Source organism: Marmota monax, unplaced genomic scaffold (genome assembly GCF_021218885.2).
Source record: "Marmota monax isolate L192 unplaced genomic scaffold, Marmota_monax_Labrador192_F-V1.1 WCK01_AAM20220418_F8-fsc00077, whole genome shotgun sequence".
NCBI classification, from domain to species: Eukaryota; Metazoa; Chordata; class Mammalia; order Rodentia; family Sciuridae; genus Marmota; species Marmota monax.
This window is the reverse complement of record NW_026694610.1, coordinates 4,122,334-4,183,281: the sequence shown is the minus strand read 5'-3', so window position 1 is coordinate 4,183,281 and position 60,948 is coordinate 4,122,334. Positions and strand designations below refer to the sequence as shown.

Sequence of the window (60,948 nt, the reverse complement as noted above, 5' to 3'; positions counted from 1 at the left end):
CTTAACTAAACACTAAATATACTGGAGCTATAACTATTTTTGTAGTTTCAGGTATGACAGCAAAACTAGCATAGATTTCTTTTTCCTTCTTCACAATTCCACGATTAGGAGATTCATTGTCACTGTAGCTCTTAGAAATCTCAGAATATGACTTTTTTTTTTCTTATGAAGTTGAAAACTTTTACCTTTTCACTTAAAGGAAGAACTTTATGGCTTCTCTTTGGCATATCTGAATTGCCAGCATCTTTGATTTTGTACTTTGTGGTCATTATTAAGTAAAAAAACAAAAAAAAAACAACCCGGGGTGGGGGTACTGGATTGCAGGCACTGCTATAGAGTGAAAACTGATCTGTGAACTGAGGCAGTGACTAGATGGCTGAGGGGCTGGCAGGGGTGGATATACTGGACAAATCGATGATTCTTGTCATTGGCGGGGGGAGCAGGACAGCATGAGGCTTTATCATACTACTCAGAACTCAGAATGACAGCCAATTTAAAACTTATGAATTGTTTATTTTTGGAATTGTCCATTTCATATTTTTGGACCTCTGTTTATCACAGATAACTGAAACTGCAGAAAGCAGAACCATAGGTAAGGAGAGACTACTGTACCCTTGTGGTCATGGGTACAATTGTGAAAGCATCAATAACCATTTTGGCCTTCTCCCATCACCATTGGGAATCACTTTCCTTCATATCTGGGAAGCACTGGCAAGCCCAAAATGTTTCCCACCTACCTATAACCAAACCAGTGTTTCTACTAGGACGAAAATCAGAATTTGGGCACAATATAGAAAGACGAGGTGTGATAAAGATCCAGTTCCCTCAGAGATATTCACATTTTATCTAAACATCAATATGTGGCCGAGTTAAAGTTCTAACAATGAAATAAATGACAAGTGCAGTTTTTTGGAGACAGGTGACCCTGCTCTGTGCCCTCATTGTTGATTTCTATGGCTTTTCACAAGGTCTGCATGATATGACAAATTTAATCCTTTGAGAAGAGATTTGGGTGTGGGGAAGGTGAGGTAAAAACCAAGTGGCACCTCGTACAAACCCTAGTATGTCAAAACTGCTCAGTGAACACTAACTGAGGAAGTCACATCATGTTTTATTGAATCAAAGTTTAAGATATTTTCGTATATATCTCTTTGCTTTGTGTTAACTACCTTACTTACAATTGGATGACTATAACACTTCATTAAAAATATTAAAAAATCAATACATACAACAAAGGTTTGTTTATTTTCACATATGCCTATTATATTTTTCTATATTTCAAGCCAGGTCAAAATCTTCCTGTAAGGCATTTCATAGGTAGTATATACTGTTCAAATATGAAATCTCTTTGGTCAACATGCAACCTTCAGATACCTATTGGCAATGCACCTTTATGAAATATTTATGACAGTTGCTCATAGGAAGACTCAACTTCATGGTCCTAAAGCCCTGTGGGGAAAAACATATTTATAAAACAACAAAAACATTATGCACATTATAGATAATAATATAGCTTTAAAAGAGCAATACATGTGGATTTGGGAAGAATTTAAACACATTTATGCATCAAAAGGATAGGGTCAAAGGCTAAACTGAGTATGGATAACACCGAGTTCACTAATAGGGCAGGCTCACTCAATACTCTGCCTCTGGCTATAGGGTAATCAATACAGGAAACCCATAGTTTAAAAGCCTTTGTGTAAATTCAAATTGTAATAGAAAATATATTAAGGTGGTACCACATCAAGCTTAATTCATGATATACTATTTTTCAAAATGGAATTTCACCAGGCACTTTAGATATGATCCAACATTAGGCTAAACACATATTTCAATGATATTTCATCTAAAATAAAAAAATTTGGAGTGCTATCTATGGATATCATCTTCATAACTTACAGCATATTCTTATAAATGTTGTTTTGGTGACAAATCTAATCCTTTGAGAATAGACTTTGGAGTAGAGAGAGTTAGGCAAAACCCAAGTAGTACCTCCTGTAATCTCTAGTACATCAGACTGTTCTGTGAACATTGATTCAATGTTATAATCAAGAAAGTCATATCATTTTTGTTGAATAAATGGTTAGGATATTTTATTGCATAACTCAAATGAAATGAAATAACTTTATATTTTGTGTGTATTAGTTTGACAGTATATAACAAAATTTATAGTTCTTTCAACTTAACATATTATGTGTAAAGTATAAATATATTGGGTAATTTCCAAATTAAGAAGAAGGCATAAACTAACATCTGCCCTATATTGACCTAAGCTCGTCTTTGCTGACTTTTCAGCAAAGATCTATTGCAATCCAAAAATTGCAATAGCAAGAGTCAATCTGATAGGCCAAATCTGATAAACCCAATTTCATATCAAGAGAAAATTCCATTTCTAGGTTTAAATTATTAGAAATCAGAGTTTAATTACAAATGTAACTTTATAAAACAGAAGGAACCAATTATTTTTGGGCAACATATATTTACAATCTGTTTGTATATTTATTATCTAAAATCTATCTGGAAATAATAAAAAAAAACTATGCTTTATTCATTAATATTGACCCACTGGACCCACAAATGTTTCTAGTACCTAGGTCCTCAAGTGTTCCTATTCTTGCCCCAACCACATCATGATCATTGTCAATGAATAATGAACTGGAAATTTCAGGGATTCTTGAAAACTACTACTAAAAACAGAGCACCAAAACTCTTTGTAAATGATTCCTCTGATGGAGACAACCTGCAACATGAACAATTCCCTCTTAATTGCCTAGGGAAGAGTGATAAAAGTGCTGAATATATTCACCAGGGTCATCTGAGAAGACTACTTTGTGGTGTATTCTTCTGGGTCCTGAGTCATCCAGTATTGTGGTGTAGCTGTGTAACCAATACATTTTTTTAAAAAAAAAAAAACAGCATGTAGAACCCTAAACTTTAATGTTTGTTATACCCATAACAATTCCAGCTCAGTTATAAATCTTTCTCAAGGTAAAGCTGTTCTATTCATCTGTTTACTTAGTTTCAAACAGCAGGAAGCCTGCAAAGGTGGAGAAACGCTGGTGGTCCCCGTGAAGGGCACCGTTGCCCATTCTCAGCCAAACCTCATCCCCTTTGGCCAGCTTCAGCACAGCATGGTTGCTGGATGTATCTGATTTCCCCTTTGTTTCATAGCTGAAAAGAAAAAGAGGCACAAACTACTCAGTCTTTGCAGTGCATAGACAACTCTTTACCAAAATCTAGCCTCCCTTTCTCAAATACATTTGAGTATAGTTGTGTGATAAATTTTCTATGGTATGTCAGCAGAAATGGCATGTGACACTTCTACTAAGGGCCAATAAAAGTCTCACAAACACTCCTTCTTATTCCTTCTGCCTTCTGCCTATCTGAAACATTGGTGGCAATGACTAGAAGGAAGCCATATGTAGAAGTCTGGCTTCTTAAAGACTACTAGGTGTAGTGAGCTCTTTCGCTCTTGCCCCAGGCTGAAACACTCACCCTGGATATCTATCCTGGATGAACAAAGGAAAGAAAGTTCTGTTTGAGCCATTACATTGAGTTGTTGTTAGAGCAGTCTAACATTCTTGAACTAATCAGAAATTGGTAGTAAAGGAAGTGCTGCTATAACCCAACTAAGAATACATGGTCAGGCAGGGAGCTGGGAGGAGACAAATATGATGAACTGGAAAGCTAGAGATAGATACCATGCTGTGGCAAGACATTTGGGAAAATACAAGACAGCATGGAAGGTATATCTAATGCCTGCTCACTAAGTAAGGGGCGTGATCAGAGAAAGCCAAAACACTCTTTGCTGCCTTTAGAAGGTGTTTCTACAAAAGATGAGTTCAGACAAGAACTGACATGTTTGAAACAGAGTATGTACAGTGGAGGCCTAACAAGATTGACAAGGTCAAGTGCTTTTACACCTGGAACAGCAGAATCAAGTTGGTGTTTTCCCATTAAGAATTTTAATTGAGTCAAATAGACAGTGCTGGGATAATCTGATGGATGGAGAATATTGCCTTTCTACCCAAATCTATTAGTTTAAAAGACCTCTTGGTTACTGCCATTAAATTGAGAGCAAGGCAGAAGCAAGAGTAATCAAAGGAGTAATAGGCTGAAAAACTACCTGTCAAGCAAAGTGTGTTGGATGAGATTTCTAACACATGTAACGGACTGGTAGCAAACAAAGCAAACGTCTTCTAGGTTTCTGAAGAAATGTAATATCAAAGATCTGGCCAGGGCTAAAACATGCTTGGGATATTTGATTTAGCTCTGATTTGTACCACCAGGACATAGATGGTGAAAGATCCCTTAGAAGACCTACTCATCTTTTAGATGTAGCCAAAGAAAAATGGACAAAGAAAACCTCCCAGAGGAAAGAATTAGGGGCCAAAGAGAGAAGCAGCTAATGGATTGACTTGATAAGAAGGACTGCTCATTGCCAGATTCTGGACTTGAAGCTTGATGCATGAACTGTGGCTGATGTTCTCTCCCTAGGGGGGATAGAGATGGGGAGATGTGTACTCTACATGTAGAAAGAAGGGCTCAGCAGACATTTGGAAGCCATAGGGCAGAGGAAGCTAGATGTTAAGCAAAATTCACTCTCCCCTTCCCCATAAGACCTGCATTATATTTCCTTGCTGCCTTTGCATTGGTTGGGTTAGGAACAATGTGATTAAGTTCCCTGAACAGAAATGCCCTGTGCATAAGAATTTCCACAAGCTTGTTGTTCGTTCTTCCTTCTGACTCTGACAATAACAATGACCATGAGAATTTAAAAGTCAGTTTTATAGATGGAAGAACTGCTTTTGTCAGCCTGAATCCATCAAAAAACAGAAGGGTAAAAAAAACCTTGCCCAACCATAGTTGCCTCTTCTACCTTTTCTACCACCCTCCTCCCTTTCCAACCTGGAACCCTTGTCTTGAACTGATCAAGAAAAACAGAATTCTAGCATGTTTGAGGCACTATAATCTGACTTAGACCACAGTATAATTCTTGCAGCAAGTTCACCTACTCTAACTCATCTTTTCCTCTTTTGGCACTCCAAATACATCTTTTCATTCAGGCCAGACTCCAGAAGGAAACAGAAATCATCACAAGTCACCAGAAATAACATGTGATAAATAATAGCCACGAAGTTTTTCATAGATAACTCTTAGCCTGTTTAGCTATAGGAAACAAGTTGGCTCTCTGCCTCTCTCCTACATCCTAAGCTAACATCAGAGCAAAGTATATTGTTTTGGAAATATTTTCTCCCAAGCATAACTAGGACCAGGTTGCTGGGCTAAATATCAGAAGAGCAGCACAGTCCAAATAAAGGGACCTACTCCCAACTCTCTCCACCTGCCAGTGTGGGTGATGGTGGAGAAGGTCATCAATAGGACTGTCTCTGAAAAAGGGGACAGGAGAGTGTGTAATCCCAGTGACTCAGGAGGCTGAGGCAAGAGGATTGCAAGTTCAAAGCCAGCCTCAGCAATGGTGAGGCACTGAGCAATTCAATGAGAACCTGTCTCTAAATAAAATCCAAAATAGGGCTGAGGATGTGGCTCAGTGGTTGAGTGCTCCTGAGTTCAATCCATAGTAACCACCACCACCCCCCCCAAAAAAAAAATAGAGAAGGAGAAGGTGAAAAAGAAGAAAGGGAGGAAGTGGAAGAGGAGGCAGAGGAGGAGAAGGAAGAGGAGAAAGAAGAAGGAAAAGAAGAGGAAGAAAAACTCCTTTCTATAGGAAAAAGAAAGAGAAAGAAAAAAACTAAAAAGTTAAGGAAAAATTCAAATGATTGGTTATGGGAAGTGTTGTTAGTAATGACATCAAGATTTCTCACCAACCTACTGATGCTCAATTCATCAGATTTATTTCTTCTCAAATAGTAACAGTAATCTGACCATATATTGGAGCACAGGAGCTCTTTTTGAGACAGGGGCCACATTAGGCTCTGCTGGTTCCTACATGCTTATCTGCTATTGGACTTCCTTTGTGCAAACTATGGCAGCCTGGATGAGACCTGTAATGGAAAAGGCCACCCACCTATACATGCTGAAGACGGTATTGCCATTGTGCATAAGGTACACATACACTTCCTCAACGTCCTCATGCTTCATCATGCTGAAGGTGAAGAAATACACACCTGAAAGACGCAGGTAGTCATCCATGGTTATGTTAACATGTTAATATGGGGGACCCAATGATGGTTTGGAGATATATCAAAGGATATGTAGTATGTAGCTTCTTTTGACCTTTACTCGCATGAATGTCCCTTTATCTGCTCACCTTCAAAGTGTGTTAGATGTTTTTGAGACTTTATCTAAAGTTGTATATACTTAATAAGATTACAAAGCATAATCTTACACTGCGTATCTCTAATAAGATTACAAATCTATAAGGAAAGGAGTCTACCTTACTCTAATTGTACCTCACTGTTTTGTTACCTGACAAAAGGCCTAGTGTGAAGTCCCTGCCATATCTACATAAGAAATTATTAGCATCTACACAGGACTCATTGGTAAGGTACAGAGAGTCCTCAGTATGAACACATGCTGCTCCTTGACCTAAGAAAATAAGGTAGGCATGAAATTGCAAAGGACAACCGTACTTGCCAAATGTTAGCCAAAGATAGTTGAAGCATCATATAAATGTTTAATAGTTCTACAGAAATTATTCTGGTAATTGCTCATGTTATTCACAGTAAATCATTGAATTTGTGTATAATGAATAGAAAAATACCTATTATAAATAAATTAAATATCTATTTAGCCAACACAACCTTGCTACCAAAAGTCTTATCTTAATTTGAAAAAGACCAACATAATTTAGTTGTAACCAAATTTGGGTGGAGGGGGATTGTCTTCTTTTCCCCCCCTTCTGTAATCGCAAAATCAGCCTTCTCTATTTGATCACTCCCAAAGTTGAAAAAAGATAAAAAGATCATTTTGTAATACCTTTGATGAGGTTTAAACAGTAAAATGTACAAAGCAAATTCTAAGTTATTAAATCTTTGGGCTTTATTATAAATTCACTGAACTTAATTGAAGCACTGTTGGCATTATCTAGGCACTGATATAATCTGTTACAGACAGTATTTAAAGATGTGTTTTCTTACAAGATCCTAGAAATCCTAATGGAAAGCAATTTAGTATTACCTAATATACTCTAAATCCCAAGATAGAAAATATGTTCATTGAATAATAAAGAAAAATCCAATGGGCTAAAAGGAAAATCTTCCCACTCCAAAACTGTCTTGGATTTGGGAGTGCACTTTGGAAAGGTGAATGAATATAAGTCATCAAGTTTTTATTGATTCCCATATTAAATATTTTTGACTAGTGGCTTTATAAGAGGAAAACCCCAGAAACATCTGAAAAAGCAAAAGCAAAATAGCACTGAACTGTTCTATTTCTTTTACAAAAATGTAAATAAGATAGAAGATGTAAGTGTGCCATGTTGATCCATCTGATTCTGAGTCAAGTAGAACCCAATAGAGAAATATGGTCATGCTATGTTTAGTGCCAGGAATGCATATCCAATGTTCTGTGAACAGAGGAAATGGAATAAAGATCAGCCATGCCCATTAGTATGCCTAGAGATTGGCTCACAGAAGAAAAGTAAAGATAAGAAAAAATTAAAGGACTTCAAGTCGTTTATATGTGTTCATTTTTTAACATTTTACATTTAGGTATGCATGCATGCATGCACACACAGCGATAATTGTTAATGCCTCTAGAAAATAAAGTTGGAATCAAAATGACAGGAAAATATATTAGTCTTTCTTAAAAAATGATGAGTACTATAAAAAAATAGATTGCAGAAACATTTGAGAAAGAGCAGACTGAAAAACCAGATGGTGACTAATGAAAATCCCTAGAATTGGAAATACAGAAGTGAATATATTTTATATCTCCATGTGACTTTTTCTGCAAGGATAGGTTCTAGCACCAGAGGTAATATATTTGCACCATGTTTTTCCGGTGGGCAGAAGGGACTGTCTCCCCAGCACCTTCTGTAATTGCAAAATCAGCCTTCTCTATTTGATCACTCCCAAAGTTGAGAAAGATAAAAAGATCATTTTGTAATACCTTTGGTGAGGTTTAAACAATAAAACGTGGGAGCCAAAAAGTGAACGTTATTGCCAAAACCATGTGAAGCAAAGAGAATTCTACGATACTAAATCCTTGGGCTTTATTATAAAGCCACTGAACTTAATTGAACCATTGTTGGCATTATCTGGGCACTGATACAGACATATAATCTGGTACAGACAGTATTTAACAAATTCATTACAGGAAAATTATAGCATAAACTTTCAGAGCAGAAAATCACATACAGCTGAAATAAAAGAAAAAATTGCTCTATCATTTCATACATTAGTTCATTTCTGACTTAAACTGCATAGGATAATAGACAAGGCACACATTTAAAGCTTTTGTGATAAACCTAACATGACCATTGCATCCATCAAGATTTTCTTGCTTTTTCTTCTGGATACTGTAGAAAGAAGAAGAAACGAACAACAAGAAAACGAAAACCTTGCCATTTTCTGCAAAACTAGGATACTGGGAAAAAAAAATCAATAAACTTCAAAATAGCTGTAAGTGCTGCCAAATGCAATTGAGGGCAGACAGTGACATGCTGGCAGTGTGGGGGCTGGGCAGGAGCTCTAGGTGACAGAAGAACTCAAATCTACCAGGAAAAATACACTCCTTGGTAGAGAAGAGCTATTTTGAAGTGCAGATACTGAAAAGAAGCTCCTGTGGGCAGAGCTAAGATGAAGCACAAGATTGTGTCTTGAGGGAAGTTTGCTAGAAAAAGAATATCTCAAAATCTGCCAGCAAAAATAAGGCTCCTAAAGGAAAGAAACTGGCAAATACAAGGCTGTTTTCAGAAACCCTCCTGGGGAAGTCTGGGGAGGCAGGGGAAATGTGGCCACATAAGAAAAACACACAGAGCAGTCATACTTAAAAGAATTAGGTAGTCCCCTGGCAGCAGGAGAGGGAGCCATTGAGATCCTCAGCCCAGAGGGCTGCTGGGGTACCCCCCTTTCCTCCAAAAACAGCGGCATATTACTTACTGATCTAGGAAAATCCAACTCAGTCAGTTATTATCAACTAGTTTTAAAAAGTAGTAAAGAACATCAAGAATTACCCCAATAGGTGAATAATACCAAGAAGAAATATTGTCGTTATATAATAAATGAAAAATGTAGCTAAATAATTCACCATGAGTTTAAAATACATGAATGAATGCCACTGTGAAAGAAGGCTATAAAACAGGATGCAAAAACTCATGGTACAAATGGGAAGCTAAGGGGAGCAATTAAAAACTGGGGCATCAGGAGAGTCTCCTGAAATCTGAATCGAGTCTGTAACTTAGTCATAGTGTTATACCTGGGCCTGTTTCTTCATTTTAGTCATTGAGCGTTGGTTATGTAAAATGTTAATGCTTGGGGAAGCTAATTAAAGAACATATGAAAACTTTGTAACATTTTTCTAACTTCTATAAATCTAAAGTATTTCAAAAATTTTTTTAAAAGATTTTTTAAAACAATTTTTTTTAATCCATCGATTGTCCAGACATTTTGAAGGCAACTTTGTTGATGACACCATGGAGAAACAAGTCCTTCCTATTTGACAATAGGAAAATATTAATACAACCCTACAGAGAGTGATTTGGTAAAACTGGCCAAACTTAAAGATGTAATTCCTCTCTGACCAGCAATTATATTCTTGGTAGTTTAGCCTACAAACATATCTATATGTGTTCACTTATAAAGTGGTATAGTCAAAGTTAATTCACTGAAGCTTTGCTTTTAATAACAAAGACTAGAAATAATCCAAATGTTCAGCAATACACAAATGGTTAGACACATGTTTACACATTCAGCTTTAGGAAAGAATGAAGTAATGATATGAATAGTTTTCTAAAATGTATTGCTAGTTGTTAAAAAGCAGAGAATAGCCAGAATAGAGAGTATGTTAGCTTTTATGTAAAAAGGAGAGAAAATGTATTTGTGTGTGTTGACATAAATTGTTTCTACTCTTAAAATATGTTCTTACCTACCCAAATTTTTATGTAAAAAAATTGGATCAGGCACTACTTGGGGTAGTGGAAAAGGGAGGACACAGTTATAAAATGCTTAAACTATAAGAATTATGTTCTAAGGATTTTTATAATCAAGGTAACTATACCCTTGTAGCAATTATTTGTTCCAGTTCAAATCAGGGTAAATAACCTTAACAACCATGGTCACAATTTGTAAAAAAGAAAAAAAAAAGTCTCTTGAGATTGAACTCATTTACTTTGAAATTAAAAAGACACCCATACAAACTGCTTGTTTTAACTTGAATAGAATTTTTTACTGTCTTAGTGGCTTTCTCTCTTTATTCCCAACCTCTTCATCCTTCCTTCCTTCCTTCAATCCTCCCTCCTTCCTCTTTTCCCCTCCATCCTTCTTCCCATCTTCTTTCTCCTCTTCCATTCTTCATTCCCTCTTTCCCTCCCTTCCTTTCATCCCTCTTTCCTCTCTCCATACATTCTCTTTCCTTCTCTTTCTTAATTTCTAGACTAATCCAATTATTCATTTACTTTTATATCTCACCTGATACAGGGGCCCCAAATCTACCGGTCATGACATCAAAGAAGTTTCCAATGTTGGTCTCAACACTGCTGAAGATAATTCCACTGTTCTGATTGCTGAAGTGAGTGGCCAGAGAAGCCATGAATGCAATCTAAAAAAGAAGTTGGTGGTCAAATCTTAGGCAATTTTTCTTAAAGAAATTAAGCTTTTATTTAGTTTACATTTATTACAAAATAGTTTGCAAGGGCAAGATTGGCTATATCTTAAGCATCAATCTATGGAGAAATAAATACATAAACGATGGTGATTTCTAACATTTTATACTATTCGGTCTAGAATAACAATACACATCAACATTTCTGAATCTATGATTCAAAGAACATTAATCTTTAAAATACTTTTTGAAATATTAAACAGTGGGAAAATTTCGATGAAATTCTCAGATTGTACCTATTAAATACAAATCAGCATATTAAAAGATCTGAGAAATCCTGCATTCAGACAACTTTTAAATTTGCTAGGCCTACACTAATTTTCTCCAAAAGATATTTATCATTTTCTTATGAAATAAATTCTTTGAATACACTCTTTGATATTCCTTGATGTTGACATAAATGTACATATATAATGAGGCAATGTAGTTAATATATTATTTAATTTAAAAGTAAGCAACACAATATGGTCACAACTTGATACCAGACTTTGTTAAGCCTGTCTGTAGGTAGGGTAGCTGTGTGAGCAAATTGAGGAAAATATCTGCAAGGATGTTTACAAAATTATTATTGGCAGGGCTCACTGTGCAGAAGTTTCATGGAAATTTTTTTGTTTCTTAAATACAACTATAATTTTTTGCATGAGCGTGTATTCATTTAATGTTCAGAAAAAGATACATTTTAAAGATATATAATTGCATTTATTTATACAAAGAGATGTTCAAGAAATATTTCCATTCATGAAATAAACTAATACCCTGTGTTCTTATCATATTTAAAAGTAATGTGCCTAAGTAAGATATAAAAAGTTATGAAATGATATGTCAGCAGTCATCATCTCTGGGCATGTTGTATTTTATGCATAGCTGTTTCTCATTTTTTTTAAATAATGAAAAGTTATTGCATAAACATTCTTTAAATGGCAGGAAGAAAGTTTTCAGTTACTCAAAATATAGAATAATAATTTAATAAGCTAGAAAACTGAATAATAAAAAATCAAAAATTTCTGGGCATGGTTTTACATTTTAAAATTCAGGTTAAAGGAAAAAATTAAGATTTAGGAGACCCACAGAAGTCATTTAATTCCAGCAACCATTTCTGGGACTGGTTACAAATGATTTATGTGTAATATTTTATGGAACTTTGAATGCTTCAGCTCAATGTGTAAAAGATCAGTGAAAATAATTAACTTGTTAACCTGCCACCAATAGGCACCGTAAGTTTAGGAACAGAACTACCTACTTGAAGCCAAAGACATGAGGTTGAATTTTAGCTTTATTAGTTGTAACTAAGTAACCTGGCACATCACTGAGTCAAAGGAGCCTTAAATTTCTGTCTTACTTAGGTGAAGAATGAGGCATTATTACTCCTCTTCTTCCACCTACTGCTATTACTGTCGTTGCCACTGCCCATGTTAAGAGACAAGATTAAAGTTCAAAATACAAAATATTAGTAGCTAAAAGAACCTTAGGACAATGCCACCCATCAAGAAATTCTTTTGGCTTGAAATGACTGTTGGAGAATGCAATTTGAAAGTTAATGCTAATTCTTTGTCCAAATGGGTCAGGGCCCATGAGATTAATAATTATTTTTTTAACTTGATAAGATTCTCTGTCCTCAAACAATAAAAATTCCTCTCTTACACAATTTGCTTAAGACCAGTCTTCCTTCTTCTGTAAAACACATGAAAATAGTTCTTCCAAAAGACTGTACTTTGGTGTTAGCATGAAATAGTTGATGGAGAGAATTTAATGATTTCCTAGATTTTCTCCATTAACCCATCTTGTCCATTGTCCCAGATGTGGAACACCTATTAAAACTTAAATACAGTATATAATATAGCTATATAATTAAATATAATTATTTGGTAATGATTCAATTATAATATGGTAATTATATTAATGTTAACTAATATAATAACATATATACAAGCTCTATATTATTACTTCCAACCTATTTTAATGTACTTGTGTGTTGATTTCATCTAAATATTCACAAAATTAAAAACTTGGGACTTAATGGATTAAAGCCCCTTAGCTATGATCTAACATTCATACACTGTGTGTTATAGTTTCTAGCTTTGAGATATTTATAGCCTCTTAGTAACCAACTCAACCTGGCTAGGTGGCAGTTCTCTCCTTTTATTTCTTTATCTAGTAAATTTATAGTGGCATATGAATCCCATGTTGCTGTAATTATTGGACAACATTCATTAAAAAGTTACCCCCCCCCCAAAAAGAAAAACACAGAAAGTAGTTACAGTGACATGTAGGACCTCTTATTTTACGCTTGAAAAACTAAGACCCAGATAAAGGATGTAGCTTATCCAAGGTCAAACACCTCCACGTATGCCCAAATAAAGGCAAAGTGTTCCTCAATTGATATTTCATACAAGAATTGCTTTTCATTCTAGTTCTTTAAAAGTCTGTCATGTTACAGAATTTTTTCCCAAATACTTAAGCCACAGATTACACTTTGGGAGGACATATTAACCAGAAAAAAACTTTAACCAAAAAAACAAACAAACAGACAAAAACAAACACAAACAAACAGAAACTAGTTGACAGAAGTCCCTAGAAGAATTAATTTTAAAATATTAGCAAAAAAACCCTAATTTAGTAATTTTTCTTGATGATATAACTTCACACTTAAAAATTTTAGATGTTGCTGACAAGAATTTTAATGATTATTTAAAAGGGAAACAAAGAATATATCAATTGGTACTTGAGCTTGGGAAAATTACAAGCTCATAAATGGATTAAAGAAACTTTATGCGGAAATGAAATGAACATGATAGGGTCTGGAAAACTATGAATGAATTACTCAAAAATAAAATGTCCCCAGTGAAAACAAGATACTGATGGGAAAAGTTAAAAAAAAAAAAAACAAAAAACTGAGCTATAAAATCTGAGTTGATAAAAAAACAATATGTTAATATTCATGTATGTGATTTAAATATGTAAATACAGCAAAATCAATAAATATAATATTATAAGTATGCATTTAGCCATTCCATTTTCATGTTTAAAAGTTCATACATTCAAATAGGTTAAAACTCTTTTTATTTAACCTATCTTCTCATCTGGAAAACAGGAGATGAGTTTATATTCAGGGTTGCTTTGTATTGGATTCTACAAGGAAATTGGATTTCACTCTTCATCGATTTCTCTCCTCCCTGGGAATGATCCCCAAATCCTTTGGACAAGATAGGCCTTGAGCAAACATCCTGTATGTAGATGAACAAATTCAGACTAGATTCACTCAAGATTGGTGAAGGCTTGAAGAAGCACTCCAACCCTACGACCCTGGGTCTGGGTGGTCAGACAGGCCTGGTCCCCTGGAAATGTGCAGAAGGTGGTTTACCTGCAGTTCTGGTGGAACCCCAGGATAGCCCTTCTCTCCTTTGGGGCCATGCTGTCCTCGCTCCCCTCGAGGTCCCAGGTCACCTTTGTCTCCTTTCTCACCTTTGGCACCTTCATGGCCAGTGGCTCCATTATTTCCATTGTTTCCATGGTTTCCTTAAACAACCAGACATCATCACATGCAGAAACCCTCTCCCTCATACTGACCATTTATTTTTAGACAAACAGATCCTTCCTTCAAAAACATCCAAACTCTATTTAAAAGGGGACCTTTTGAAATAAGCCCCAATACAGCCAGGGGTATCATCAAATGGGTCCTCTTTTACTGGGCTTTGAAACTGCCTTACATATTGTCAGGCACCAAAATCTGTTTTTCTTAAGCCTTGAATGAAAAATTATGTAGAAGATGGTTCATCACATTATCACTTAAAATAGCAAGCATTAGAAACCACCAAGATATCCATCAATACTATAAGGACTACATTTTAAAATGGAATATTTTAGTACCTGATATTAAACAGTCATTAAAAAAAGAAATTCAAAGGAAAAAATTAGTGGTATAATGATATTTAAGGCATTTTTAATAAAAAGATCATAAATGGATAAAAAGGTATAATACTATTTTTGTTTCAAACAATATGTATGTGCAAATTATGTCCATAGAAGAAAAAGACTAGAATAAATTATGCAAAAATATTTATACTTTTTTTTCTGAATGAATAAAGCACAAGTGACTTGGTAACATTCTGTATATTTTTCTGTCTCTCTGAAGTTTTGTACCTAGAACTTATATCACTTTTATAACTGAGGGGAAAGTAAACTCATTTATAAACAAAAAATAATAATAACAATTTTGAAAGCAAGAATTGGATAGCAATTTCAATGCCTCACTTTGCCACTAAGAGATGGCTTCTACAGCTCCTCTTTAATTTTTTATGTTTGCTGAATTGCAGGCCCATTTGCTATTTATTTGTGTGATTACTTTAAGCAGGTATCACTGTGTCAGGCTTGCAATCCTTCCAGATGGATGAACTTTGACTGTTTATGGACTAAAGTGTTCAATGACAAAGCCATTTCCTGGTGGGAAACATTTACCCAAGGCCAGAAGAACATAGATCTGAGAAGATTACAAAAGGGTCCACACATACCCTACTCCACATCACTGCCCCTGCTGCCTGCTGTGCCTGATAGGCAACGACATAGGTTGCAAAACAGTAATCATGGTTTTAAGTATAATATAAGGTTTTTCCATTATAAAGATGGGTTCACATGAGAAGCTATCCAAATTATTTAAACATTACCATATTTGAAAATTATTAACCTCAATGGGGATAAGGTGGAGAAAACCAAGTGGATCTTGGACTTTGGCCTAATTCTGAGAGGAGGTTCTATCCCCAGGGACTGACTGGAGAGGAAGAAGACAGTAAAACCCACAGCAGGTCTGGGAGTCCTTGATAGAGGGGATCTGGGAAACCCCCTCCTCACCCCGCAACAGTGTACTAGCAGTCTCCCAGAATGCCTTTGAGCCTGAGAAACCAGAGTACTGTAGTACAGAAGGCTGAGCCCCAGGTCTAGAGGGACCTGATACAGTTCTAGATTCTTCCCCATATACCAATGTGGTTCTGGAGCCCCAAAATCCTTCCAGAAGTCAAGTGTGGAATAAAATATACTAATAGCTAATACTCGGCAGGAAGAGGGAGCACTCATTGGGATTAGAAAGATGTGCAGCTCAGTGAATGATGCCATGATGGAGGTGACTATAACTTGGGCCTATGAGCCTTTTTCTCTACATGCCTCTAGTTCATAAATCTCCTGAAAGTTAGGTGGAGTATACCGCATAAAGCATGCTGTGGCAGATATGCTAGCTTCTATGGTTTAGAGAAGTTTCCTGAAAGGCACAGGTCTTAAAGGCTTGTTCCCAGGTGAAGCACTATTGGGAGGTGGAGAAAACTTAAGAGGTGAGGTCTAGTGGGAGGTTGTATGTCACTCGGGGCATGCCCTTGAAGAGGTCTGTGGGACCCTGGTCTCTTCCTTGTCAGCTTTATCATTCCCTGGCCACCATGAGGTGAGCAGCTTTGCTCCATCACGTTCTCCCCACCATGATATATTGCCTTACCATATGTCCAAAAGCAACGGGGCCACTCAATTATGGACTAAAATTTCTAAAATCATGAGGCAAAATAAATCTTTTCTCTCTATACGTTAATTATCTTAACTGTTTGTTACAGTAACAGAAGGCTAACACACTGCATTAAAAGTAGGTCTCAATTAAGAGCTAGTAGCTCTATACTTAATGCTGGCAAAGAGCCTCCCAGCCTAATAAGTCTGGTACCCCAGGGTGTCTAGAGCCTTTTGGATTTTTGTAGTGGTGTAGAGAAATAAATAGTACAGAGTTTGTACTGTTTTACCTAAGCCAACCTCATAAACCCAGCTTCCCAACCCAACTCTTTCTTCTGGGTTTTCCATGCATTATCCTCTGGATCATACACCAGTGACCAGATAGTATTTAGGTTAGTGTTTAGCTTTTTTTTTTTTTTTTTTTTTGTACAGTCTACAATTAGACTAGCAGCACATCTTGCTCATCCTTACCTGGAATGCCTGGAGGGCCTGGGGGCCCAGGGGGTCCTTGGTAGCCACGGAAGCCATAGTCTCCATGACAACACTTGCTGCAGTCTGGGGGCAGTCCTCCAGTTTGTGGAGGCTTAAAAAAGACAAAAAGAGAAGCTTCAGGGAAACGTATTTGTGAGCAATTAGGAATTTTAAAATATCCTCTGACATCTATCCTTAGAGTTATCCTTTCACTTCAATCAACCCACAGCTGCATTAGAAAAGATAGTATGGGGTGGGGTGTACATGTAATGGCATAGGCTCAAGGGGTAGCTTAAGCAAAGGAAAGCAACAGGAAGCCAACAGAAGATGTACTTTGGGATGGTGCATGGGTAGGATGAACAGTGTCTTTCTGCTGCTCCCTACAACAGCAAGGCAGAAATGCCTTCAGCAGCAGACTTGGAAACCCAGAAGCCTTTTCTCCCTTTCCAAATGCCCAACAGCCTCAGATGTAGGTAGACTGAGTAGATGACCCTCAAATTACAAAACTACCAAACATAGTTATCATATACTGTGTCCCTGATACTGGCAAGAGAGTTGGGTTAGAGTTCTTAGAAACTGAATTGTAAATGTTTTTTCAAATAGCCAGAACACACTTAGAATGCCTTCAGAAATGAATAAACTAAGCAATCTTTAGGCCAATACATTTATTTATTCATTTATTTAAATTGACAAATAGAAATAGCATATAGTAGCATTTACCACACCTTGTTTTAAAATATGCATACTTCCTTGTGGATGGAGTAAGTCAAGCTAGTACATATGCATTATCTCAGATACTTTTCCTGTGATAAGAGCACTTCAAATCTACTCTCTTGGTAAATTTCAAGAATATAATGCACTCTTATTAACTAAATATTCAATACATTTTTATTATTTACCTACATCTTGAAACAAATTTAACTTCTTTATAAAAATTTAGCATAATGTTACACTTCAATATTTAAAGTGATGATTTCACCATGTTAATCCATATTTAATGAGCACTAAATGGCTACTAAATATACTCAAGTATGACACTGAGGGAAATGCTTATTTATACAAAGAGAAATTTCTAAAATGTATGCTTACTGTGAGGAGCTAGAAATCTAGTGGGGTTGACTGGAAGAAGAGTTGGAGTTGCTTCTAAAATTTGGACTCTAATCTCAATTGGCAGCTTGCCTTTTAATTATGTCATACAAAATTCTTGTGGTAACTTTCCTAGACACCAATTATAATTCAACGGTTTTTGGAAAATAGCATATTGATGTTAAGGGATTCATTTTAAAAAGGAGGGAGAGTGGGAAGGAAAAAGAGACAGGAGAAAGTGGAGGAGAAAGAGTGGGGAAGAAAGAATTTAAAATAAAGTATGCTTCATTGATAGAAATCTAAGCAGAAAACTGGGTGGAGGCTTCACATTGCTGCATGCTTAGACATTCTTTTTTTTTTTTTTCTTTAACAAAAAAATGAATTTGGTCTTTGTCCTCCCTTTTCTCTAAAGTTTTCCACAAAGCTTTTCAGGAAAAAATACAGAATAGCATTTGTGGTCCAAGAAGTCTCCTACCAAAGCACAGACCCCAAGAATTTAGAGATCAGGAGCTTTGATTTGGAGTAACTCCTAGCCTCGTCCTCAGCATACCAGGGCCAACCCTGGGAAGGCATAGAGTCTATGATGACCTTTTGTCAAAATGGTGGAGGGAAGAAAATGAACGAAAATTGGCCTGAGATGAAGGATTTTTGGAGATTTAGAAAGTAAAAACATCACAGCTCCTCCCCACCTTCTAAACCAAGATGCAATCTGAGAAATAAGCAAGCGGTCCACATTTTCTGTATGGTTTTGCTAATGTAAAATACAGCTTATAAACCCCAGGAAATCCAGGACTCTGCCAATGATGGATTTCAGGGATGGAGAAGAGAGGAGGGGAAAAGGGAAAATCCTGAAGTGGAACCATTTGTGTAAGAGTAGAATGGAAATACTGAGATGCTTAAGAATGTCAGAACAACCACTGGACTGGAACAAGATTTCTCTTCCCAGTTCTGCATGACCCTAGAGAAATCACTGCTCCCAGACATCACTTTTCTTGTCTATTTGGGGTTGCAAGAGTTGGTCATGAATTTTGTTTCCAACTGTAAGATACAGACAAAATACTAAAGTTTTTCCCAAATAGCTCAAATAATAACTTAGAAAGTTGTTTTTTTTTTTTTTTAATGTCTAGTATCTGGGCACTGGAGATGGGTTGCTCGCTACCAGAGCTAAGTAGGATTCCTAGTGTGTGGGCAAGCTCCCTGGGGCACTGTAAGAGCATAGAGCCACCAGCAATTCACTGAGAGCCTTCTGTTAGCCAGACACCTCCTGAGAAGCTTCCTCTGTCATTTCTTCACATGGCCACCTTCTGGCCTTCTGTCTTCCACAGTTCAGTCAAATGAAACAAAGCTGGTAAGGCGGGCTCTTGAAACAAGTTAAATAGGATGTGTTGAATCTGACGTTTTCCCCTCAGAAAAGGAGAATTATGCATAGGAAGTTGCTATGCCTTCTCTTTCCTCTTAAGTTTATCACCCCCTTTCCAAAATCAGGCAAAATTTGAACACTGAAGACATCCAAATAAGCAGCAAGAGAGGAAACGGGGTATCTCTAAGAACAGTTCCACCTATTTCATGGATGGGGCCTAGAGGCAGCTCTTCAGAAGGATTTCTGAGAAAGAAAGTCCAAGTTCTTCTTCAACCCAACGAAAAGGGAAAAATAAGAAAGGGAAGGGAAATGGGAAGGAGAAATGGTTGTTCAGGAAGAGGATGAGAGATCGATGACTGATCCTGACAAAGAGGCTGTGGAGAAGAAAGGCCAGGAAACCAAGATAGAGTCTGCCCAGATCTCTGCCCCCTGGAAGCCTCTGTGAACTCTGCAGCCAGTTATCTTTCTAAAACACAAATCTAATGACCTCACTGCCCTGCTATGAAAAGACAAACAATATTTTGGTAACAAAATCTAAGCTCCATCACTCTTAGACCATCTGATTTCTTCCCCCTACCACTCCAGAGCTCCAGCCACACCCAGCTCCTCAGATGCATCCTCAAGTCTCTACACCCCCTGGCACACACAAAACTTTAATCCCTGCCGTGGCTGGCTATCCTCTTTGTGTCATCTTTTCAGAACCACTGCAGGGACCAACACTATTCCGACATTTTTTTCTCCCAATTGCCCTTTGACCTTTCTTTTCACATTGGTTTGATCAAGCTTAATGAATTCATTAATTAACAAAAAAAGGTATCCCCACTAGAGCCCTTTGGGATAGCTGGAGATAGTGTATTTATATGTCTGATGCTTGGGGGAGGAATGGATGCAGAAAGAGAAAAATTAAGAGAAAAGGATAGAAAGTTAGCCAATCCCCAAAAAACAAATGCCGAATGTCTTCTCTGACATAAGGGGGGTGGCTCAAAGTGGGGTAGGGAGGGAGAGCATGGGAGGAAGATTTTTTCTAGATAGGGAAGAGAGGTGGGAGAGAAAGGGAGGGGGAAGGGGAATAGCAAGGATGGTGGAATGTGATGGTCATCATTATACAAAGTACATGTATGAAGATGTGAATTTGGTATCAATATACTTTATATACAAACAGAGATATGAAAAATTGTGGTATATATGTGTATTAAGAATTGTGATGTAAAAAAAGAGAGAGTACATGTATAATGGCATAATTTGGCATGAACATACTTTATATACAGAGTTACGAAAAATTGTGCTGTATACAGGTAATAATGAGTATACTGCATTCCATTCTTGTCATGAATGTAAAAAATAAATAATAATAATAATAATAATAATAATAATAATAATAATAATAATGAAAAAAAATAAAATGTAGGGAAAGTAGTAAAGAACACAGTATAATACTAGATTCAGTGTGGGCATCCATATCTATTGAAAGAAGAGTTGTACTGAAAACTTCCAGATTATCAGTGGCTCTCAATACCCTTAGAGATGTTGGGGGTTGGCTTGAAAGTACTTTAGAAACCCAGGACTAGAAGGTGGCTTGTTATTGCCCTGCTGAGTGTTGGATGCCAGGAAATAACAACTGATGAGAACTCATCATTGCCTTCTGCTGTCCCTGGGGCTCACAATGTCACCTCCAGGAAGGACACCATCCCTGTGGATGGAAAGTCCATATCAGGTCTTAGACAAAAGTTCAAATGTCTTCACCATTAAGGAAAACACAAATTAGCATTAATTGCCCCTCAGACAAAAGCTATCAGAAGAAAGGGCAATCTCTAAAAGTGGCATTTTTAGACACAATAATTTCTTCTGTGGTTCATTAAAGAAGCAATTTCTCCTTGATACCATCCCACAGAACAATTTGGGAAACTGTATTATGTGTCCACTTAGATGTGCCAGGTGAGTCCCAGATCTGTTGCTGATTCTGAGTATGATCTTTATCCAATCATATAACCAAATAATCATCCCAAACTTCTCAGTCTGTGATAGGATGGGTTTAGATTTCAACTACACACAAAAAATTCAGGGCCTATTCAATGCATAAAAACGAATAGTTCTTATAGTAAAACCTATTGGTTCAAAGATCATAGATTCTAAGTAACTCTTCCTGCCACCACCAACTCTATCTGATTTCCACGTACTGCAAACTTCGGAGGTAAATCACAATCTGTTTCTTCCCGTTCTTAGTGTTTAAATTAAATTGAGCTTCACCAATGAGCAATTCACTATGCTGAAACCTTAACTCACTCTCACATTACCTAAAAGACTTAACAGATATTTTATTAGATGCTGAAATTATGCCTTGAGAAATAAATCAAGTCCCCTGTGGAGCAACAAATTATGCTACATACTTTGTAACTTTGTAGCCAATCTTTTTTGGTTTTAACTCCCTGATTTAAAAAAAAAAAAAAGCCAAAGTGGCTTAGCAACTTAGAATGCTATAATCGAATGAGACTGGCCTGAAATGTCACAGTAAATTTAGAAATTAATCTTAAAAATAAAAACAAACTTTGTTTTTGGCAAACTCAAAAAGCAGCTTCTCCCTGCTGGGAAGGATTGAGTCTAACTCTCTTGGGATTAGCAGTAATTACCTACAGCAATGTGTCTATCTGCACAGATCAGTACCTTCTGCATAAACAGCAAGAAAGAAATCAATTCCCAGCAGAGCAGGAAGCAGGCTGCCCAGGGTCCCCTTTCTAATGGAGCAATGCTACAGTCACTCTCCCAGCACATCTGATTACTAGAGACTAACAGTCCCCCTTGTATCCCAGAGCAACCCAGAGAGAGACCCAGAGGCAGCTTAGCAAACTGCTCTCAAGCACAGATCCTAAGAATCTTAGCCAAAACAACAGTAGCAGTCATTAAACTTTCATATAAATCCTTAAAAGAGAATTTGGAGTACCTGGCCCCAGAACCGGGTGATCTGGGCTAGGTCATCTACCTCGGGGTGTGGTAGCTCATCTGGTCTCAGGGGTTTTAGGTCTGTAGAAGTGTTATTATCCACAGTCCCAGTTTTAGGATGGCTCCGCTCTCTCACTCTCTCCCTCCTGGAGCCGCTACGGCCAGTCTGCTGGTGGCTCTGCACTATCCTCGCCACCACTTTATTAGCTCTTCCGCTCACCTCCATGTATTCATCTTGACACAGGCAAAAAGGGAGGAAAAGCAAAGCCAACAGGTGCCAACGGACGAGCTGTCTCCGGAGCATGATTCTCAAGAGAGCCACAGAGCCTCCTTGGGAAGACGGTGGGGGCTCCAGGCGCCTGGTCTCCTCGGGCAAATGCCAGGGCTGCAGATGAGAGCTGCAGCCGGCGGGGTGGTTTTATACTTCGGTGTGTAATAAATAAGGCTGCAGGCATGCCAGAGTGACAGCAGCCCTCCTCCCCAGGCAGAACAGCCCCCATTCATCACTTCCCACACCGCAGGCAGGAAGGATTTGTGCACACAGTTCCCAGTTGGTGGAGTTCATAAATGTCACACCTTGGCACGTTTTTGTTAAAGTGTGAAGGAAACATACACAACCAGCTGGAAACAGAGAGCGTGTGTCCAGTGGTTTGCTTTCATGATTGGACATGGAAAGGCTGTGCATTCGTGGTCTAAAATGACTTTTGGAAAAACCTACCCTTGTGCCTGCCAGGAAATTCTGGTTTAACTGCATCAATTCTGTCCGAAACGCCAGCAGGAATCCATTCAGGTCAATTGAGAGAACCCTTGCTCCCTAAATGTACAGATAGCACCTTGATCCACTGAAAGCAAGTCATTTCCCCTTCCAGATACCAGTAGCAAAGGGCAGGCAGTTGGCTGAACTGGGGAGTAAAACACTGAACTGAATTCAGGTGCAGAATCTCTGGGTTTAACAGAGGTATTGCCCCATCCTGGGCTGTACTTCCTTTTCCCTTGATTTTCCAAAAGCCAAAGTTAAGTCCTTTTTTGCCAGCCCCGTGTTAAGAAAAAATTGTCTCTGGCTTCTCTTCCTTCTGACATGTTCTTGATTAAAATATCAAAGAAACAGAAAGCATCAAATCAAATGATCTTTTCCAAACATATCAAAATTGAGAGAATTATCATTTCCTTTATTTTAGTTGCAATTTTCTTTTATTAATTCTGCCCTAAGAGCAAATGGATCTTCCTAATCTCTTTGAAATAATACATGAAGAGAATTTACACAGCTCTTGTTATTAAGAATTGCTTCTATTTAAATATCATTTCATTTTGCTATTATTTATTAATTCACTGAACAAAAAGCTACTGACCTTCACCCAAGAACAGTGCAGAGACCCCAGGACTTGAAAGAACATGAGTGGCAAGTGTCTGGAACTAGGTGGACAAGGGTGGCACTGGAAGAAAACCAAGGCTTGGAGAAGCCAGGGCTGCTGACAAAGAGACCTGTAGGGAGGGCTGCTCAGAGCTGCCCTCCTCACTCAGCAAGGGGGACTGAGAAGCTAGAGCTGCCCTGAACTAGCCAAAACACAAATGCGAGTCCCGACACTCCGCCATTTCCCAAACAGCTGCCTCCAGATTCCACACTTCCACATAGGAAGGGTCTGGGGCTGCCAAGGGACTCACCGTTGTTCTGCAAAACAGAACTCCCCAGGCCACAAGTACAGGGGCCTTGAGAGTCATGCTTACCCAAAGCAGCCAGTCCCAACCTAGTTCTGAGTCTGGGGGAGATGCAGGCCTGAATTTCCTCCTTGGAGGATTCTTTGAGTTCTGTGATGAGCACTGTTCAAGGCAATGGAAGCTCTGGGAAGCTCCCGGCCAACACTGACTCTTCCCGGAGATTTCATTCACACCCGTGGCATGGTACTGAAGGCAGGGGAGCACAGACAAATGGACACTAAGCGGAGGGAGGTTGGCTGTGGGCCAGAAGGAAAGCCCCAGACAGTGCCTCTGTGAGATGCTCCTCCTCAGGGAGTCCTGAAAGAAAATGTCATCAAGCACAAAATTGTTCTGAAAACTAGGTCACCTAATTCACAAGTTTTCCAAGAGCCTCCTCTGACTTGTACCATCCAGCATCTTCCATAGTGTGGACTGTCTGGCTATGCACAGCTACAAATCACTCTCTTCTGACTCCCAACCACAATGAGACTTTCCATTAGTGTGTCTCTCCTGCCATCCATTCTAGTAATTCTCAATCCTGGTTCTAAATTAAAATAAACCAGAAGCTTCTAAAAATACCAGTGCTTGGGTCCAATCCCAGACCAATGCAGTCAGAATCTCTAAGGGGCTGGGGCACCAGGAGTTTTTGCAAACTTACCCCAGATGATTCTGACATGCAGCCAGGGCTAGGAATCCCTGACCCATCCTCTCCTTGACTCAAAAGGAATAAATAATAATGTCATAACATATGGTCACTTGTCATGTGTCAGCTGAGTAATTGTCTGGTTTAGCTCACTGACTTCTCTCAGCAAACTATCATCCCCATATTATAGATAAGGAAACAAAAGCTCAGAGAGGTAAAGTGACTTGTCTGGTGTCACACAGTTGGAAAGGGTCATCAGGATTGGGTTTTATCTGTCCTCCAAGTTTGTGCTCCCTGTGTTTCCATAGACAAACAGGAAGGTCAATTATCGGCTGATGGCAGAGAGGAGCCCAGCTTGAGAGCTGCCAGGGCCACGCCCACAGGTTCTGGAATCATAGTGTTATGGATTGAATTGTGTCCCCCACAAAAAGATGTCAAAGTCCTAACTCTAGTGCCTGTATGACCTTGTTTAGAAATAGGGTCTTCATAGGTGGTCAAGTTAAGATGAAATTGTTAGGGTGGACCTTAATCCAGTACGACTATATTCTTATACAAAGGGGACACTGGACACAGAGACATCCATGCACATCATGTGGGATCAGGGCAAGGCATTTACAAACCAAGCAATGCCACAGATTGCCAGCAAACCACCAGGAGCCACGCGAGAGGCATAGAGTAGATCATTCCCTCAGAAGAAGTCAACTCTGCCGAGTTGGATCTCATACTTCTATCTCCAGAACTGTGAGGAATGAATCCCTTTCTCTAGAATGTCTCGCTTGTGGCACTTTGCTACAGCAGTCTTAGGGGGAAAGAAGAAAAACAGAGAGTATGCATAAAAACTTGAAAAAAATATTCAGATTGGAACAACAATTCTAATGTTCTGCAGCACAGAATAGGATAACTATGGTTGATAATATTTAATTGCATATTTCAAAAAAGCTAGTAGAGAGGATTTTTAATTTCCCCGACACAAAGAAATCATTAATGTTTTAGATGATGGATATGCCAATTATGCTCCTACCATTACTCTACACTGTGTGCAGGTTTTGAAATTTTACTCTGCATCCCATAAATAGGGACAATTATTGCCTATCAATTAAAATTTTATATTTTTGTTTAAACTCCAGACTCATCTTGCACATAAGATGAGAGTAGTCTGAGCTTATTGCTCAAGTTCATGGATGGTGGGTGGCAAACCTGGGTCACAGGAAAGTTCTCTGTCTCAGAACACAGATTCCTTTTACATCCCCTCAGTACTTTTCTAGCAAATGCATTTTAAACCTCGACTTACTATTAAATCTTACTTGGGGTCATCATTTCATACATGGTCCAGGATGCCCTTTGAGTATCTGATTTTCAAAAATATGCACAAGAATTGAATGTGATTCTTGCCTATGGTTTGAATGATGACAACACCCAGAATCTTTCAACTCCTGGGGAAGGATGGAGTCCCAGTTCAGCACAGCTCACTCTGGCTGTGAAAGCTCACAGTGTAAGCCTGGGGACATCAGGCTCCCCAGATGTACGAGGACTGTCACTGTTTCTTGCTTGCCTCTGTCCAGTCGTCCAGCGGGGAATGTTGGCACATTACTGTGAGAAGCAGAGTGTAAATGCATATGAATATATGTGTAAAAACTCAGTTGCATGATGTAGCTTTGCAAGCCAGAGGAATATATTTGTTTAGCTTTACAAAGGAGGCCATTATGAGACATGTGGGTACCCTGTGACCTCCCTCCACAGTGCTCCAGCATGGCCAGAGCCAAGGGAGATCAGTTATGGTCTGGCAACAGACAGTTAGGAACTGTACTAGATAGAACGTCTCTTTATATTAGCGCCAACTTAAAGAGTTGCTAAAGAAGGCATCTCTTTGCCTGATTTTCAGGAGCAGTTGGAGTGTGATCCAACTCTCTCCACCCCTTCCAACTGAAAAATACTTAGCTCAGTGAATTCTGAGTCTAATATCAAGGTTTGATCCTTTGATTTATACCAATTAGACATTTATTAAAATACAAATAAAATTAAAATAGTTCCTTCAGATGAAGTAGTTAAGCTACATTTTTTCATTTATGTCTAAATGCTGAAGCCTTTTTCAGATCTTTTCTAGAGAAGTTTTACTTGGAGAAGACTTAAAAGCAAAACCCCTCATGTTCAGAAAGTGGGCATTGCCTCTAGACGTTAGTTATTGCCATTTGAAGAAAAACCGGCCTGTGCTTACCACCAATATGGGGCAAAAGAAGAACATGAGAGGAGGTTGGTGGGCTAGCCAGGGTGTCATCTCCTTGGTTTAGGGATGGTCCTCATTAGGTGAGTGCAGGAAACTTCTTGTCAGCGTCCCAGGAGCTATTGAACTTCCCGACCTTTTAACCACTCAATTGCTTTCTATGTGAAATGATGTTTTTCCTATTGTTTGACTTTGAGGTGGTTCAACACCATCTTCATTGTGCTATTACTTTGGTCCCTCTGCATATCTGTCTTATATTTTCAAGTAGATGAAAGGTTCTTGAGAGAAGTAATGATACCATGGTTATCATTGTATGGAGCCTTGTTCGGCAAGTGACACACAGCAAACACTCCATAAAAATCTGACATTTGTGGAACAAGTAAATGGGAAATAGAGACCAAATTAATAGATTAAGAATGGACCTGTTAGTTAAACACTGCCTGAGCTCAAAATAGAGCCAATAAAAGGAGATCAGGGATTTAGAGAGCTGGAACTCCTTCCCCTATTTGGGTGCCCCCAAGCACTTCCTGAGGAGGTAGCATACCTCCTCCACCCATGACTCCTCATATTCCTGTGTTTCCATTTTATTTTTCTCTTCCTAGACACTATGCAGCTTCCCTTGCAGGTAAATTGAGACCAGGTGACTGGATTCTGGCCAGTGGGTATGAGTAAAGCAGACCAATTCTGAACTTGGCCTCCAAAAACATCCAGTGAGATTATCCAGCTTTTCTTCTCCTCCAACACTGACTTTGGAGGCCACCTGTTCCTGTGATGGCAGATCCTCTGGTTCCCGAGTGAGGTAGAGGGGGATCCTCTGCTGACTGTTGTAAGACAGTTATTCTAAGTAGCCACAAACTTCATTGTGTTAAGCCACTGTGCTTTCAGAACTCACTTGTTACTAAAGGTAATCTACATTTTGTCTACTTGGTTAATACACATCCTTAACTAGATGCTTCTTCTCCCTAATGTTCTCAGAGTACTAAAATCTCTTCTTTGTAGGACTTTTTTTTAATCTATTATATGCTTTTATTAATGTTTTCCTTTCACTAGATTGTTTATATCCTAATGAAATCATTTTTCTCATTACTGCATTTTTAATGCCCAACATGGTGTTAGAGATATAATAGACACTAATACATATTTGCTAATGAATGCACAAATGGACAGATGTCTATTGACCTCAGCTTCAGCTCTGCCTGAGTTTCAGTTCCAATTCCTCAAATTTCTAGCTGTTACCCTTAACCTTTCTATGTCTCAGTTTCTTCATTAATAAAATGAGCCTCATGATATCTGTTCATGATTGTTTTTAAAAAAAATTTTTTTTTAGTTGTAAGTAGACACAATATCTTTATTTTATTTATTTATATGTGGTGTTGAGGATCAAACCCAGGGCTTCACACATGCCAGGCGAGTGCTGAGACACAACCCCAGCCTTGTCTATGATTGTTTTGAAGATTAAAAGTGGCTAAACTGGGCACAGTGCGTAATCTCTGCAGCTCAGGAGGCTGAGACAGGAGGACTGTGAGTTCAAAGCCAACCTCAGCAAAATCAAGGCTCTAAGCGATTCAGTGAGACCCTGTCTCTAAATAAAATAAATAAATAGGGCTGCAGATGTGGCTCAGTGGCCAAGTGCCCCTGAGTTCAATCCCCAGTATTATAATTCTAGGATCTAGAATTACCACTTTTCTACATCACATCAAATACTGGCTGTCATTAGAACTCAGGAATTAAAGAAAAAAAAATGTGGAACTGAAGGAAATTATTAGAAAGAAAACATCAATCACATAAATTATATTTCCTGCTAGTGATTAAGCAATTTAAAAATAGCATTTTGAGCTGTTAAACCAAAAAAGAAAGAAAGAAATTGATATTATTGAGTTTTCAAATCAATAATTTAAAAAAAATCTATTTCTGTTCTTTAAATTATCTGGAAGAAATTTTACCTGTATTAAATTTAGTGTTAGATACCAGTAGGTGGTCAATAAATAGTTTGGAATCTCAAGCAATTTAAAAGGTATTTCCTTAACATCTTTTATTTCTCAAAGATATATTTTAAAAAATCATAGAAGTCTGTTCAGAAATAGAGACAATATCCCAAAGGAATAAAACTCTTTAAATTTATGAATAACCCATCTGAAACTTTGAGTCTGCCTTCAAAATTAATTATTTGATCTGAGCAATAATGGGACAGCTCTGTCTTCCCTGCTTTCATGCTTTGCCACAGCCTGTTCCAGGATTTTGGAAGTATTAAGAAGTAAAATGTTTCCACATGAGTAATGCTGATTCCAGACACTCCACCCGAACCACAAAAGGAGCAGATCTGGGCTTGGTGTCTCAAACGCATTTCTTTTTCTGAGCTTTAAATTAGGCAGTAAAGGAAAGGCACTCTTGGATTCTAAACCTGGTGTCCACCCAGGCTTGTCCCATTGGTTCCTGGCTGCTGGTGTGACATGGTGCTCTCATCTTTCAGGGCCATTTGCCTCATCTGTCTGCATGCTTTCCCACAAAACCAGTCAAATACGTGTGCTCCAAGACTACATCCTTGACTGGCCCCATTTTGGATGGACTTTGATGCAAAAGCAGGCAGGTTTTATGCACCTAATTGGAATGTGTGTTAGTGGAGAGGTCACCAGTTTTATTAGCAAAAGGGAAACCCAGAATTGTAAAAAAACAAACAAACAAACAAAAAAAAACCACAGCCAATTAAAGCCCATTTAATTCAAGTCCCCCATCCTGTTATGTTTGAGAAAACAATGGTCCAGAAAGAATTTCCATGGCCAAGATAATATGGCTAGTTAGTGGCAGCAGCAGAGTACTAAAATTGGTGGTCTTCATGCTTCATAATGTATGGTACATTTTGTGTCCAGTACAACAAAATATCCTCTTCAGTACAGTTGCCCCTACTTACCTGCAGGGCATTGGTTCCAATACCAAAATTTCCAGACACTTATGCCCTTTATATAAGACGGAATAGTGTTTGTGTATAACTCACATACCAAAAATGGGGTAAGGCTAAAGAAATTATTAGAAAGAAAATATCAGTCAACATCCTTATATTTTCTGCTAGTGATTAAGCAATTATACCAATTGATTAAGTAATTATACTAATTATAAGACTGTAATAGTATCACAAGTACCTAATTACTAATACTGATTAGTGTTAGTAATATAATGTAAATGCTATATAAATAGTTGTTAAACTGTAATATTTAGGAAATAATGACAAGAAAAAATGTCTGTATGAGTTTAGTACAGATGCAAATTTTTTAAAAATATTTTCTATCAACGGTTGGTTGAATCTGCAGATGCAGAACTTGTGGCTATGAAGGTCAAGTGTACTTAAGATACTGAGGGAAAAGTAACAAATGTTTTTTGCTTGGTTAGACATTTCTTAGCCAGTCAAATCCCATGTCTTCCATTAAGATGAGGCCAGAGTAACAAAAGCAGACAGAGAGAGTACTAGACCTGGAAGGGGAAGACCTGGCTTTGGACCTCTGCTCTTGTTTGGAACTGGCTGCATGGCATTGAGCACTGGACTCCCCCACATGTCTCCAGACCAGGTCTCTCAGACAGGAAAGAACTGCACTGCTTCCATACTCCTCCCTGGTTTGTTTCTCTCCTCTGGGAAAGTAGATCCTAGTTCTATGAAATAGTGTAGGAAAATACATTTCCATCCCTTAGTTTTAAGGATTCTGATGTTCTATCCCAAGGGTCAGCAAACTTCCATAAAGAGGTGTATATTAAATATTCTAAGTTTTGTGGACCATATAATCTCTGTCTCAACTATTCAACTCTTCTACTGTAGCTCGACAGCTGCCTGACATAATCCAGAAAGGAATAAGCATGTTTATATTCCAATTAAATTTTATTTATAAAAGCAGATGACAGAGGCCATAATTTGCAGGCACCTGATCTATTCTAAGACTGATATGTGTGGTCTTCTTGACTGAATTACGGAAGAGATTGTCAGGGAAGTAAGTCCTTAGGAAAATGATTTACACATAGAGAAATTTTAAATTTAAAAGGCCAACTGATGATGTGTGGGAATCTGAATTGTTACTACTTCAGAACCTTCCCATTTGTCTTTTTTTGTTTGTTTGTTTGTTTATTTGTCTATCTTCATATTTTTGTCATCTGTCTTCCCTACTGTATTTACTTCTTTGATTGTCACTGTCACTGCTGTCCAACATATTTGGACTAAAAAACATGTGTATCGATTAGGGATTTGGATGTACACCTCAGAAGTCATCACAGGATGTCTTAGGCAGAGAAGGACTGTCCTGGAAAGTGCTGAGGTGATCTCAGAATTGACTGGCGTCCAGAGGTCCAGACTTGGGAAACACAAGGAAAAAATAGTATAGAGGGTCCCACACAGGAAGTTAACTTGTTATTTTTTTCATAGGATCACTGGGCTATAATGCCACCATCCATGGAGACAGACCCTGTAAACCCCCTGGACACTCATGAAGCCATCATGACTATTTCCCACTCTTTGTTCTTTGTCACTTACTCCAAATGCGAATCCTGGGTAGAGCATCTGATTGGCTGATTTAAACCAATTGCCCATGCCTTAGCCACCACAGGGTAGGGAGAGGAGGAAATCTCCGTTGTCAAGTGCTGTGGTGGACAGAAGGCATTGAGTATTCCATTTGTACTACACACAGTGGGGGATTCTCACCACATGGAAACGATTTAGAGATTGAACACACAACACAATAACAAAAGACAGCACTGATGGGGAATTCAAAGCCAAATTTGACCCCTGTGTGAAACACACAGTTCCCAGCTGAGGACAAACATATGAGGTGGTGATTCAAAATTGACCACATATCAAAGCATGTGTTCTGTCTATGGGTTCAGACATGGGAGGGAGGTGTAAATTCTCATCCAAATCAAATTCACATTCCCTAGCTGTAAAATGATTTTCAACACATATCAGGAAGCGTGAGGATGCATATTAATCACTGACGTGGATTTATTACCCACTCCTCATTGGAGTTGGGTGGCCCACATCTGTTCTCTAAGTCTGTGGAGTTTTGCCAATAAATCAAAGCTCCAGAGATAGACAAAACTTTTTGGCAGTTATGCCCATCAAAATCTCATATTTTCCAATATGCAGTGGGAAATCTGCATACATCTGTCCTCAGCTCTGAAGCTGACAGCAGCTGGGAGACAGCTGCTTAGGCTTCGGGAAACAGGGTGCAATGTCCCTTGGCATTCACCCTCAAAATCTGCTCCCTTTGTGTGTGTAGCTAAAGTTGTGGGTAATGTCAACCTAAATAATAAACTGAGAAAGATTAGTACATGTGTTTGGGATAGTATTACAATGGAAATCCATGTACCAGAGTAAACAATGTGTGTATTTAAAGATATTGAGGCCAAGTATTCAAAATTAGGAGGATTATATAAGATATACTGAACAAATATTTTTTTACTACAAGGAACTATAATAAGTGTGGCATCAGTCCAAGATTAAATAGGCAGTGCACTGGCAAGTTGTCTTTGAAGAAGTATTTTCTATATAAGGTTGGGGTAGCCTTTGTGCAAGGCTATGACTTTGGCCAAACATTTTGTGATAGATTTTGCATAAATATGAGATCCCCTTCTTTATAACCTCTTAGCTCTACATACCTACTACCTATCTATCTGTGGTTAGGACTTGACACAAGAGACTCTGTTTTGACTCTGACAATTTGCATAGTAATAAGCTACTCTGTGATGTATTACCTAACTTGCTCATTTTCACTAGAATTTCAGAAAGCTCCCTTCTCTAATTTACAAGCAACATCCATCAACTTTACCCTGAAATGCATAATTTTATACTGACTGCAGAAAATATTAATTACTTTCAGAAAAGTTCCTCTGTCTCTTGATTGAACATTACAAGATTTTAGTGAATTCCAAGTCCTTATTTTATGGTTTCATAAAAGACAACACATTGGTGAGGGAAAGAAGTTCTACAGATGCAAAAAAGTGCAATTTCAGATGTTTATTATGATACATCATCTTTGTACTTTCTACTTGCCTGTGCATATTTATCATTCTTAGTTCTACCTGTCTCAGAACATACATTTTTATCCCAATACTTGCATTGAAGTCCTGCCTAACCATTTTTATTTGTATATTATTTCAGACTATATAATTTTACTTATCAATTTTTATGATGACTTTTAAATTCTAATAAACCAGTCCAAATAGTTGGTCTAATTCAAATTAGAGACAAAAAAAAAATTAGCTTGGAAAAATGCAAACTTCACAAGCTTAACTTAACAAGCCTAGATAATAATTGACAAATGCTATCAGCAGATTCAAACCACATCTTTAATTGAATATGAACAGAGGTCACCAGATTAGGGCAGACCTTAAGCATCCTTTTAAAAATATGACATTTTGATATTCTACAATTTCTGGCATAATATTTATTCTTAGATTTCAAATTTTTCCAATTTTATTCCACCCATGTATTTTCCTCTGAAACTGTCAAACTACCTGTTAACCACTTGATTGACAGGAGTTGAACGGTGGCTCCAAGCCACACTTTGAAAAGCACTTTGAAGGCTGGGTCAACTGACTCGAAGAACTGGTATTATGGGGATGTTGGAGCCTAAAATCACTGGGATTTTTGGTTTAAAGGAATTAAAAAATAAAAAATAATTTAAAAAATCATCTAGAACAATGTTGAAGGTAGTGAGCTTTGGGACTTGGGGTCACTAAGAATGAGTGTGTGAAACTGGGTCAATCAAGTTTTGGATGTGGCCAGACTTGTTCTTCAGGAAGTAGTTTGTGTGGGGACAGTTGCTGCTTAGGAACATTCCTTGTCCTCCCTTGCCACAAGGATTGATCAGCTGGTTGCCTCTCGGACATCTCTTCCCAGTTTACTTTTCCCAGTTCATTACCTATGATCCTCCTGCCTATAACCCATCCTCCATAAAGACAGGTCCTTCAACGATTCTAAAACATTTAGTGTGTTTTTCCTAATTGTTTGAGTGAAAATTTAGTTTCTTTTAGATGGCTTTGTTTGGCAGAGTCAGCTTCTCAGAGTCCAGGAGACCTGGTTTGTAGCAGTGAGAAAGACAGGGATATGGGAAGCCAGGAGCATATAGTCCAAGTTGGCCAACTTTAACCAGGGGAATGAGGCATGTCTGTGAGGAAAGCCAGGAGGTACTTGAATTTCCTAGAGCCCACAGCTCCTCAAGCAGAGTACAGTAAACACTTTTCTTCCTATTTAAACCTGCCAATGTTAGTGGAGGCTTCCAGTGAAGAAGCCTTTGGATGAAGCACCTTGCTTGCTTTCCTGTACAGAGGTCTGCCGCCCCTCCTGGTTCCCCAGCCCTTGATGGAAAAGAACAGGATCTCCCTTCTTTGTCCTCTGTCAATGAACACAGATGCTCTGTTACAACCTAAAGAATATCCATGAGTCTCCCAGGACTCGTTTCCCACATTTGATTTCCCCTCTGTGGATATCATTTGAGGCTTCTTTTTGCTTCAGAAATGATTCCCACCCACTCACCCCCCTTACCTCTGCTCAGTTTCTTTGAAATACTTTAAAGACCATGTTCTCTTCTCAAATTTGGTTCTGTCACCATCAACCGAAAGTCTCTGATTTTGAGGTAAAATGTGAGGAAGCAGAGCAAAGAAGTTGGAGAGAGAGAGAGAGAGAGAGAGAGAGAGAGAGAGAGAGAGAGAGAGAGAGAGATATGAGGTAGAAGGAGGCAGAAGGAGCAAAGAGCAAGTGGCAGACCTGCCTAATACTCTCCTGCCAACGTCCTGCCGAGGTCGATATCTAACCACATTCTGTTTCCATGGCTCATTGGACAGCTACTCAGTACACTTGCAGGCACCCAAATCTATTGAGTGCCAGTACATTCATCAGAACATGAGAGCCTTCAGCCCACACAAGAGCCTGAGTAAGACCAACGATGGGCTGAAAAGAAAGGTTTGACTGTCTTTTTCTGCATATCAGGAGAAAGGAGGAGGTGGAAGTGCCACTCAGCAAGCAAGCTCTGAGTTCTTCCCCTTGCCCCAGAAGTTGGTCCAGTTCTAAGGTGCTAAGTTGCAGAAACTAGACTTTCAGAGCCCTCTGTTGGAATCACAAATGCCCTAAATATTGGGTCTGCATGAGAGCCAGTTAATTGTCCTGTTTTTATTCAACCAGTAAATCTGAGAGGAGACCCTTTAAGGAATACTCAGGAACTCTCTTCCATTATCTTTTGGTTGGAAGATGGGAACAATTCACTCTTCTCTGTTTGGGTCACAGTAGTGTGTTCTATCCATAATGGTAGTATCAAATTGCATTATACATGTTCTCCCCCCACCATAACATCACATATGAACTACTCTAAGTTCATAAATTCATACGATGTATTTTGTTTCTCCAGAATGTAGAACTATGCTCAGCACAAAATTAGCTTTCACTGAATGTACTTTGGATGACTGAATAAGTGCACAAATGGTCATGTCATCAGCAAGGCAGCCCAGAGATCCCCAATGACACTTCCCCCAAGACTTCACATTGGAATAAAAGTGTTATACATTGAAAATATAAGTTGATCAAATCATAATCGCTCCTCTCCATAGACTCATTATCAAAAGGCGGAACAAAGGATTTCAGCCACATGAAGAGTTAGGGTGAAGGTTTAAATGGTGTGCAAGAGAGCTGAGATGAAGCTGGAGATGGTCATCATCTTTCTTCAACTTTTTTTTTTTTTTTGGTCCTGGGGTCTTACTCAAGGGTGCTTTAGTACTGCAATATATCCCCATTCCTTTATTATTTTTTATTTTGAGACAAGGTCTCACTAAATTGGTGAGGATATCGTTAAATTTCTGAGGCTGGTCTCTAACTTGTGATCCTCCTTTCTCAGTCTCCTGAGTTGCTGGGATTACAGATGTGCACCTCTGTGCCTGGCTGCCAAGCAGTCCCCTTATATAAGGACGTATTGGTTGTTCAAAACGTTACATGCCATCAGTTGGTGTAGGTCCACCCCGATAGCCTAATTTTATTATCTCATGTTTTAGTCTATTGGGGCTGCTATAACAAACTATCAAAGACTAGATGGCTTAACCAAAAAGTATTTATTTCTTATAGTTCTGGAGACTAAGAAGTCCAAGATCAAATTGCCAGTAGATTTAGTATTCTTTTGTAATCTTGGTGGAAGCCTCCATGACTCCACAACTCTTGCCTTCTACATGTCTGCAAAACCAGCATCACATAGATGACACTGAAATCTACCACTGACTTCAGCAGTAGCCAAGGTCCCTTTGGACCATGGCGGCAACAGCCTCTAGGTACCTAGATAGCTGAACATGAGGAAAGGAATCCCAGAGAAATCATTACTAGGCAACCCTATGGAAGCAGGACACCCCATGGCTTTCTTCTCAAAGGAAACCCTTTGAAACAATTTTACACTTTTACACTTTTGAGCCTGCATTGGGTGGGGTATAGCCCATTCTTAAATACCTTCAAGGCATCTTTCTTATTGTCCTGGTACAAAGTACTTGGCTTCGTTTTTTTTGTTTGTTTGTTTGTTTTTGTTTTTTTTTCTTATTATTTTTTAAATTTTTATTGTTGGTTGTTCAAAACATTACACAGTTCTTGAGATATCATATTTCACACTTTGATTCAAGTGGGTTATGAACTCCCATTTTTACCCCGTATACAGATTGCAGCATCACATCAGTTACACATCCATTGATTTACATATTGCCATACTAGTGTCTGTTGTATTCTGCTGCCTTTCCTATCCTCTACTATCCCCCCTCCCCTCCCCTCCCCTCTTCTCTCTCTTTTTTTTCCTTTAATTTTTATTGTTGGTTGTTCAAAACATTACATAGTTCTTGACAAATCATATTTCACACTTTGATTCAAGTGGGTTATGAACTCCCATTTTTACCCCGTATACAGATTGCAGCATCACATCAGTTACACATCCATTGATTTACATATTGCTATACTAGTGTCTGTTGTATTCTGCTGCCTTTCCCATCCTCTACTATCCCCCATCCCCTCCCCTCCCATCTTCTCTCTCTACCCCCTCTACTGTCATTCATTTCTCCCCCTTGTATTATTTTTCCCTTTCCCCTCACTTCCTCTTGTATGTAATTTTGTATAACCCTGAGGGTCTCCTTCCATTTCCATGCACTTTCCCTTCTCTCTCCCTTTCCCTCCCACCTCTCATCCCTGTTTAATGTTAATCTTCTTCTCATGCTCTTCGTCCCTACTCTGTTCTTAGTTACTCTCTTTATATCAAAGAAGATATTTGGCATTTGTTTTTTAGGGATTGGCTAGCTTCACTTAGCATAATCTGCTCTAATGCCATCCATTTCCCTGCAAATTCTATGATTTTGTCATTTTTTAATGCAGAGTAATACTTGGCTTCTTTTTAATGGCATTAATCTCTTTAGCAACTGCATCCTCCTTGACCAGAACTTTACACTCACTTCTTTTCTGGCCATACTCAATTTCTTTCAAATCTTTCCACTCTACTTCTTGCTCCCAGCTCTTATTGTAAATCTCATTGAAGTCAGCCAGCAATACCTGTGCCACTTCCTTCATGCTGTGCTGCCCTGAAGTTTCTTCCACCAGGTTAGTTAGTCTATCACCTTAAACTCAGACTCACACAAAGTTTCAGGACAGGGACTAAATGTAGACAAGTTCTTGGCCATACTGTCCTCTGTTCCAATACCCAATACATTCCTTAGAGTCCAGCCTTTTCTTTCCTCATTCCAATGGGCATCTGGTCTTCTGAACTCTACCAGACTCACCCATAATCTCTGCTTCAACATTCTGGTCTCCTTCTCCAAACTTTTCCAAACTCCCACCACAAACCAATTCCCAAAGGCTTTTGAACCACACTGTGAAGTCTAATCTCAGTACCAAATGTTCTGTTCGTCAGCTTTCCCTTACTATGACAAAATACCTGAGATAAACAACTTAAAAGGAGGATGCATTTATTTTAGCTCATGGTTTCAGAGGCTTCAATTCATGGCCACTTGATCCCATTATTTTGAACTTGAATCATGGTGGCCATGAAACAAGGCCACCATGGAAGGAAGAAAGAGGAAGAGGCTGTGGTCCCAATATCCCCTTCCAGGGCATGTCTCCACTGACCTAACCCAAGTGTTACTCATGTCATCAAATTACACTCTTCTAAAGACATGATCAGTGAATAGAATGTAACCATTCATACCAGCTTTCCCACAGAGGCCTCTCTTGTAAATACTTCCTAATTTACATGACACAAGGATCTGGCCCTGTAAGGCTGGCCCATATTTATTCTGGCTATTGTGGACCTTGCTGTTACTTCAGAGTTTCCTTCATCTCTCTTCTCCACTAAATTTGTTTCCAAGTAACCTTTATCCCATGAGAAAAGAGAACCATATGTTTGCTGATAGGCCAGGGAATGAATGGTGCATTAACCTTCCCATCATGGGTAGATTTTTAAAGGGGACAAGTTAGTTAGGTTGTTTAGTTTTTCAGAGTTCTAAGTATCAAACCCAGGGCCTTGCACTTTCAAGGCCAGTGCTCTATCACTGAGTCACATCCCCAGCCCAGAGAGGGAGATTTTTAGCTCAAAAGAAAATATGGCTTATGGTGGAGGTTTGCCTATCAATGCTCAGCCCTAAATATTCAATAGATTCCTTCCCATAGGAATGTGCTCTTGCCAGTTCTTTGGCAATTACTATGACCATGGCTTCCTAAATCTGTTCCCGGATCCCTGGTTACTCCACAGATCAAAAGCATTCTCCACAATGCCAGAGGGATCTGCTCATTCAAAATTCTAAACTTGATAATGTATGTGTCAGATTTCTTCAGAGAGATACAACCAATCCATGTAACAAGATTTATTTTAAGAAACTGGTTTGTATACTTGTGAGGGCTGGCAAGTGTTATAAGCAGGGCAGGCTAGTACTCAGGAGACCCAGAGAAGTTGCTTTTGTAGTTCAAGTCCAGAGGCAAAATTTGTTATCTTTGGTATACTCCAGGCTTTTTATCTTAAGGTCCTGGACTGATTGGACAAGGCATGCCCACATTATGAAGGGTAATCTGCTTATTATCCTACTGATCTAAATGTTAACCTTATTGAAAAACAGTATCCCAGCAACCTGTCCTTGCCATGGTGACACATCAAATAAATCTTCACACCTGCATAAATGCCTCCAAGGGTTTCCCCTTCAGAGAATACATCATGAATTGCAGCTCCATTTGTATCTCGACCACCATCATCAATCAGTGCTTTCACTCACATCACACTCCAACGCAAAACTACTGGAAATTTCCCTTAAATAACATTCGTTTATTGAACCAGTTCTTTAAACAAATACTGATCGAGAATCTCCAATACACCAGGCACTCTCTAGCCACTGAGAACACCAGAGTTCACAAAGACACAACCCTCTTCTAGGACTGAAATCTATTGCTATTGCTGTACTCACCACATTCCAAGAAAATTCTGCATCCACCTGTTTCCCTCACCAGACAGGTCTTACCCATCTGCCTTCATCCTCTACTATACCAGCACAGTCTTTGACCAGAGAGAGGGCATGTTTGTCCCTTGTCCATAAGGCACCGGCCCTGGCACTCATCACACAGTTCCCAACATCCTGTCCCTCATACTCTCACTTCCCCAGTCCACGAACTTACCATTGCTTGCTAAGGTATAAGTGACTCTGAAACCCTTTCTCTGTATGAGTCAAAAATAGCAAGGGCTGGGGTTGTGGCTCCCTGGTAGAGTGCTTGCCTAGCATATGTGAGGCACTGGATTCAATCCTCGGTACCACATAAAAATTAATAAATAAAACAAACAATTTTTTAAATAGCAAATAGAAAAATATATTTAGAATATTCATTAGCAATGTGTTTTGGTATGTATATAAATGTCCCTGGAAGGCTTCTGTGTTGAAGGCTTGGTCCCCAGTGCAGCAATTCCAAGGCAGGGATCTGTGGAAGTGAATAGATCATGAGGGCTTTAATCTCATCAGTGGATGAATCCATTCATAATTGAATGGACTATTTGTAAGAGGTGGAACCTAGCTGAAGAACATAGGTCATTGGGGGAATTCCCTGGAAAGAAAGGTGCATATTGTCTCTGGCCCTTTCATTCCCCCACAACCTCTGGCCACTATGAGGTGAGTAGCTCTGCTCCACACACCCTCCTGCCATAATGTTCTGCTTCACTATACACCCACAACAATAGCTACAGCTACCTATAAATTGAAACCTCTGAAACCACAGGCCAAAGTAAATCTATTTTTCTCTAAGTTGATTTCCTCAGGTATCTTGTCACAGCAATGAAAAGCTGACTAACACAGCATGAATAGGAAAGAGTATTTAGTTGGCTAGAAACCTAAGGATAGGGAGAACTTTTAAGTTTGCTATAGGAAGAAAGGATGTGGCAAAGGGAAGCCAGAGAGATTGCATATGTGAGAAGGTCTCAACACACCATTGCCGATCCAGAGATGAAGAAAGCAACATGCTAAAGAATGAGGTGAAATTAAGGAACTGAGAGGGGCTCCCAGCTCACAGCCAGGAAAAGAAAGGGATTGGGGGAGTGAATGATGGTATGGACATTCAGTAAAAGTGTATCCAATCCTTGAAAATGAGAAGAGCTTTATATTAAATGCTATATGGGGTGGGGGGACAAAAGTATTTATATAATAGGTATGTGTATCTACAGGATTTTTTGTAAAATCCATTTATAGCCAAGGATGATAAGGAGATGAAAACAGAATGCATTTAGTTGTTAGAAATTCATTGTTTTATTTGGTTAAAAAATAAATTTTGGTCACAAAATTACTATACAAAACTTTGGTTTCTTAATTTGTTCCAAATTAAAGTAAAAATGCATCTGGAGCTGCTATCGTCCCTTAGCTAAGAGTGGCAGTGCCAATAGAAGACATATTTGGTTAATTTAGAAACAATCTAATCATTTCAAATATAAAATATATTCATTTCAGAAAACTGCTTTTTCTGAGCCCTTTTTCTAAGGTAATAACTAAGCTCTTGGGAGAAAACATATGCCTGAAGGTTATGGCTAAGATATGCCTTTCAGAGAGCATAGAATATAGTTGATTGTTCTTCTGTGTCCCTCTGGAACCAAGGATACCCTTGGCTACCTGGACACGCCTGTCAGCCATTTCTGTTTTCTGCTGCATATTCTTCTCTTTAGTTCTCTCTTTCTTATGCTTTTTTTTTTTAATTAGGAACAAGACAGAGGTTTTCCCTCCTTTCAGAAAAAGCAAGAGAAAAAGGCTGAGTGGCAGAAAAAGGCTGAGTTTGAGACTGCAGTGCAATTCTAGAGAAGTATATCAAGGAGAAAGGGGAGTCCTGGAACCAGAGTCACCATACCAGAAATGTACCTGCCTTGGTCAGGCTGGGAGCCACCTGCAGAATGAATGGTCTCCACGGAAGCCTGACGTTGGTTGCTTAGAAGCTTATAACAGGATTCAAAATATTTCTAAAGCATTATGTCCTCCAGATTGAAAGAGAGGTCAGGATTTTTTTTGTAAAAGCCATTTATAGCCAAGGATGATAAGGAGATGGAAACAGAATGCATTTGGTTGTTAGAAATTCTTCATTGTTTTATTTGGTTAGAAAGTTGTCCTTATTTTTGAGACTCCAGCTGATATTATCCTTGTATTCAAGGCATTTATACTTTAGTGTGGAGACAGAGGTTATCAGCAACAATTGTATAATTACAAATATATTTATATGTGCAGATGAGCTTGCATTTACATTATTAAGCTAATCAGGGTGGTAAAACTGTCCCTTTCTATTCGTTCTCTTACAGAATTCTTTATATTGTCATGGATTTTGTTTCCCTAATTAAGAGTTCTGACAATAATGACAATAAAATGCCTCAAGCTATGAAAAACATTTAACATGTTCCTAATACACAATCCAGGCATGAGCTTTTCAAGGTGAAAATCAGCCTGGGACAAGAAAGGGTAAAGGATAGGCTGGATCTCTGAATGGGAGAGTCCTGTCAGCATCAGCAAAAACCTACCATCAAAAACCTACCTACTATCCCTAAATGTTAAAGTAATGGCTGTTTCCAAAAAGTCATCATGGGCCTAAATTTGTATAATCGTCTTTTTATTTGTCTGGCTCCCCCTGGTTGAGTCATAGGAAAAGATCCAGCTCTGTGGACTCCCAGAACCTAGCCCAGTGACTTTTACAGATTACAGTCCATGGAATCATCACTGCCCAACCACTGCCATGAGAAACAGAGAAAGTGAAGCTCCCCACAACTATGTTAGGTGGAAGAGGTGCTATTAGCCAAACCCCTCCATTCCGGGCCTTCTTATCAGGGGGCAGTCATTGCAGCCTGAGAGGAAGGCTCTGTACAAATGAGCTTTCTGGCACTCTGATCCTGATCTCAGCCATGAAGTCAGTTTGTAAATGCAAATTACAGCTGCTCCCTCTGACTTGACCACAAGCCACATGGCAACTGGTTAGCCTGGTAGCAGAGCCAAGCCACTCTCAGAGGCTCATCTGTGAATCCTATTCTCCTGATATTATAGGAACATCTGTAAGGTTCATTTTCTCCTGCAGAGTAGGGAAAAGAAAGAGGCTGCATACTGGTTTACTTGTTAAAAATGAAAGACTTTCCTTTGAGCTGGGCCATTGGCTTCTGAATAGTGATGTAAATGAAGTCATTCTGCAGCTGGGGACCCAGCAGCCAAAGAAGCTGAGGCTCAGAGACTGGGTTGTCTGGGCCAGGTCTCATCTTGGCAGAAAGGGTGATTTAAGGATGAGTATATTGAGCAGTTGTTTGTTCCTAAACACAAGAAGGTAGAAGAGATAGAGGATTATGAAGAATTTCCAGACTGAGAGCCTTGCACAACCTCAAAATAGATAGCAAGTTAGGAAGATTTTTAAGACTGTGTTCCTTCAGAAATAAAGGGTCCATTCTTTGTTCTCTGTGGAGAGGTAACTCTAAGGTTCATTTCTACATCATGGCCTTCTTCTTTGGTCCTTCTCTGGGACTTTCATTGAAGTTTCTGAATTTTATTATGCATGCTCATCCCACCAGAAAATTATGAAACCATAATAAGCCAAGTTTAAAATGCCCAAAGTTGGAAATGGGTTTGTGGAAAGTGACCCCCACCGTCAGATGAGTAAAACTAAGTGGAGGACTCAGTTCCCATTCACGCATAGGCAAAACTTAGGGATCTTCTTAGCATGTACTTAAATAATACATCATATACAATTATAAACGCAACTAAATTATGTCTCCCAAAGCATAGGTGTATCAAAAAATAAAAGTTCAAGAAATTGAGTTTTAAAGATCAAATTGGCTTTCATTAGCTATTCATGAACGGGGCAGCATCTAGTCTACAAAATAGAGGAAGCGTCATTGAGTGTTTCTGTCAGGTAGCTTAAATCAGAACAAGGGAACATGGCAAGAACCAGATTGGATAACATCAGGTGAGTTTCCTTACATGGATTTAAGCAAAGGGAACTTCCTTATCATGTTGGCTTAGATTGGTAGACCCCTTTTGATTGGTTGACATGAATTTCCTGTCTTTTGGAAAACTGGCCAATTTGGGAATTTTCCTTTTTTGTTTTCTTAATGTTTCATTTTGATCACTGTTTGGCATTAATAAAAGTGATTCCATGTTGTTTGGTTTGCTGGGATCTGTTGTAAGAACTAGGTCCAAAACAATGGCCTCTCATAAACTTTATTTAACAGGTCAAGTCTTAATCCCCCCAGTATGAATGTGATCATTTTTGAAATAAGATAATTGAAGATATAATTAAGATGTAAATTAAGATGATGTCATGCTGGAGAAGAGTGGTTCTAATCCAATGACATGTGGTGACCTAACAAGAAGAGACAAATTCAGACACAGACACATGGAGAATACTATGCAATGACAGAAGCCAAGGTTGGAATGATAAAGCCAACAACCAAGGACTAATGGCAGCAACAGAAGCTGAGAAGTGAGGAAGGACTCTACACAGAGTCTCAGAGGGAGTGTGGCTTTGCTGATGCCTTGATTATGGGCCCTTAACTATACTGTGGGAGAATACAACATTGCTATCTTAAGCCACCCAGTTTATGGTTTTTTGTTATGGTAACTTTAGGAAACTAAAATGTCCCCTTTCTCCCCTTCTTTTTTATATGCATTACGTGAAATAAAATTTATTAGAACACCTGTGTTTATTGGACATAGACCTATTGTAGTACATTCTATAGAATAACACATTTTCTGCATCCCAACGATCAACCATAATACACTTAAATCAATCATGGCAGAGTAAAGTTTGAATTTCTTCCTGCTGTTTCTACAAAAAAAAATGAAATTATAAAATTATTGTCATATGGAGAGGCAATTAGACTATGTAGCCAGACATCCTGTGTGCCTTTTGTTCCCCAAACTGGAGCCCCTCCTTGATCCAATTCTTCTGGCCTCCAGTACCCCTGCTTCCCCATGACTTTCTGGCACCCCTCTTCCCACTACACAGTTGCACTCAACTAGGGTTTAATTTAGCATGCCTCTGAATTCCTGGTGGGGGGATTTCTAAATCAGGGACTGCTGGACCCCATTTCAAAACACTGGCACTAACCACCGCGGACTCCAAACATTTTTGCCCATTGATCTTGAAATTGAGGCAGCCAAGGAAAACACAATGCAATAGAGCACTGGGTAGGACACAGCTTTATCTATGCAGAGAAAACAGAGCAAGATCAGCTTCAGTATTGCACAGTGGTGCCCTGTGGTTAGTAGGTGTCTTCTGGTAGCCAATGCAGAGCAATTTACCTCCCTATCTATGTGTACTTCCCTTGTGGCCTAGAGCAAGGACCAATCTATCTCTGGTGAAGTCTGAAATACAGAAAGCTGGGTCTGCCTGAGGGCCACCGACCCACAGCGTCAGCAGAACAAAGGACACTCCCTGAGTCTACACCTGGACAGATATTCCCACATCAGGCAACAAGCCTGCCATTCTGTGGGATCTTTACCTCTGGGTGAGAAGTGCCCCCTTTCCCAACAGTTTCTGATTCTTCAGCTCAAGGGAGGGGCAGAGGATGTGCATCTAACAGGTCCCTAGATGACACTGCTACAGGTCAGGAAGGGGATCCTGCTCTGAATCCCCCCTTCCTATACTAGGAAACCTATCTGCACCTATCCACACCACGTTGTGTGGACCTTAGGGGCCGCAAACACTGGAGACAGAAGAGTGTCCTGGGTTCAGATCTCATTTCACCTACCAGGAAACCTGGGTACTTCATTCTGTTGTCTTTCTGGAGTCTGCCCTGGAAGGGAGAAGTGGAGAGGGAAAGGTCGGACCAGAGGGACTCATTGAATCACCCTGGGGAGCACAGCCCACTGTGTGCACATCTCACCTGCAGCTTGGGGAGCATGGGCTACAGTCTCAGCCAAGGGGATGTCCAGGGTACCCGCAAGGAAGAACATCACAGAAGAAGAATGGGAAGCTTTCAGGAAAGTTGAGGTCAAACTGGCCATGTTTGGTCAATGTATCTACTACTTTATTGCACTGTTTCTATGATCTTCAAAGAATCAATTCAGTTGGCCAAATTTTAAAAAATCAATTTAAACAGCTAAATGTTATTTGGTGTTCCATAAAACAAAGTCGGATGTTGAAATTTCTCAACAAATTTTCATATTGAACACTATCAGTTATGAGTCAAAGATACTTGTGGGTACCTACTATGTAGCAGACACAGATGCTAGACCCTGGTGGAGCCATCTGTGATGAACCAAAGTTCCTGCCCATCCTGACTGAAAGGACACTCGTAAAGTCCAGCAAGTCCAAGGACCACACCACACACTGAAATCCCACGCAAGGGATTTATTGTCAGTAGCACAGAGCAAATGGACAAGGCTGTCCTCTGAGGACAGCAGCAGCCTGTGGGCACTCACAGAGAAGCTCTATAGCCCACAAGAGGAATTTTACAAGCTGCTTAGGGGTTACATCATGGGCTGGGGTGGGGTCGACCCTTTAGCAGGCACATGTTCTTACGGGAGGCTAAGTAGCTGTGCCTCAGAATCTCTAGATAAAATAGCTCCTAATGGAAACTTAGGAGTCCCTAGATAAAATGGCTCCCAACCTAAAATGGTGGATCTAATGCCAATATTAATCTGATGCCAATATTCCTCCCTTTTTGTTTTTATAGATACCGGGGGTGGGGACTGTGGTCTTTCTTCTGTAGCCTCTTCCTGCTGGTTAGGGGTGAAGAATCTCATTCCTGTAAAGGGGATCAGGGAGAGTTTTAGGTGGGGGCTGAAAGGAAAGTGACCACAACAATCAGAGCAACCAAGAGATCTTTATTGCGGCGGTGTCTGACTAACAGGGAAGGAAGGGGAAAAGAGAGAGAAAGAGAAAGAAAGCAAGAGAGACGGGAAAAGAGAGAAAAAGAGAGAGAGAGAGAGAGAGAGAGAGAGAGAGAACAAAAGCGAGAGAGGGAGCCTGGCAGGAGGGAGTTTTTATAGCCAAAATCTAAAGGGGTCTTGGGGTCTGCAAGCTGCCTTGTTGGCATACAGTGATTGGATCATACAATAGTTGCTAAGGGTGTCATCTTCTACCTTCAGACAGACAGGGCAGGAGCTAGATGTGGGTTTCTTTTGCACTAGATGGGTGGGGGTCAAGTGTTCAGCCTTGAGTGGGGTTGAGTGTTCAGACTTGAGGCAAACACGCGATAAGGAACCAGAAGGGTGAGGGTGAGGGCCGAGTGTTCAGTTCACCCTGCAGCTAACATTTGTTCAGCCTGCTCCGCAACTAACAGAGGCAGAGTTTCTGGAGTGAGAGGAGTTCTTGGTCTTGGGCGTCAGGGAGTCTTGAAGGAGAAGTTGTTGATTGACTGACTGGTTGGTCAATTTGTGTAAATGATCTTGCAGGAACTTCTGTAGACAATGTAGCTGCTCTTGTAGGTGTTTGATCTTGTCCTTCACTGCCCCTGACTGGTTGACATAAAAACAATATACTCCTCCTGTAGGTATCCGAAGAGGCCTCCTTTCTCTGCTGTTAATAGGTCCTAGTCCACAGCAGTTTTGTAGGACCAAAGGATACCCCCTATCAGCTGATTGGAGAGCTGATGAAAATAGGTAATGGATGTGGTTTTTCCTGCCATTCCTGAGGCTAGGCCTGTCGTAACCCCAGGGGGCTACTAGGGGAACAAATTGAACAGCCCGTTTGTATAGGCACTTCCTCATCCCCTGAGACAATGTCTATAGATGGAAATAAGAGAAGTAAACCACACATGCCCTTCCATCTGGGGGGTAGGCAAGGATACACAGTTGTCCCTCACAGGAAGGAGGCCTTGGGGACTGGTGATCAGTAAGAGTTTTGAGATGATCTGTCTGCATTGACCCTCCTGCAAGTCCCCGACTGACATATTCCCTGTGAGTTAAAACACACTGGAGCAAATTGGAAGAGGGGTACTCCTGGAAGCATAGGTGAAATGTCAGCGGAGTCTGGGGAGGTCTCATTGAGTACCAATGTGCTGTTTAGGCCTAGAAACCTGCTAGTAAATGAGAGAAGCCAATAATCTCTTGTGAAGAGGTGTGAGGGCTGAGAAGTTGTCCCCTTAGCAAAGTTGGAGAGGACAAGGCCTTTATTTGAGAATATAGATCTTTAACATAGCCAGGGTTATCAGGAATGTAAACACAACATTTAACTTTTAATGTGACAGATGTCCACACACATAAGATGTAATTAAACCACTTAATGTCATTTGATTTTGTAAAATCTTTCTACTGGTGTGACTTCTGTGACTCATAGAGATCCCTTTATTTCTGTTATTTAGGGCTAGATAATCATATTAGCAAATGTTAATCCTACCTGTATAGGAGGTTAGGAAGATCTGTAGACCTTAAACTGATTCTGGCAGTTTCTCTTGATTGTTATCAGGCACTCCTGCCTAAGAATCTCTTTTGTAGCCTCCAGTCTTACTTAATTTGGGGGACTAACACAAGTGTATATTTTAGCAACCAATCAAAAGAGCCCATGTATGTGTGTGTATGTGTGTGTGGTGCGTGTGGTGCGTGTGGTGCGTGTGTATACTGTCACCTTAGGATGTATACCTTCACTCTTCCCCTTGTCCCACTTTCTAAATCCCCTATGTATCCTTAGGAGTGTAAGCATATTTGGCCTCCTACAAACAAGAACTCTGTGCATTCTGTATGCAACAACATAACGCTGCCCAAACTATCATCCTGGTGTGTTTTGTGGGGAGCTCTATTAGGATGTTAAATTACTCTGTTCATACAGCATACGCTCAGCAGAGATCCTGTTGTAAACAAATATTTCTCCACCACAGCTGTTCAGGAAGCTGGGGAAAAAATAATCTGGGATTGCTCAAAAACATGAATTTTCATAGACCCGTGTAGGAAGGAGGAGATTTTTACCCTTTTGGAAAATGGTTTAGGATTTGAATGCAGTTTGTGTTGGGCAACAGCACCCTCTCTCTGTTTCTTTAAGGAAAACAGTGTTTTCATTTGAGCGTTCAATGTTAGGAAAGCTGTACTATTAAGGTCCTGTGAAGAATTCCAGCTGTTTGTTTTGAGCCATTTGCAGGGTGTTTGTCTCTGATGACCACGTATGACAGCCACCTCAACACTCAGTACCTACCTTCCCAAGCCCGTTGTTATGCTCAGGCTGCTCAGGAAGCCCAGGGACTTGCCCTTACCTTATCTCCTCTCCTGAAAGTTAGAGATTTCCCTCCTCTACTTCTCCCAGGTAAGCTTCCCCGCCTTCCAGCCTCACTCCATTACTACCTTTCTTTCCAGTGAAACCTACCTGTCCCTGTTTTCTTAAGACTGAGGTCCAAGGCCTTAGAGAAAGGTCTTGTGAGAGCACTGAAGAAATTAACCTGTGCTTAGGTGCTAATGGATACAAACAAGACCATGGGGCCTTTCCTCCAATCCCACCGTCCTTCCAAAGACAACAGAGGGCATTTCCTTTAGACAATGACTCAGCCTTGATTGTCTGGTCAGAGGCTCTGGACAGGAAAAGGATTTGGGCTAAAACAAGAGAGTAGGGGATATATATCTTAGATCAGAGGAGGAAATATTTTTATGAGGTTTCTTCAAGTTAGAACCAACAGGAGCCATGGCTCTATAGTGGTAGGTCCCGAACACCTGCAGAAAATGGCATTTTAAAAGTCACAGACTTCTTTCATGACCTTTCCATGGTACTGCTCTTGGAGAGGTCACAGTGCTCTTTAAAATGTCATCGTGACAATGCATGAGTCTCCAGGAATTGAGCATTCTCTCTCTCTCTCTCTCTCTCTCTCTCTCTCTCTCTCTCTCACTGGGGATTGACCCACCTAGGGCACTTAACCACTGAGCCACATCCCAAGCCCTTTCTATTTTTTTTTTTTCTTAATATTTTGAGACAGAGACTTGCTAAATTGCTCAGGGCCCACTAAGTTGCTGAGGCTGACCTCAAACTTGTGATCTTCCTGCCTCAGCCTCCCAAGCTGCTGGGATTACAGGCATGTGCCACCACGCACAGCCACCAGATTCTCTTTGATCGAGCAAAGTCTTTCTTCAACTCAAAGCACATCTAAACTCCAGAAGAAATGACTGAGGGCCTTGCCCAAAGTAGACATGGAAGCTTTGAAAGATTAAAGACCTGCTTGTAAAACATTTCCTCTCAATTTCAAGATTGCTCAGTACCCGCACTGCAGGAGGTCAGCAGCCAAGCTTCATCCATGAAGCCACTGCGGTGACATGAGAATGCCAAAGCAAGGACATAAGCCACCCCCTTGCCTAGCCCTGCAGAGAATTTGCCTAGAACCACAAGGCTGCTGCCTGATTTCCAGATGTGTTGCTTCCTCACTGACCTCCAGCGTCACCATGGGAGGTTCTTGATTGGAGGTGGTTTTCAGCCTTTTTGTGACCCAGGGAACCTGGACTCTAATTAAAAACCAATTTAAAAAACTATTAAGGAGGAGGGCATAAGGAAATGTTAAAACGTTCTTTACAATGTTAAACCCTTATTTCAGACTTGTTCTTCTCCATTTCCCACTTGCCCAGCAAATTCCAACCTGAGTAGTTGGGGTGATGTCACTAACCCCTAGGATGGAAATCAACACAGTTAAGCTCTATTCTGATTTGTGGTGAGTTAAGCCTGTTTATTGGTCCCTTATTTTTCTACCACTTTTCTCAATCCCCAAAAGGTTCTTGCAAATGTTTCCTCATTGGGTACCAGCAAATCCCAGGAAAAGGACTGGAATATTGGAATATTGGATATTATTATCCAATCCTTTTCCTGGGATTTGCTGGTACCCAATGAGGAAACATTTGCAAGAAATTATTATAATAATTGGATATTGTTATCCCAATTCCCAGCTGATCAGATAGAAGATCAGAGAGATTAAGGATCTACTCAAAATTTCTTAGATTGAAGTGACAAGACTACATATCTCTTTCTCCTCCAATCATTCCCATTTTACAGATTAGGGACAATCAGGACAAAGTAACTTGCTCAAGAATTCTGTGTCAGCATTTCATCTTTGTGCCGGTGATTTTAGATGTTGCCTTTGTTATTCACTAAATTTCCATATACATTTGAGTCTATCTCTGATCTTTTTTTTTTTTTTTTCCTATTTCCTTGGTCTCTCTGTCTGTGCATGTGTCGGTACCACACAATGAAAGTTGCTCTAGATGTTTGTTTTCTTTGTGTGTGTGGTGCTGGGGATTGAACCCAGGGCCTTGTGCATGTGAGGCAAGTACTCTACCAACTGAGCTATACCCCCAGCACACATTAGATGTTTTTAATAGCTGGTAGAATCCTCCATCACTACCACCATTATCTGTTTCAATATTTTATGGCCATTCTTTGCACATTTATTGTTTCACATAAACTTTGATTTCAATTTGTTAAGCTCCATAATTTTAAAAAACCTTCTGGTACTTTTATTGTCACTGAGATAAGTTTATAAATTTGTTAATGGAGAAGTGTCATCTTGATAAAGTTGAATCCATCTATTCAAGAATGGAGTATATTTTTTCATGTGTTTAAGGTTAAATTTGCATCTTTCAGAGAGTCTCATTATTTTCTTTATAGAAATCCTGCATGTTTCTAATTAAGCTTATTCTAGACATTATATATATATATATTTTAGTTGTTGCTCAGAGTTTTCCTCTCTGATTATTATTCATGTCTATGAATACTATTTGCCACTTTAATAAACATTTTTTTTCAGAAAAAAAATTTCCTGAAGATTTAATCCAGGAGCACTCTACCACTGGAGCTACTTCCCTAGCCCTTTTTTTATTTTTATTTTGAGAATGGGTCTGGCTAAGTTGCTGAGGCTGGCCTCAAACTTGTAATCCTCCTGCCTTAGCCTCCCGAGTAGCTGCAATTTCAGGTGAGAGTCACCATGCCTGGCTTATTTTAGACTTACATAAGAGTATTAAAGTAGTACAGAGTTTCCATGCATACATCACCAGTTTCCCCTGGGTTCACAGCTCACATTACCATGATATGCTTGTTAAAACCAAAGAGCCAATTCTTCCATATTCCTATCAAAATCCAGACCTTCCTCACATGTCATGAGTTTTTCCACTTGTGTTCTTCTACTGCTCCAGGATCCCACATCCCATTCCCTTGTCTTCTTTCCTTAGCTCCTCTGGGCTGTGGGGGCTTTGATGATTTCCTATGGCATTGACACTTTTGAGGCCGCTCCTCAGGCATTTTGTGGAATGTGCCTCAATTTGAGTCCGTCTCATATTTTTCTCACAGTTAGACTGGGTTGTATGTTTGAAGGAAGAAGATTACAAAGGTAACAAGCCCTTCAAGGAGTTGGTTTTTCATGTTACCTTTATATCCTGCCATACTGCTAAGTTCTTGATAATTTTACTTGTTTTCCAACTTTCTAGCCTCTAATTGCTTTCTCTCCTTTCTCTGATATTTCTGTGTTTCTCTCCTTGCTAGAAGCCAACCTCTCTGAGGCTGCTCTCCTGGGTCCCCTCCCTTTCACAGCCCCTCCCCACAGCTGTACAACAGTGTGCTGAGTCCCAGGCTGGCACCCAGTGTTCTAGCACCGAGTGTGGACCCTCGTTGTGAGGCTGATTTTGTCTACATTCACCTGTTCACCTCCTCACTCCTCCTTCTCTTTTTTATACGATCACATGAGGGATCGGCACATTTCTTCTCCCCGACATAGAGCACAGTGGCAGCAGGAGGCACCCTAGTATCTCTGTTGAAATTAGGTCTCTGTTTCTCAATTTGCAACTTAAAGTTTATGACAGACTCTCTCTCCTTGTAATGTTACAGGTGTGGATTGTGTGTGATTCATTTGTGTTCCATGTTGACACTATCGTTTGGGGAAGGGTTGATGGAGAGATTCAGATTCAAATAGTCCCCATTACCCCAGAGCCAACCAGGATTCTTGGAGATAAAGTTTTAAAGCCAAAGGACTCTGGCTTGGACTCCCTGGTTTCTGTACTCAGCATTGTCCTGAACTTAATGGAGGAGCTACCTTCTAGCCTCTGAAACCAGATGCTTGGGTATCAGGGCAGCTTCCTCTGGCTGACACGCGAGAGTGGGCAGACTTCCGGGGTCTGGCAGAGAATTCCTAATGGGACATGCTGGAGTTTTAGTTTGCAGTACATCCTTTCTGAGTGCAAGCTGATGACAATGTTTTGGTACCACACGATAACGATCACCATGTTTTCAGTCTGCACTATCTAGTCCTCCCAGCTCTCTTCTTTACCACTTTCAACAAGTCATTACTAAAAATTTCTGTGCAAAAAATTATTTCTTGGTATCAAATACTATGTTAAGCAAGATATAAATTATTCTTTCTTATATTAATTAAGTTTGAATAATAAGTCTTGGGTGGGATAGCAACTTATTAATGATCAAGGATACCAAAAAAAAAAAAACAAAAACAAAAACAAAAAAACTTCTGTCGTGGTGCTCTGCCAACTTCACCAATTCTTCGGCCTCCTGATTTGAAATGGCTTTTTGAGCACCAGCCATTATGCCCACATTTCAAGTGGCCAGAAGAAGTTGTAAACAAGAGCAGAACTGAATCACAGGGGTTCACTAACACAGAAGGCTTGGAAATCAGATCTTTATTCTATACTCTAGGATTCCACATGACAGGTAAAAACTGGGATGCTGGAGGACCCCAGAACCTAAATGTACACTTTGGATACTGTGTTTATTCCACAGCAGTTCTTGCCAAGAAATTATACATGTGGGATTGGGTAATTACTTCGTAGTTACAATTATTTTGGTTTTTTAAAAATTCTTATTCTTTAAACAGACTGATACATTAAGAGCTTCTGATTTGTACTGGGATTCAGAGACCCTAGAATTACAATGCAACTCTATTACTTCACCTTTAAAACCACAGTTCTTTCTATACACACTGTGTGTATGCATACTCTTTCATAGCACTTTATATCACATAGGAGATTTCTAAGATCTTGAATCTCCAAAGAGAAGAGCCAAATACAGAATACTGAACCTCTTCCAGTTTACATGCAAACACTGTTAGTTACATTATTTGGCCATTAGATGGCGACCAAGTCCAGGTAGCCAGAATCGTCCTGCATTTTGGAACAAAGTTCTCTCCTAAAATAATGCAGTAGGAATAAATCGCAGTCCCTAGACTCTAAGTGTAACAAATAGTGAATGTCTACAAAACAAATTATGTATGACTCCAAGATCCAAGGAAGTTAAATTGCAATGTCATTCTTGGGACAGCTGCCTCTTATACTTAACCCTGAGAGAGGTCAAAGACACAAATATTTTGGGTTTTATCACCAACTAGCGGGTCCTACTGGCATGGGTTATCAGTTCTCACTCAGATCACTGAGGTTCTCTTTGTTTCAGCTCCTGTGGCACCATGTAGCCCATTAGTGCCACATTTGGAGTCTAGGCACCTATGCTGAGGCCAAGTACCCAGGAACATAGACAGGGTCTTCCTGACACCCATAGGCCCTATGTCCCTGAGTTCCTTTAACATCTTCAGGGCACTTTGAAGACCAGGGTACAGATGTCTTAGGACCAGTCCTTCCCAGCTCTACCCATGGTTACAGTGGTATTGTGTTCATAATCCTTGTCCTTTAAGACTTGAGGCGTTTGCTAGGGTTATGGCTCAGCAGTAGAGCACTCACCTAGCACATGCAAGGCCCTGGGTTCGATCCTCAGCACCACATAAAAATAAATAAAATAAAGGTATTGCATCCAACTACAACTAAAAATAATTTTTAAAAAATACTTGAAGTGTTAATTAAAAAAAATATATTAAACATCACATGAAGCCTCTTCACTGACATTGTCCCTGCCCCCGAATAAAACAAAATTCTTCTTAGATAATTATATTTATTTGCCATTAAAATGACACATACAAAACCAGGCTATGCTTCACGGAAACAATCAGGACAATATGCATGAAGAAATGAGAATTAGGCTCGAGTTCTGGACTTAACTTCTAGGTTGATGTGAGAGGTTGACAGTGTTTCCTGTCACTCTGGGGCTCAGTTTCCCAGCAGAACTACTCCAAAATTCACAAAAAAAACCATTTGGCTTATTTCTTTGAAGTAAAAAAAGCATCCAGACAGAGTTTAATCAAGAATGACATATAGGGGCTGGGGTTGTGGCTCAATGGTAGAGCGCTTGCCTTGCACGGTGGGACACTGGGTTCGATTCCTCAGCACCACATTTAAACAAATAAACAAAATAAAGGCATTGTGTCCATCCACAACTAAAAAATACATATATTTAAAAAAAGAATTACATAATATTTAAAATTATTTAATAATCTGCTGCTATCTTCCTGAAGTCTTGAACAAAGGGACTTGTGTCAAGTCTTTATCTAGGTGGCTTTGCTTAGAGGAAAAGGGAAGAAGGGAGTGGATTGTCCAGGTCAGAGGAACCCTCTGGAACCAGAGTAGGTTAATGCCTGGCCTCTTTACCCCGGTCCCATCATGAGTCCTGTTGCACAAAATAAGTCTTTCCCAAGGTCGCTCTTGACATCTTCGGGAGAATCGGTGGAGCCCGACCCCTGTAGTTCTGCCATTCGAAGTGCAATAAGTCTGAGCTGGCTTTTCCTCAGCCAGCCCTTCAGATATTTGCCTACAGCTCTCATGTTCCTTCTGTGTCTTTTCCCCTCCAGAATAAATATCATGGTTTCAACACTTCTCCTAGCATATTAGTGAGGGTTCTTTCTTCCTGGTTGCTTGTTGCAGGAACAGGCTCTGGTTACTCTTCCTGAGATGTCTCATAGCATCAAGGGAAGAGCGCACATCCACAATTTAAGAAAGCTGTTGCAAGGAATTCAGAGCAGAGTCTTCTTACTGCAGTCCTGACATTCACAGAACTCGTTGGTGACTCTCCTCCGTATGCATCGAGATTTCAAACTTCAACTTCCTAATAGGACTCTGAAGACCCATGTTGGAATCAAAGGCCCATCACATCATGTAGGCATGGTCCAACAGAAATAAGTAAGAAAACACTAGTTTTCTAGTTTCTTCATTATACTCATCTCTCCTCTAAACATGGGTCATTTGCCAATGTTCCTTTTAAAGTATAGTCAACTGCTGAGGGCAGTTTTGACCCCAAGGAGCAGAGTAGGCCACTCCTCTTCCTATTCTGGACTCTATATACTTCTATTATTATGGGCTACTAAGGTGAACTTTTTTTTGCGGGGGGTGGGAGGCTACCAGGGATTGAACTCAGAGGCACTTGATCACTGAGCCACATCCCCAGCCCTATTTTGTATTTTATTTTAGAGACTGGGTCTCATTGGGTTGCTTAGTGCCTTGCTTTTGCTGAAGATGGTTTTAAACTCACGATCCTCCTGCTCCAGCCTCCAGAGCCACTGGGGTTACAGGTGTGCGCCACCACGCCTGGCAAGGTGAGGTGTTTTTTTTGTGTTGTTTGTTTTGTTTTGTTTTGTTTTGTTTTACATTACTCATCTTGACTCTTGTTAGGTTCCAACTCTTTCATCTTTACTTCAGCATGTGGTCTGGTGACTGTAAATGCCAGACTGTATCCCTGAGAATTTTCATTCATAGCATCCGAGCTGCTATTTCAGCCCACCAAAATCTTTTGGAATTAGATTCTGTCACCCATTATAGCAAAAATTCATGCCAATGCTACACTTCTATTAATTTAGCAAAGTTTAATTTTGTTTTACTTTATATATGAAACTGAGCTTGGCAGGAGGGTGAGATACAGTCACTGAGATATACAGAGAAATTATAGAAATAGAAAATGTATGAGACTTTGTGATTCTACTTCTAGGAATTTAGCATACAGAAATCAGAGATATAAGCAGAGATTGGCATACTTGGGTTTTTCTCATTATTATTTATAATACCACTTAAAATAGTAAATTGAACCCATTTACTATCCCAATAATAAATGAATTTTTAAATTTTTATATAGTCATCCATGAAATATTTTTGCCACCAATAAAAATGTTATTTACAAAGGCCTCTTCAAGAAACTATGTTATGTAGTAATATATATGTAATTTATATAGGTTTGGCAGAAATTTAAGTGCTCTCAATAATGTCTTTTTAATTTTTTTTTCTTTATAGTTATACAGGACAGTAGAATGTATTTTGACATATTATACATACATGGAGTATAACCTCCCATTCTTGGGGTTGTACAAGGTGTGGAGTTACACTGGTCATGTATTCATACATAAAAATAGGAAAGTTATGTTTGATTTATTCTACTGTCTTTCCTATTCCCATCCTTCTTCCCTTCCCTTCATTCCCCTTTGTCTAATCCAATGAAATTTCTTTCTCCCCCACCCCCAGTTTTATTGTGTGTTAGCATCCACATCAGAGAGAACACTCAGCCTTGGGTTTGGGGGATTGGCTTGTCTTTTTATTTTTAATAGTAAATACACTGAAAGAAATACACCAAAAGGCCAACTGTGGGTTATGTCCAGGTGATGGTGTTTGGGTGATGTCATTGTCATCTTCATACATTTCTGATATAGTCATGTGCCACATAATGGTGTTTCAGTCAGCAATGGGCTGCATATGTGATGGCAGTCTGCATTTCCTAGTGACAGCATCTTTGTTCGCGTAAATACACTCTTTGATATTCTCATAAAAGTGAATCATTAGAATATGTCACCATTGTTAAGCAACAAATGACTGTATATTTTTCACTTTTTATAATGAGTAAGAATTTCTTTTTTTCTGCTAGAAAGTCTAAGAGAATTTTATCATTAAACTGTAACATACCCCCACCCCATTATCTCTTATGATAGAACCCCTGTGCAGTTACTAGAACGTCCTGGGGAGGCGGTCCACTGCCTTGGGACCAAGGGCTCCAAAGCGTGATGTCTTCACCTTCCCATCTACAAACAGACTTCTCTGTGTACCAAAGTAGTTCTGTTCACTCTCCTGCCAACCTGCAGTTCTTCAATTAAATAAAATAAACTTTGCTGAATGGTCATGGTCAGTGGACTCTCTGCTCGGTGTCCTCTTCTGCAGGACTGGCCTTACCCATTCTATAAATGGGAAGGAGTCAACCTGAGGACTGGCAGGACCTAGAACTGTGTCACAGTCCCCTCTCCTGGGTTCGGTGAAGGACCCTGGACTTTGTGGAGGATTTGAGCGAAATGGTTTCTGCTATTGCTCATCACAGAACTGAGATCCCTACACAGTGACTCCACCTCCTTTCGAACACTGGCCTTTCAGCCCTGGCCTATTTGGTTGGTGTCGTGTCACCACACTCTGATATTGCCAACGACATGAACCTTTCACCTTTCATACCTCCTGGGGCTCCTGTGCTCTCCCACAAGGATCCAGGAGGGCAGCCCCTCAATCAGAGCTTCTCGAGTCTGCCCCCTGCTGGGCTGGCTGCTGCTGCTGCGCTTCCTTTCTCAGCTCTCCTCCCCCTCAGCCGAGTCTCCTCCTTCACCACCTGCGTGTGTGACCCAGGAGCAGCACAAGTGTGCCATGCCCAGGCTCCCCATGACATTGTGGGTGTCGAATGTTGTGGGGATCTCTGGGTACTATGAAAACTGGGGAGGAAAGTGGGGAGAAGAATTGGGAAGAGAGCTATCTTAAAACTGTATATTTTTTAAGTAGAAAATTAACATTATAATTTTTACAAATAACCTTCACTGCCTAATACCTTATATCTTCTTCCAGTTTTCTTTGTTGCTATATATATATATATATATATATATATATAGTAAGCAAAGTGACAGTTGGGTTGTTTGTTTGTTTGTTTTTGTGGTGCTGGGGATTGAACCCAGGGCCTTGTGCATCTGAGATAAGCACTCTACCCACTGAACTATATCCCCAGTTGGACTTTTTTTTTTTTATAGAAGTTGCAAATATTTAAAGTCCCTTAGAATGATCTTGTCACTCCCTCTACTTTGCTCTCCCTCCCTGCACTGCCCAGTAAAGTTAGGTTCAGGTGAGAGGGGAAGAGGTACAAAGGGTGGCCTGGTTGTGCCCGTGGTTGCTGACTGTGATTAATGATCCCATTGACTCACGTGGAGGTCAAGTCCTCCTCAAGGGTGGTAATTCAGGCACTAGCATGAGCTGCCTTTTATAGATTAGGGAATTTAATATTCAGCGAGATTTAGTGATTTGCCTGTCATTACACAGCAAGAGGCAGAGAAGAATTGAAGCTTGGCCTTCAAACCCCACCTCTTCGAGTCCCTGTTGTAAGCCCCAGGCCCCCGGGATTTACCCGAATCAGCTGGAGTCTGATTTCAGATGGGAAGATGAGAGGCTAATGAATGGAGTCAGAGACAAAAGCAGCAACAAGATGATAGCTGCTGGGATGTGCTGCTCCTGCCAAGCCCCACGCTGCTCTTTCTGGAGGTTTTCCAAGGATCCCAGCCCACTTGCCAACAGGAGAGTTCACTTTTCTTGTTCTTAGACTTAAACTTTATTTTTGGTCTGTGTGCCCTCCTGGTGGGTCATTGATCCTAGGGGAAGCTGTAAAACCCACCCTGCAAGAGCAGGGTTGGCCCTTCTCTGGCCTCAGTATGCGTGTGTTGCAGGAAGGAGTTCCCCAGGGCTCCCATAAAACAGAGTCTTAGACAGAGCCAGCCCGGGCCATTCTTCCCTCAGCCCCTCCCAGACCTTCGCCTTGGGTTTCTAAATGACTTTTCATCTCTTTTCTTTGAGGAGAAAAAAAAAAAAAGGTATCCTCAATTGCACTCATATCATTGCTTTCCCTCTGAGAACTCTGCCTGCCTTAGTTGACATGCACAGGAGACCTTGAGTCATCCAGGCCCTGGTGGGGGCCAAGACAAGCACGGCACAGGCAGTCCTCCATCTCGGGATGAGGCTCCAGGGAGACTCAGTAGGCCCTGCTTGAGCCATTCATTTATCATGTCAAAACATTTACTTGGGAGCTACTAAGTGCTAGAGAGTAAAGTGATACACGCTTCACAGCTTTCTGGTGATCCAGAGGTGAAGTTCTAAGAATCTGGCACCCTTCTCTACGAGATTTAGCCCAAGTGTTCCAGCAACCACAGTCTGCAGATGGGCCAGGCAGCGATGAGAAAAGGGAAGAAAGAAAGAAAAAAAAGATAGTGAAGTTCTGGTGAACTTAGTTTGGTAGCAAGATCCTTTCCCTACCTTTAGAATGCCTCCCAGGAAAAGGTACAGTCATTCCTTGCTGGTAGGACTGCAAACTGGTGCAACCACTCTGGAAAGCAGTATGGAGATTCCTCAGAAAACTTGGAATGGAACCACCATTTGACTTAGTTATCCCACTCCTTGGCATATACCCAAAGGATTTAAAATCAGCATACTGCAGTGATGCAGCCACATCAATGTTTATAGCAGCTAAATTCACAGTAGCTAAACTATGGAACTAACCTAGGTCCCCTTCAGCAGGTGAATGGATTTAAAAAAACATGGTATCTATAAACAGCGAAATGTGACTCAGTCATAAAGAAGAATAAAATTATGGCATTTGCCAGTAAATGGATGGAACCAGAGACTATCGTGCTAAGTGAAATAAGCCAATCTCAAAAACCAAAGGCTGAATATTCTCTCTGATATGCAGATGCTAACACACAATAAAGTCAGGGGAGGAAAGAAAGAAGTTCATTGGACAAAGGGGAATGAGGGGAAGGGCGGGGGATGGGAATAGGAAAGACAGTAGAATGAATCAGACATAAATTTCCTGTATTCATATATAAATACAAGACTAGTGTACCTCCATATCATGTACAACCAAAAGAAATGGAAGTTATACTCTATGTATGTATAAATATACTGTCACGTATATCTAAAAAGAACAAATTTAAAAAATGAAATTAAATGGCTCCCAGGGCTGTCAGATGCACCATATAAATAAACAATAGGATTTATCTGACATACGGTACAGAACCTAAAATCAGAAATGGTTTGAGCCAGAGAGTACTTTTAAGGTGAATTAGTCATTACAAATTTAAGGTAATAATTACTTTGTATGTGAAGAAAAGGAGATTAATTTTCTCCTAAACATAATGATTAATGTTCCTGTATAGTTTGTAAGCTATTTTGACAGACTACCCCAAATTTGTGTAAAGCCTAATTCTATGTTATAATTTTCCTGCATCTCCACAAATTAGTATTTACTATACAGATATTCAGATGCATCACATCTTAATTCTGTCTTTAGAAGGATTATCTTTCTTCTGAATCCATGTACTTGGAATCACTTAAGATGTTATAAGGACTTTCTTTTTTGAAAGAATGTTGACAATAAGGAATAGATACTCTTAGGGCTGGGGATTGGGGTAGAGTTTTGCCTGGCACATGCAAAGCCCTGGGTTTGTTCCCCAGCAGAAGGAAAGGAAAGAAGAAAGAGAGAAAGGAAGGGAGAAAGAGAATTTAAAAAAGGATAGTTGTTCTTTTTAAATATCCTTATGTGGAATGCTTTTTCTGCGTCTATCGAGATGATCATATGGTTCTTATCTTTAAGTCTATTGATGTGGTGAATAACGTTAATTGATTTCCGTATATTGAACCAGCCTTGCATCCCAGGGATGAATCCTATTTGATCATGGTGCACAATTTTTTTGATGTGCTTTTGTATCCGATTTGCCAGAATTTTATTGAGGATTTTTGCATCTAGGTTCACTAGAGGTATTGGTCTGTAGTTTTCTTTCTTTGAAGTGTCTTTGTCTGGTTTCGGGATCAGGGTGATGTTGGCCTCATAGAATGAATTTGGAAGAGCTCCTTCTTTTTCTATTTCCTGAAATAACTTGAAAAGTATTGGTATTAACTCTTCTTTAAAAGTTTTGTAAAACTCCGCTGTATACCAATCTGGTCCCGGTCTTTTCTTGGTTGGAAGTCTTTTGA

At 39.7% G+C, this 60,948-nt stretch overlaps 1 protein-coding gene across 3 annotated transcripts; it reads right to left on the bottom strand.

Annotated features, from left to right (window-relative positions):
• Positions 1 to 1,091: 1,091 nt before the first annotated feature.
• C1qtnf3 (C1q and TNF related 3) lies at positions 1,092 to 22,544 on the bottom strand. 3 transcript variants are annotated; one of them, XM_046422344.2, is made up of 6 exons: positions 22,158 to 22,544; positions 16,735 to 16,846; positions 14,147 to 14,301; positions 10,593 to 10,722; positions 6,029 to 6,128; positions 1,092 to 3,171 (listed from the first exon to the last, which is right to left on the bottom strand). In XM_046422344.2, exons 1-6 carry the CDS (start codon positions 22,419 to 22,421, stop codon positions 3,012 to 3,014), a joined length of 921 nt encoding a protein of 306 aa, XP_046278300.1. In that variant the 5' UTR covers positions 22,422 to 22,544; the 3' UTR covers positions 1,092 to 3,011. The 3 variants fall into 3 exon arrangements, with proteins under 3 accessions (XP_046278300.1, XP_046278299.1, XP_046278301.1); XM_046422343.2 differs by having other exon boundaries at positions 22,119 to 22,542; XM_046422345.2 differs by having other exon boundaries at positions 22,338 to 22,536.
• Positions 22,545 to 60,948: the final 38,404 nt, after the last annotated feature.

Bases quoted from the DNA above. Each gene is read 5' to 3' on its own strand.
- C1qtnf3 (XM_046422343.2), bottom strand. From the start codon at position 22,421: ATGCTCCGGAGACAGCTCGTCCGTTGGCACCTGTTGGCTTTGCTTTTC. The intron at 10,723-14,146 runs GTAAACCACCTT...CTTCTTTTTTAG, and splicing joins GGGTTCCACCAGAACTGCAG to ATTGCATTCATGGCTTCTCT. The intron at 3,172-6,028 runs GTGGGTGGCCTT...TTTTCTTTTCAG, and splicing joins ACCGTCTTCAGCATGTATAG to CTATGAAACAAAGGGGAAAT.